General features: G+C 47.3%; 2 protein-coding genes and 1 pseudogene across 4 annotated transcripts; 1 reads left to right on the top strand and 2 right to left on the bottom strand.

The window, feature by feature from the left end:
• Positions 1-14,412: 14,412 nt before the first annotated feature.
• Positions 14,413-15,766, bottom strand: PPP1R3E (protein phosphatase 1 regulatory subunit 3E). The gene is made up of 2 exons (XM_060175322.1): positions 15,146-15,766; positions 14,413-14,967 (listed from the first exon to the last, which is right to left on the bottom strand). The coding sequence occupies exons 1-2, from the start codon at positions 15,560-15,562 to the stop codon at positions 14,545-14,547; spliced, it is 840 nt and encodes a 279-aa protein (XP_060031305.1). The 5' UTR covers positions 15,563-15,766; the 3' UTR covers positions 14,413-14,544.
• A 15,763-nt stretch (positions 15,767-31,529) lies between these two features.
• Positions 31,530-59,715, top strand: LOC103125758 (bcl-2-like protein 2). Of its 3 annotated transcripts, XM_060175321.1 has the most exons (7): positions 53,707-54,440; positions 54,754-54,868; positions 55,735-55,802; positions 56,086-56,192; positions 57,585-57,672; positions 57,772-57,923; positions 58,747-59,715. In XM_060175321.1, exons 1-7 carry the CDS (start codon positions 54,090-54,092, stop codon positions 58,784-58,786), a joined length of 921 nt encoding a protein of 306 aa, XP_060031304.1. In that variant the 5' UTR covers positions 53,707-54,089; the 3' UTR covers positions 58,787-59,715. The 3 variants fall into 3 exon arrangements, with proteins under 3 accessions (XP_007536659.2, XP_016049952.2, XP_060031304.1); XM_007536597.3 differs by lacking the exons at positions 53,707-54,440; positions 54,754-54,868; positions 55,735-55,802; ... (2 more) ...; positions 57,772-57,923; positions 58,747-59,715 and adding exons at positions 31,530-31,638; positions 31,960-32,047; positions 32,452-32,891; positions 33,476-36,572; XM_016194466.2 differs by lacking the exons at positions 53,707-54,440; positions 54,754-54,868; positions 55,735-55,802; ... (2 more) ...; positions 57,772-57,923; positions 58,747-59,715 and adding exons at positions 31,542-31,668; positions 31,960-32,047; positions 32,452-32,891; positions 33,476-36,572.
• Positions 47,389-47,541, bottom strand: LOC132533593 (U6 spliceosomal RNA; annotated as a pseudogene).
• Positions 59,716-70,434: the final 10,719 nt, after the last annotated feature.

The raw sequence follows: 70,434 nt of genomic DNA, 5'->3' as shown, positions 1-70,434 counted from the left end.
CAGATGGCGCAAAGCTCAAGGTCCGGCGTAAGGATCCTGGTTCAAGCCACCGGCTCCCAACCTGCAGGGAGTCACTTTGCAAGCGGAGAAGCAGGTCTGCAGGTGTCTTTCTCTCCTCTCTCTGTCTTCCCCTCCTCCCTCGATTTCTCTCTGTCCTATCCAACAACAACAACAGCTATGACAGCAACAATAACAACTATAACAAGGGCAACAAAATGGGGAAAATGACCTCCAGAAGCAGTGGCTTCGTAGTGCAGGCACCAGGCCCCAGTAATAACCCTGGAGGCAAAAAAAAGAAAGAAAGAAAGAAAATTGTGATTGGGGGCCAGGAGATAAGACACCTGGTAGAGCACATGCTAGCGTATTTGAAGACCAGCCCGCCTACGACATGGGAGCACCGTGCCACGAGTAGAGGGCAGCGCTGTGATGCCTCTCCCCACTCTCCTCCAGTTTCTATCTGGAAAACAAAGGTTTCAAAAGAGCTCACTGGGAACAGTGGGAGGTATGAAGCCTTGGTGGCAAAAAAATAAATAAAAATTATAGTCTCTTCTGATTCTAGAATAGTCTTTTTTCCCTTGAGTTTTTTAATTTTTCTTTTTTAAAAATATTTATTTTATTTATTTATTCCCTTTTGTTGCCCTTGTTGTTTTATTGTTGTAGTTATTATTGTTGTTGTCGTCATTGTTGGATAGGACAGAGAGAAATGGAGAGAGGAGGGGAAGACAGAGAGGAGGAGAGAAAGACAGACACCTGCAGACCTGCTTCACCGCCTGTGAAGCGACTCCCCTGCAGGTGGGGAGCCGGGGTTCGAACCGGGATCTTTATGCCGGTTCTTGTGCTTTGCTCCACCTACGCTTAACCCGCTGCGCTACAGCCCGACTCCCCAATTTTTCTTTTTTTTAAATATTTATTTATTTCCTTTTTGTTGCCCTTGTTGTTTTTATTGTTGTTGTAGTTATTATTGTTCTTGATGTCGTCATTGTTGGATAGGACAGAGAGAAATGGAGACAGGAGGGGAAGACAGAGAGGGGGAGAGAAAGACAGACACCTGCAAGCCTGCTGAAGCAACTCCCCTGCAGGTGGGGAGCCGGGGGCTCAAACCGGGATCCTCACACCAGTCCTTGCGCTTTGTGCCACATGCACTTAACCCACTGCGCTACCGCCCACTCCCTAATTTTTCTTTTTAATGAGGCAGGTGAGACAGGCACCAAAGCACTGCTCAGCTCTGGTTTATGGTGGTGCTGGGGATTGGACCCAGACCCTCATAGCCTCAGGCATGAAAGTCCTTTGTATAACCACTATGCTGTCTCTCCAGCCTCTAGAATATATTCTTTTGTGCTTAATGTATTTTCGTAAAGAGGACTCTAAAAATGACATGCCTCAGATGTGGGATTTACAAATCAATATGGTTTTCTGCCCCATTCAGGGGAATCTTGCTCCAGTGTCTGGTGCCCTGTCCTCTTGAGAAGAGCCAGAGCTGAGGGCTGACCAGCTGGAACTACGGGTATTAAGGAATTGATAGTCAACTGCAGTGAAGGAGTCGATGGGAACTGCAGCTCAAGTGACCAGCAAACAAAGGGAAGAGGAGTCTGAAAAGCCATCAAGGTCACAGGCAGATCCTGGGATGTAAACCACAGAGGGGACTCTGGAGAGCCCCCACTCACCTCTCCTTGGGTGTCTGCTCCTCATGTTGCCTCTGGTCCTCAGCATGTCTGCTTCCACTCACAACACAGTGAAGATCGGGGCTCCGCAGTGACATCACAGCTGGCCATTATGATGCCAGGAGCAGGCAACAAGCAGCAGACTGGGGCTTCCTCTTCATTACCACAGTGAGTGTGTGTGTGTGTGTGTGTGTGTGGGGTGGATTCTTTCATCACACGGGTGATGTGTCAATACTCTATTACAACTTGCTTTTTTGAGGATGCCGCCCTCTAATTTTTTATTAAAATTTTTTAAATTATCTTTATATATTTATTGGCTAGAGACAGAGAAATTGAGAGGAATGGGGAGGTAGAGGAGAAAGGCAGAGAGGCACCTGCAGACCCGCTTCACCACTTGTGAAGCTTTCCCCCTGCAGGTGGGGGCTGGGGCCTTGAACCGGGATTCTTTAGCCAGTCTTTGCACTCGAGCATTTGAATCCTTGAGCATTGTTATATGTTACTATGCCCAAGGACCTGGGTTCAAGTCCCCAACCCCCCCCCCTTGAGCATTATAACATGTGCACTCAACCGGGTGCACCACCACCCAGCCCCTAATTTTTTAAAATTTATTTTCCCTTTTTTGTTGCCCTTGTTTTTTGTTGTTGTTGTACTTACTATTGTTGTTGTTGTCATTGTTGGATAGAACAGAGAGAGATGGAGAGAGGAGGGGAAGACAGAGAGGGGGAGAGAAAGAGAGACACCTGCAGACCTGCTTCACCGCCTGTGAAGGGACTCCCCTATAGATGGGGAGCCAGAGACTCGAATCGGGATCTTGCAGGAGTGGTAACCCTGAAGTAAAATAATAATTATAATAATTAATTAAAGAGGTGCCAGGCCAGGCAGTGATGCACCTGGTAGAACACAGGTCACCATGCACAAGGATCCAGATTCAAGTCCCTGCTTCATGAGCAGTGAAGCAGGTCTGCAGGTCTCTTTCTCTCTCCCTATTTCTTCATCCCTTCAAATTTTCTGTCCTATCCAATAAAAAAGAGGGGGCAGAAGGGGAGGGAGAATGTCTGTCAAGAGTGGTGGGTGTGTAGTGCCAGCAAAAACCCTGGAAATGGCACAATAGACAGTGTTGGACTCAGACAGTCTAGTGTTCTCACTCTTAAGTAAATAACCGCCCTCAGTCCCCCTCTGCAGGGGGAAAATTCAAGAGTAGTGAAGCAGTGCTGCAGTTGTGTCTCTCCCTATCTTCACCTCCCCTATCAATTTCTCTCTGTCCTAGTAAAAAGAAGAGGGGGTTGGTGGTAGCACAGCAAGTTAAGCACACATGTTGCTAAGCGCAAGGACCGGCATAAGGATCCCAGTTCGAGCCCCTGGCTCCCCACCTGCAGGGGGGGTCACTTCACAGGCAGTGAAGCAGGTCTGCAGGTGTCTGTCTTTCTCTCCCCCTCTCTGTCTTCCCTTCCTCTCTCCATTTCTTTCTGTCCTATCCAACAACAGTAATAACAACAATAACAATGATAAACAACCAGGGCAACAAAAGGGGAAAAAAATAGCCTGCAGGAGCAGTGGATTCCTAGTGCAGGCACTGAGCCCCAGCAATAACCCTGGAGGCAAAAAGAAAGAAAGAAAGAAAGAAAGTAGAGATACCATGAGTGGTGGATTCATCATGCAGGCACCAAGAGGAAGAGTAACAGCATCACTCTGGCACAGTATCGTTTCTTCTCCGAAACAGAAGATTCCGGGTGCATCTGGGTGACAAGTCTAGCAGATGGAGACCTGTCTCAAGTGGCCTCCCCCAGGGCTCTGTTCTGGCTCCTACGCTATTTAATATTTACATCAATGACCTCCCAGAAACTTCTTCAAGGAAGTTCATCTACGCCGATGACATCTGCTGTGCAATTCAGGCATCCAAGTTCGACATCCTCGAGGAAACACTCACGAAAGACATGTCTCTGATATCTGATTACTGTAAAAAATGGCGACTAATCCCTAGCACTGCAAAAACGGTATCATCTGTTTTCCATCTACACCATGCCTCGGCCTCGCGTGAGCTTAATGTGCAGCTTGGCGATACGAGAATCTGGCATGAAGCCCAGCCAGTCTATCTCGGCGTTACTCTCGATCGCACCCTGTCATTTCACGAACATCTCATAAAAACTGCAGCAAAGGTGGGCGCGAGGAATCGAGGAATCACATCATTGCAAGACTGGCCAGCTCCTCATGGGGCGCGAGCGCTTCCACACTATGATCATCATCTCTGGCATTATGCTATTCCACTGCAGAATACTGTGCCCCAGTATGGTTCCGTAGCCCCCATGTCCACTTGGTCGATTCCAAATTAAATTCCTCCATGAGGATCATTTCTGGAACCATCCGTTCCACCCCGGTTCCATGGCTGCCAGTTCTTAGCAACATCGCCCCGCCAGATATTCGTCGGGATGCGGCATCATCTAAGTTCATTTCCCACGTCTACGCTCGACCGGACCTGCCAATATACGCGGATATCTTCGCCCACCCTGTCCAACGCTTGACGTCTCGTCATCCAGTCTGGTCCCCTACGCCTACACTGAACTTCTCTGTTCCAGACTCTTGGAAACAGAGTTGGCAGTCAGCTGAGGTCAAGAACAAACACCTCATCACAGACCCCTGCAAGCGTCAACCCGGCTTTGACCTAGCACGTTATGATTAGGCCCTCCTCCATCGCTATCGAACAGGCCATGGCCGGTGCGCCGCTATGTTCCATCGCTGGGGAGCCAGAGACGACCCGAACTGCCCCTGCGGCTCCAGACAGACTATGACCCACATAGTCAACCACTGCCACCTCTCCAGATTCAAAGGAGGTCTCGAAACTTTACATCAGGCTCCACCTGACGCTGTTGACTGGCTACGGAAGAAGGGCAAACGCTAGAAGAAGAAGAACTCTGGCACATGTGATGCCAGGGAAACAGAGTGCTGGGCTGGGGAGATAGCATAATAGTTATGTAAATGACTTTCATGCCTGAGGCCCTGAGACCCCAGGTTTAATGCCTGAAACCTGACATCACCATAAACAAGAGTTGAGCAGTGCTTTGGTGAAGGGGGGGTGCAGTACTGCATGGAGATGCACCTGGTTGAGAGTATACATTGCCATGTACAAAACCTCAGGTTGGTTCATGCTCCCAGTCCCCACCTGCGAGGGGTGGGGGAGGGACTTCAGGAGTGGTAAATTTGTGTTGCAGTGTTGCAGGTATCTTTCTCCATTCTGCCCCGACCTCTCAGTTTCTCTGTGTCTATGCAATTATAAAATTTAAGGAGTGGGAGTCAAGCGGTGGTACAGCGGGTTAAGTGCATGTGGCGCAAAGCGCAAGGACTGGTGTAAGGATCCCGGTTTGAGCCCCCGGCTCCCCACCTGCAGGGGAGTCGCTTTACAGGAGCTGAAGCAGGTCTGCAGGTGTCTTATCTTTCCCCCTCCTCTCTCCATTTATTTCTGTCCTATCCAACAAAGACAACAACAACAATAACTGCAACAATAAACTAACAAGGGAGGCAAAAGGGAATAAATAAATAATTTAAGTGGTCTGGGAGGTGGCGCAGTGGATAAAGCGTTGGACTCTGAAGCGTGAGGTCCTGAGTTCAGTCCCCAGCAGCACATGTACCAGAGTGATGTCTGGTTCTTTCTCTCTCTTCTCCTATCCCTCTCATTAATAAATAAAATCTTTAAAAAAATTTTAAGGGGTTGGGTTGTGGCATACCCGGTTAAGCACATAGAGTACAAAACACAAAGATCTGGGTTCAAGTGTTCAGGTCCCCATCTGCAGGGGGGATGCTTCATAAGTGGTGAAGTAGGGCTGCAGGTGTTCCCCCCCTTTTAAAATTATCTTTATTTGTTAGATAGAGACAGAAATTAAGAGGGGTGGGGGAGATAGATAGGGAGAGCGACAGAGAGACACTTGCAGCCCTGCTTCACCATTCATCAAGTTTTCCCCTGCAGGGAGAGATGGAGGGGGGCCTCAAACCCAGGACTTGTGCATGGTACTGTGTACTGAACCAGGTATGCCACCACCCAGCCCCTCTTTCTCCCTCTCCACCTCCCCCATCTCCTTCAGTTTCTCTGTCCTATCCAATAAAATGGATAAAATGGCTGCCAGGAATAGTGGATTCATAGTGCAGGCACGGAGCCCCAGCAATAACTCTGGAGGGGAAAAAAAATAAAAAGTAAAAACCAAAACCAAACTGAGTACTTCTCAACTGTGTTTCTAGTAGTGGAAGGGACTGAGCCTCGTGGGACTTCTAGAGTCTCAGGCATCAAGTCTGTTCCACGCTGGCATTATCTCACTGGTCCCAAGCTGTTCTAACTGCACCAGCAACTGGGACTGGGTCCTGACAACTTTCCTTATCGCCACTGAGAGGTGGGGGATTTTGTGAGTTTTTAATTTTTTTTAATTTCATTTATTTATTTTCCTTTTTTGTTGCCCTTGTTGTCTTTTTTTTTTTAATTGTTGCTGTTATTCTTATTGATGTCGTCCTTGTTGGATAGGACAGAGAGAAATGGAGAGAGGAGGGGAAGACAGAGAGGGGGAGAGAAAGACAGACACCTGCAGACCTGCTTCACCGCCTATGAAGCAACTCCCCTGCAGGTGGGGAGCCGGGGACTCGAACCGGGATCCTTAAGCCGGTCCTTGCGCTTTGCGCCACGTGCAGAGCTTTTTTTTTTTATTTGTCTCCAGGCTTATGCTGGGGCTTGGACTACTCCTAGAGGCCATCTTTTTCCATTGCTGCTGTTATTTTTGGACAGGACAGAGAGAAATTGAGAGAGGAGGGAAGATAGGGAGAAAGACAGACACCTGCACACCTGCTTCACCACCTGCAGTGACCCTTCTGCATGTGGGGAGCTGGGGGTTCGAACCGGGATCCTTATGCTTCACACTATGGATGTTTAGCCCAGTGCATGACCACCCAGCCCCCTTTGTGAACTATCTTACACCAGGGCTGCCAATGTCTTTTCTTTTACCAGAGCACTACTCAGCTCTGGTTTATGATGGGGCAGGCAGGTATTGAACTTTGGGGCCTCAGGCATGATAGTCTCTTTGCATAGCCATCATGCTATTCTAGCCCCAACCTCACATTTCTGTGTTTATCTTCTTTCCACCCAACTTTTGCAGAACTCCAGTACAGAGAGGAAGTCCTATTATCATTACTATCTTTATTGGATAGAGACAGAAATCAGGAGGCAAGGAGGAGATAGGAAGAGAGATCTGGGGAGTCGGGCTGTAGCGCAGTGGGTTAAGCGCAGGTGGCGCAAAGCACAAGGACAGACTAAGAATCCTGGTTCGAGCCCCAGCTCCCCATCTGCAGGGGAGTCGCTTCACAGGCGGTGAAGCAGGTCTGCAGGTGTCTATCTTTCTCTCCCCCTCTCTGTCTTCCCCTCCTCTCTCCATTTCTCTCTGTCCTAGCCAACAACGACATCATCAACAACAACTACAACAATAAAACAACAAGGAAGAGAGATCTGCAGCACTGTTTTACCATTCGCAAAGCTTTCCCCCTGCAGGTCTGTGCATTGTAACATGTGCACCCAACCAGGTGCACCACCACCCAGCCCTGGAAGTCCTTTATGATAATAAAGGAGGAGGAAGAAGGAATCTTACCTCTGGATCTCTTGCTACCACCAGCCATAAACAATACAACATTATTTTACAATTAAAATTTATTTAGCTAATGAGAGATGAGAGCACCACTTTAGTTCTGTGTGGTGCTGGGGATTAGACAAGAGGCCTTAGGCTTGCAAAACCCTCCCAGCTAAGTCACCTTTCCAGCCAGATGGTATACTTAGATATATCAACTTTATTTCAGTTACATACATGACATCTCTTATCCAAAAGGGGAAGGCAGTTGCATGAGGAAGTTGAAATGGAGTACAGTACTAGTGAGTTTGTCTTCAGTAAGCAGGATTGTATTGTGAAGGGGTGATGGGAAGTGTCTTTTTTTCCCTCAGGGGATGAGGTGGGGGTTCACTTCCTCTCCAAGTTAGCCATTGAGTGGGTGGATTATTTGATCATTTTAGCAAGGTTACTGTGCGCTCTATCACCAAAGGCACGCCAAGGCTGGGAACACAGAAAAAAAACCAAAAACTAAGTCCCTTTTGTTTCTCTTTGTGGGGTGGGGAAGGGAATGGAAAAAGAGTAGCAGAAAATGAAACATTTCTGGCCTTTTCTCTTATTATGAGGAATATAGGTCTGATACCATGCCCAAGTAAGGGACCTGCACAGTCAGGCAGCCTGGATGTGGACGTGTGAGCCCTATGTCCAGATGCATTCACACTTCTCACCTCTGGAACTGTGTCATCGGAATCAGTGATACCTAAAGACAAACCTTTTCTGATATCTATGATCAGTGGGCGTTCCAGCAAAATACATGAGTTAGAAGAAACAACTGTGGAACTTAGGTTGGCAAGATGAGTTAGAATTTGCTATTAAGTGGTCCGGGAGATGGCACACTGGGTAGAGCATTGGATTTTCAAGCGTGAGGTCCTGAGTTCAATCCCCGGCAGCACATGTGCCAGACTGGTGTCTGGTTCTTTCTCTCTCTCTCCTATCATTTCTCATGAATAAATAAATAAAATATTTTTAAAAATTAAAAAAAAAAGAATTTGCTATTAAGAGACACAGAGTGACATTTCATAGATTAAAGCAAAAGAATGGAAGGAAGCCTGAAGTCAGTTCACATAGGAAGACATTGGTGTCTAAATGAGAAAGGGGCAACAGTGTTCCTATTACATCACTTAAAAAAAATTATTTATTATTCCCTTTTGTTGCCCTTGTTGTAGTTATTATTGTTGTTGTTATTGATGTCATCGTTGTTAGATAGGACAGAGAGAAATGGAGAGAGGAGGGGAAAACAGAGAAGGGGAGAGAAAGATGTAGACACCTGCAGACCTGCTTCAGTGTCTGTGAAGCGACTCCCCTGCAGGTGGGGAGCCAGGGGCTCGAACTGGGGTCCTTATGCCGGTCCCTGTGCTTCGCGCCACATGGGCTTAATCCGTTGCGCTACCGCCTGACCTCCCCATTACGTCACTTTAAGTATTTGAGCCCCTGACCACAGTAATGTCTCCTCCCTCCCTCTTTAAAATTACCACAAGGGTGGGGCCAGATGTTGCACCTGGTTAAGCACACACATTATAGTGCGCAAGGACACAGGTTCAAGCTCCTGGTCCCCACCTGCAGGGGGAAAGCTTCATGAATGGTAAAGCAGGGCTGCAGGTGTCTGTCTCTTTACCTCTCTATCTCCCCCACTCTTCTTAATTTCTCTGTCTATAGCCAATAATAAATAAATAAATTTGAAATTATTACCAGGGTTATCACTGGAGCTCAGTGCCAGCATGGCGTCAACCCGGCTTTGACCTAGCACGTTATGATCGGGCCCTCCTCAATCGCTATGGTACAGGCCATGGCCGGTGCGCCGCTATGTTCCATCGCTGGGGAGCCAGAGACGACCCGAACTGCCCCTGCGGCTACAGACAGACTATGACCCACATAGTCAACGACTGCCACCTCTCCAGATTCAAAGGAGGTCTCGAAACTTTACATCAGGCTCCACCTGATGCTGTTGACTGGCTACGGAAGAAGGGCAAACGCTAGAAGAAGAAGTGCCAGCATGGTGAATCCACCGTTCCCAATGACTTTTTTCTTTCTGTTTATTTGACAAGACAGAGAGAAACTGAGAGAGGAGGGAGGAGATAGAGACCTTCACTGCTCTTAAGGTTAAGAGCAGTCCCCCAAAATGAGGAGCAGGGGTTTGAACCCAGGCCATTGCACATAGTAGTGTGTGTGCTCAACTGGGTGTGCAACTGCCAAGCCCCAGTAAGGAATTCTCTTACGGCCTGTCTTAGTCCACAGCTGACAGGCTTTACCTTCAAGTGCTCAGTCAATCCATCATCAGCCTTATAGGGAGACCCCAGCATGATGCCTAATGTATGTCCAAAAACTCCACTGAACTGCTGGTGTTTCCCATGTCAGATCAGTAGATCCGTCTACCCCTAGACACTAGCACTGCGACGTGTAAGAAAAGCTAGAGCACTTGAGCTGGTGTTCAAAAGCTGAGACTGCGGGACAGGAGAGCCACCATCATATGTTGAAAAGAGAAAGCGTTCAGGCAACAGTGGATGTGCTCTGCTTCTTTGCCCCCAATCATTTACATTACCCACTTAATAAAACCAAGGCTCCCAGACACAGACCACCCCACAGTTGTCCTAATCCAACCCCTTCTAATGGAAACTCCTTTTCACGGCTACATGGGCAGTGGAGGGCTAGCGGCAGGAGAGAAGCCCCATCTGTGGAGAGACTAGAGCTCACGGGGCCCCACGAGCTGTAGCGGGCTTATTGTGCAGAGCACAACTTCAGCACAGGAGACAGCAGCGCGCTCCTGGGAAGCCTCAGTGCTCTGCCTTCTCTACGTCAGTTCTAGAGACCAGGAGGCAGGAAAGGCAGGCAATCAGACACTGGTCTTTTCCTAATGAGACAGGGGACAAGGCTTTACATCTTGTGTTCAGGGGGCCAGGTGGTGGTACACCTGGTTGAGCACACATTAGCATGCGCAAGGACCCAGCTTTCAAGGCCCTGGTCCCCTCCTGCAGGAGGAAGGCAATACTACATTCGCTCTCCCTACCCCCCCATTTCTGTCTCCACACAATAAATAAAATATTAAAATGTGTTTTCAAAAGATAAGAGGTAATAGCATACTTGATTTTTTTTTAATGAAAAGTAAATAATGTGGTCAGGGGGCCGGGTGGTGGTGCACCTGCTTAAGCGCATATGTTACAATGCCCAAGGACCCAGGTTTGAGCCCCTAGTCCCCACCGGCAGGGGGAAAACTTTGCGAGTGGTGAAGCAGCGTTGCAGGGGTCTGTCTCTCCCGTCTCTGTCAGCCCCCCCTCTTGATTTCTGGTTGTCTCTATCCAGTAAATAAAGATAATACAGTTTTTAAAAAATAATAATCAATAATGTGGTCCGGGAGGTGGCACAGTAGGTAAAGCACTGGACTCTTAGCACGAGGTCCCAAGTTTGATCCCCAGCTGCACATGTGATGGAGTGATGTCTGGTTCTTTCTGTCTCTCTGCCTATCTTTCCTTTTTCTTTTTTAATTTTTTTGACCACAGTACTGCTTAGCTCTGGCTTATGTCGGTGTGGGGGATTGAGCCTGGGACTTGAGAGCCTCAGGCATGAAAAGTCTCTTTGCATAACCATTATGCTATCTACCCCCACAACTATCTTTCTCATTAATAAATAGGAGCCAGGCAGTGGCGCACCTGTTTAACCGCACACATTACAGTGCACAAGGACCCAGGTTCAAGCCCCTGGTCCCCACCTGCAGGGGAAACCTTCATGAGTGGTGAAGCAGGGCTGCAGGTGTCTGTCTTGCTCCCTCTATATGTTCTCCGCCTCTCTCAATTCCTGTCTCTAGCCAATAGTAAATAAAAATATTTTTAAAGGGCGGAGGGTAGATAGCATAATGGTTATGCAAACAGACTCTCATGCCTGAGGCTCCAAAGTCCCAGGTTCAATCCCCTGCACCACCATAAGCCAGAACTGAACAGTGTTCTGGTTAAAAGAAAAGAAAAAAAAATTTTTTTTAAAATAACTCTAGGGTGTGGTCTAGGAGGTGGTGCAGTGGATGAAGCATCGGACTCTCAAGCATGAGGTCCTGAGTTCAATCCCCGGCAGCACATGTACCAGAGTGATGTCTGGCTCTTTCTCTCTCTTCCCTCCTATCTTTCTCATTAATAAAACAAATAAAATGTTTTTAAAAAATTAAAAAATAACTCTAGGGACCTGCAAGAAGGAAAAAAAATTCCTTAAAATTAAAATAAGTAACACAGAGGTTCTTGATATTTCCTGCGTTCACAAGTCCAGCTCTGTGGCCCAATAGCCATGTATGTGACCGTGATCAAGTTCGCGAGCCCTTTGACCCTGTTTCTCACCTCTTAGACAGGGGCAATACCACTCAACGGGTTGTTTTAAGGATTCAGTGAAATAATGTATATGAGATACTAAATGGGGAGTCGGGTGGTAGCGCAGCGGGTTAAGCGCACATGGCGTAAAGCACAAGGACCAGCATAAGGATCCCGGTTTGAGACCCTGGCTCCCCACCTGCAGGGGAGTCCCTTCACAGGCGGTGAAGCAGGTCTGCAGGTGTCTATCTTTCTCTCCCCCTCCTCTCTCCATTTCTCTCTGTCCTATCTTAACAATGACGACATCAATAACAACAAATAATAACTACAACAACAATAAAAAGACAAGGGCAACAAAAGGGAAAATAAATAAAAAAAAGATACTAAATATTTTCAGATTAGTAAACATGAGCTATTACTATTATCAATACAACAGTAATAAATAAATAAATAGCAGTAATTTGTGAACATTAGGCAAGAGGTATTACACATTGAGTCTCGACCCACTCCCCTCCTCTGGGGGTCTTCACTGACCCAATGGTGAGCCACAGGATACATGAAATTCCTTGTTTTCTTCTAGAAAGAGGGGTAACATTTAAAGGGACATTCGTTTGAGCAGTGACTTAGGATTCTTCTAGTTATCTTTCTCCAAAAGACTGAGGCTCTGGGCAAGCAGGGTAAGAATCAGATAACAAACCCCATACTCAGTTCTGAGTGAAATGTATGCTCTCATTCTATCTCAGTAATAAGGAAGAGGGGACTCCAGACAGTTCTGAGGAATCGATGAGAAACAGAAAAGGGTGTGGAGGCCTGGCAACCTGGCCACCCCCTGGTCATTTGCCGTGTCAGGATCTGCTGCTTCTCCTTCCTAGAAGATTGCCGAGGAGCCTGAGAGGAAGGCAGCTCAAACATGGCCTTGGAGGAAAGACTGTAGATTCTCCACTCCTGGAAGGAGCAGGAATAGATCTACAGGCCTAGAAATGGAGATTGATGCTAAAAGGAGAAGGAAGACAATGAGAAGTGAAGAATTTAGGAGTAAGGGCAAGCAGAAAGGAAAAACTCCCTGCAGATAGGTAACTCATGTTAAAGTCAGTCGGGGAGAAAAGCAAAGTGTACATGGGCACAAGAGTCCAGCTTTGCCAGGTCACTTGCTCAGGGTGTGGAACAGAGTGCCATCTTCTGGTACCTGAATCCAAGAATGTCTAAGGATCTCCAAAGTTGTCTCAAGAGCATCCAGGCTGGAAGTCTGTGGGGCAAGAGGAAAAAGCCAAAGCCAAAGGGGAGCTATGGCTTCAAAGAAACTCTGCAATAACGTGAGCGCAGAGTGGTGACAGCAGACGCCCCGGTCTCTGGAACATTTGGGTAAAAAAAAATGCAGGGCCGTCACTCAGGGTGCTGTGTGCTGGAGGGTGTCTTGTCATCTTACACTTCACCTTTTTAAAAATTATTTATTTATTCCCTTTTGTTGCCCTTGTAGTTATTGATGTCGTCGTTGTTGGATAGGACAGAGAGAAATGGAGGGGAAGACAGAGGGGGAGAGAAAGACACCCGCAGACCTGCTTCACTCCCCTGCAGATAGGGGCTGAGGGGCTTGAACCCCGCTGGTCCTTGTTTTTAGCCACGTGCCCTATCGCCCAACTCCCCCACTTCAGCACTCTTAAGATCACACACAAAATGCCAAAACAGGAAGGGGTCCAATCACCATCTAGCCCAAACCCAATTTCCCAAGGGGGGAAATGGGGATTAAAGAAATGACTTGCTCAAAGTTGTACACCTACTAAGTCCTTTCTCAAGGCAGGAGTAGGAGCCAGACTCCTGACTCTACTGTTCCTTGACAGATACATTGCACAAAGTATTTAGAGGTCATTAAAAAGGCACCCCAGAAAAGTAACACTGGCATTTTTCTGGAAGCCCGAGTGTACCGATCCCTTGAGGACTGTATTATCTGGTGGCTGAAAGGCTTAGAGTAGAGTTTATTTTTATTTTTTTTGAGAGAGATGCAGAGAAAGAGAGAGAGAGACAAACACCAGAGCACTGCTCAGCTCTGGTTTATGGTGGTGCGGGGGATTGAACCTGGGATTTAGGAGCCTCAGGCATGAGAGTTTGCATAACCAATATGCTGTCTCCCCTGCCCCTGTAGTTGGTTTTAATCCCCAATACCTAGAGGCTGGAGCTCCCCAGGTGGGCCATTGGGACTGAAGCCAGGGTCCCCCAGGGATAACAAGGAGCACCCTACATAATGCCAGGGGCTGGGAAACAATGGCCAAGTTCCTGGACCGTAGGCAAGGCAATTGAAGTCTCCTTAAGGGAGTCGCTTCACAGGCGGTGAAGCAGGTCTGCAGGTGTCTATCTTTCTCTTCCCCTCCTCTCTCCATTTCTCTCTGCCCTGTCTAACGACGGCGACATCAATAATAATTACAACAATAAAATGGGCAACAAAAGGGAATAAATAAATATTTTTTTTAAAGTCTCGTTAAAATTAGAATGGTTGGTCGGGGCTGGGGGGAACACTTGAGGTGGCAAAGGCAGCCAAGCTATCTAAATAACTTGACACAAAATTCCTCCTGCACACTAAAGAGAGAACTTCTCTTAGCTGTCTCCATATCGCCCCTAAATCTTCTTTCCTTCTTAGCAGCGCGCTGGGCTCAGCTCGGGCTTATATGGCGGTGCCGGGGATTGAACCCTGGGACCCTGGTGCGTCCGAAAAATCCTGCTGCATAACCACTGCGCTACCTCCCGGGTCCCATCATGCTCGTTCCCCCGCGAGCTCAGGGCCTCCCGGCCCCTCCGACTCACATCCAGTGTTTTCACACACACACCCCCCCCCCCCCCCCGCTCCGCAACCTCCCCGGGTTTCACCTACTCCCGAATCCCATCCTCCTCCCCCCGCATCGGTCTCTCCCGTCGTCCCGCGCAGTCTCCAGGCTCCGCGGGTGCCTTCGCCGGGTGTCGCCGCCAGCCGCAGGCGCCCTAGATAAAGTGGATCCAGCCCTGCAGCTCCGGCGCTGCGCCGCCGCCCGGGTGCTCCGGCCCGCGGAGCGCATAGTCGCGGCCGCCGTTGTTGTCCCAGAATTCGCGGCCCGTGACGCGGTAGCGCAGCGCGAAGAGCAGGGCGCCCCCTAGGGGCGGCGCGGGCAGGCGGAAGGCGAAGCGGTCGGCGCGCGGCGGGGGCGGGGCCGGGCCGGCGTAGGCGGCGGGCGCCTCGCGGTGGCTCCTCCAGCCGTCGGCGCTCCAGCGCACGCTCACGCGCTTCTCGTAGGCCAGGTCCAGCACGCGCGCGCTCCCGGCCACGCCCAGCGGGCCCGCCTCGGCGCGCTCCAGGCAGATGCGCTGCGCCTGCAGGCGGGCGGCGAAGTCGGGCTCGCGGGCCGGCTCCAGGGCGGCGCGCGCCTCCTGCGGGGAGAGAGCGAGGGCAGCGAGCGGGGCCCGCGGGGAGGGGACGGAGGTCGCGCCCACCCCCGCGCGGGGACCGGCGCCCGGGAAGGGGCGGGGGGTGGACTGGCGACGCGCGCCCGCCCGCAGAGCCGCCGAGGCCGAGCCCCGGGCAGGGGGCTGATTCCCGGCCGCCTACCTGGAGGCCGCGCGCGCGGGGCTGGCAGGGCGCGAAGTGGCGGAGGACGTCCCTCTGCAGCTGGGCCTGCACGTGGCGGGGCACCCGGGGCGGCTCCCCGGGCCGGAAGCGGCGCACGGCCGCCAGCTCCAGCCCCAGCGCGTCGGCGAAGCGCACCCTCTTGCGGGTGTCGGGGCTCCGGCTGCGCGGCGCCCGGGCCCCGCCGCCCCCGGCGGGCGCAGATTGGGCCCGGCGGCCCCGGTTCGGAACCAGCGAGCGGGATCGGGCCCCGAGCCGCGTCCCGCCCTCTCCTGGCCCCTCCTCCGGCTCCTCCTCCAGGCTGGGCCGCTGGCTGCGGTAGTAGGCGCGCTCGGTCAGCGCGGCGATGAAGCTCAGGTTGCGGGGGATGTCGCTGCGGGGCGGCGGCTCGCGAGACATGGCCCCCGCCCGCCCCGGCGGGTCAGGCCGCGCGCTGCCCCTGCTTCAGCGGCCCCTGGCCATTGCGTCCTCTCCGCCTCGCGTGGCGCAGCTTCTCCGGGGCCACCTTCCGCTCCCGCCCTCGGTGCCCGGGCCGTTGACCATCGCCGCCTGCCTCCCGCGAGCTGTCTGCTCTGAGCCTGCGCTCAGCGCCGCTCACCTCGGCCGCGGCCGGGCCCCCGCCCACAGCCCCTGACAGGTGGCTTCCATCTGTCTTCCCGCGGGCGCGGCGAGCCAGGGAGCGGCACCACTCGCACGATGACTACTATTACTTTTTTCTTTTTTCAGTGGGCTCCATCCTTCCAACAATGAAAGAGTTAACAGGCTGGAGGGAGGTAACCTTGCTTTTCCTTGCAAGGGAAGAGTTAAAAAAAAAAACTTGTGTGGCTTTATCTTCGGGGACACGGGTTTTCAGTGCTATACCCAAGAAGCCAGGTTTAGCAGTGGGTGCAAAAGGGAGATTAGGAAAGCCGGTGGAGTTTGACCCTCAAAAGCATAGGTGGCCCACTGGAAAGCTGTGAGTTTGAAATTGTGTGTGTGTGTGTGGGGGGGGGGGCTGGCCAGGCGGTGGCCCACCTGGTTAAGCACACACATTACAGTGTGTAAGGAAGCAGGTTCAAGTCCCTGGTCCCCCCCACCCCCCGGCCTGCAGAGGGAAGCTTCACGAGTGATGAAGCAGGGCTGCAGGTGTTTCTCTGTCTCTTTCCCCTCTCAACTTCTCTGTCTCTGTCAAATAAATAAAGACACATGTTTTCTGGGGAAAAAGGGGAAATTACGGGGGGACATTCTTCCTCTTCCCCCTCTATCTCCTCCTGCATTTAAGAATGAGAGAGAGAGGAAGAGAACCAGAGTATCAATCTGGCATATGCAATGCCAGGAACTCAGGACCTCATGTTTGAGAGTCCAACACCTTACTGAGCCAAGAATGGCTAGGAGTCTTGTCCAGGATCACATAGATAGAATTGGGGGGTCAGAACTAGAATCTAGGGAGTCTGGCTGTAGAGTTCAGTTGGTTCTGTAAAGTAAAAACAATGATGAGTTATTTTTTTTAGATTTTTTTATTTATTCCCTTTTGTTGCCCTTGTTTTTTATTGTTGTACTTATTGTTGTTATTGATGTCGTTGTTGTTGGATAGGACAGAGTGAAATGGAGAGAGGAGAGGAAGACAGAGAGGGGGAGAGAAAGATAGACACCTGCAGACCTGCTTCACTACTTGTGAAGTGACTCCCCTGCAGGTGGGGAGCTCGAACTGGGGTCCTTAAGCCGGCCCTTGCTTCGCGCCATGTATGCTTAGCCCGCTGCACTCTCATCAGTTATTTTTTACCGAGAGATAAAAGAGAGGGGCCGGGTGGTGATGTACCTGGTTGAGCACACATGTTACAATGCACAAGGAGCCAGGTTCGAGCCCCCAGCCCCCACCTGCAGGGGGGGGAAGCTTTGCAAGTAGTGAAGCTATGTTGCAGGTATCTGTCTCTCCCTCTCACCCCCTTCCCTCGATTTCTGGCTGTCTCTATCCAATAAATAAAATTTTTTTAAAGAGAGAGAGACGAAGATAAAGACCAGAGCACTGTTCAACTCCAGTTTTTGGTGGTGCTGGTGATTGAATCTGAGACCTCAGGAGCCTCAAGCATGACAATCTTTTGCATAACCATTATGCTATCTCCCAAGCACAGTAATAGTCACATCTTCACAATATTGAAAAGGGAATCCTTTTAAGAGCAGAAATGGGGATGCATAGTGGGGCACTGTAGAGTGCACAAGGACCCAGGTTCAAGACCCGTTCCTACCTGCAGCAGGGGAAGGGAGCTTCATTAGTGGTGAACAGTGCTGGCGTCTCTTCTGTCTCTACCTCTATCTGTTTCTTATCATCTATTAAAAAAGAAAGAAAAGAGAGTCCGGCGGCAGCGCAGCAGGTTAAGTGCACGTGGTGCAAAGCGCTAGGACCGGTGTAAGCATCCTGGTTCAAGTCCCTGGCTCCCCACCTGCAGGGAAGTTGCTTCACAGGTGGTGAAGCAGGTCTGAAGTTGTCTTTCTCTCCCCCTCCTCTCTTCATTTCTCTGTCCTATCCAACCAACAACAATGACAGCAATAATAACTATAACAATAAAACAAGGACAACAAAAAGGAATAAATATTAAAAAAATTAAAAATAAAAAAGAAACAAAGAATAGAGTGGTCCAGGAAGTAGGACAGTGGATAAAGCACTGGACTCTAAGTCATGAACTCTCGAGTTCAGTCCTTGGCAGGACATGTACCAGAGTAGTATCTAGCTCTTTCTCTCCTATATTTCAAATAAATAAATATGTAATGGTGTATATATATAAATAAATATGTAATGGTATATATATATATATATATATACACACACACACACATATGTGGGCATAAACTTAAAACAGCTAGTTTAACTATAAAATCACAAGTAATTAAGTTGTAAATAAACAGTGAGACATTTATTATTTGCTTTTTTTTTCCTTCTTCACCAGAGCCCCTACTCAGCTGTGGCTTAGAGTGGTTTAATCTTTAAGAGAGGATGGAACATGGATCCCTGCAACCTCAGCCTTGAAAGTCTTTTGTTGTTGTTATTTTATTTTTTCCCCTTTTGTTGTCCTTGTTGTTTATCGTCGTCGTTAATGCTGTCGTTGTTATTGTTGTTGTCGTTGTTGGGTAGGACAGAGAGAAATGGAGAGAGGAGGGGAAGACAGGGGGAGAGAAAGACGGACACCTGCAGACCTGCTTCACCGCCTGTGAAGCGACTTCCCTGCAGGTGGGGAGCCGGGGGCTGGAATCGGGATCCTTATGCCGGTCCTTGCACTTCTCAACACCTGTGCTTAACCTGCTGCACTACTGCCCGGCTCCCAACCTTGAAAGTCTTTTTATGTATCTTTTATGCTATCTTTCCCATCCTGTTTGCATTTTTAGTTTTCTTCCTTTCTCTCTCCTTTTTCCCCTTTTAAACTTTTTTTTTAAATTAGGTTTATTTATCTGATAGAGACAGCCAGAAATCAAGAGGAAGGGGAAGCTAGGGAGAGAGGCAGAGAAACACCTTCAGCACTGCTTTATCACTTGCAAAGCTTTCCTTCTACAGGAGGGAGCTGGGGGCTTGAACCTGGGTCCTTTCACATTGTAACATCTGCAGTCAGTCAGATGTGCCACCACCAGACTCCCTTTCCTCTCCTCCCCCCTTTTCATTCTTTGTTTCTTCTTTTCTTTTTTCTTCACCAGAGTCCTGGGAATTGAACTTGGATCTCTACAACCTCAGCCTTGAAAGTCTTTTTACATAACGGTCATGCTCTCTCTCCCACTCTGTTTGCATTTTAGCACCAGCATCAATCATGCCAGTGCTATTGAGCCAGGGGACACACACACACACACACACACACACACACACACACACACAATCCCCTCCCCCCCACTATGAGAAGAGAATCAGAGCATCCCCCTGACATATTTTTTTGGACATTAAGCCAGCTCCCTGGCCCCCCTCCATTGCTAATACTATGGTGTATTTACATAATCATTGTTTTGCCTGAAAGATTCCCCACCTATCCCTTTGATCTATCTTCTTTCTACCTCAAGACCCACCCTGCCTGCAGAGTACATTAATCCTGCCAGTTAAAACCCTAGCAACCGTTGCTGCGGAAACTTTCTACCTTCCCGCTCTGCCTTTTTTCCACTGCCTTTCCCAGCCATCTCTGGTCCGACTTGCCACTTCCGGTTTTACCCTGTGAAGCCCACTTCTATTCTTGGTTTGGCTCTCTTTTCTTTTCTGTGTCCCGACAGGCGTGCAGACAGGGAGGCCCATGCTGGCCATTGCGGTTTGGCGCCACGTGGCATAACCTGCTGTGCTCACACTGGACTCCGTTTGCATAACTATTATGCTATCTCCCCTGGTTTCCCTCCTGCAAAGCTAGCCCAGCAATATTTGATGCTAAGGAACTTCATGCTTGAGAGTAGCGCTTTATTTACTGTACCACCTCCCAGGCTCCTTATTTGATTATTTAACCACTAGAGTTATCACTGGGCTTAGTACCAGCACCACGACTCCATTGCTCCTGGTAGCCTCCCCTCCCCCCCTTTTTAGGGGAGACACCTACAGTACTGCCCTACCACTTGTGAAGCTTCCCCCTCTACAGTTAGGGAACAGGGACTTGATCCCAGTCTTGCACGTGGTAACTTATGTTCTCTACCAGGTGTAGTACCACCTGGCCCCCAGAACTCAATTTTTTTTTTTTTGCCACCAGAATTATTACTGAGGTTCAGTGCTTGCACTAGGAATCCACCACTCCTGGCAGCCACACCTCCCTGCCATTTTATTTGATAAGACAGACAGACACTGAAAAGGGAAGGGGGCAGTGGCACACCCAGTTAAGCTTGCATAGTACGAAGCACAAGGACCCTGCAAGGATCCTGGTTGGAGTCCCCAGATCCCCACCTTCAAAGGGGGGAGGGTCACTTCACAAGCAGTGAAGCAGGTCTGCAGGTGTCTATCTTTCTCTTTTCCTCTGTCTTCCCCTCCCATCTCAATTTCTCTCTGTCCTATCCAAAAAAAATATAAAAAATGGCCACAGGAGCAGTGGATTTGTACTGCCAGTACAGAGCCCCTGGAGCCAAGAAAAAAAAAGAGATACCTGCAGCACTCCTTTGCTGCTTGTGAAGCTTCTCCCAACAGGTGGGGTCCAGGGGCTTGAATCTGGGTCTTTGAGCATGGTAATGTGCTCTCAACCAAGTGCACCAGCACCTGGCTATATACAGTATGTCTTTTACAAAGTAAATAAACTGGTCCCCTGGGAACAGTGTGGACTTATACCTCTGTTGACATGTAATTTTGTTAATCAATACTGAATTGAAAAAAAAAAACAAACTGGTCCAGGAGGTGGTGCAGTGGATAAAGCACTGGACTCTCAAGCATGAAGTCCTGAGTTCAGTCCCTGGCAGCACATGTACCAGAGTGATGTCTGTCTTTTTTTTTTTCCTCTCTATCCTCCTATCCCTCTCATTAATAAATAAATTAAAATATTAAAAAAAAAAAACCAAAGTAAATAAACAGTAGAGAGAAAGGAGAAAGGAAAGAAAGAGAGAAAGGAAAAGAAGGGGGTTGGGGAGATACCATAATGGCTATGCATAGAGACTCTCGTGTCGCAGGTTCAATCCCCCGCACCACCATACTGTGGCGCAAAGCACGAGGACTGGCCTAAGGATCCCAGTTCAAGCCCCCCCAGCTCCCCACTTGTCGGTGCCAGCCGACAAGCCAAACTGAAACCTAGAAAGGGCGTGAGGATGAAGAAAAGACAGACATATAAAAATGGGATCGGGAGGGCCAACAGTCCAATGACTGAGAGCCAAGATTTATTTTCTCACGGTCCTTTTATAACACACACAGCAAGAAGCTTAATTATGCTAGCTCTGCATAAGGTTTCTAAAAACATAACCCAGGTGCATAAGCAAAGTACAGTTTCTCAAAACATAAACAAGATACAGTTGGGGCAAAAGTTCATGTAGACAATTATAATTTTCCCAGGAAGTTTGCAAAATGTTTATCTTACTTTCAGTTCCCTTTGATCTATACCTTCAATTCTTTTTGATCCAATAAGGAGAAAATGTGAGGAGCTTTGAGGAAAGGCTGCTTTGCAGGCCTTCTGCTCACAAGCCAATGGGCCTTGCCTTACAAGGGGCCTGCAGTTCTCAACACCTACCTGCAGGGGAGTCACTTCACAGGTGGTGAAGCAGGTCTGCAGGCGTCTGTCTCTCTTCCTCTCCCTTCTCTCTGTCTCTATCCAATAACTAATTAATTAATTAATTAATTAAAAAAGAAAGGTAGGCATGGGTGGGTAGTATAATGGAAAGAGACTCTCATTCCTGAGGCTCTGAAGTCCCAGGTTCAATCCCCTGCACCACCAAAAACCAGAGCTGCTCAATGCTCTGGAAAAAAAAATAAAAGAGAATGGATATTGAAACTTGAAAGCATTTTAATTTTAAGCAAATGTTTTAGGAGAAATCAAGACTGGGGGCCAGGCAGTAGCACAGCGGGTTAAATGCACAGGTACCAAGCACAAAGACTAGCATAACGATCCTGGTTCAAGCCTCTGCTCCCCACCGGCAGGTGAGTCGCTCTACAAGTATTGAAGCAGGCCTGCAGTTGTCTCTCCCCATCTTTATCTTCCCCTCTTCTCTCAGTCCTATCCAACAACAATAACAACAACAACAAAATGGGGAAAATGGCCTCCAGGAGCAGTGGACTGTAGCATAGGCATAGAGCCCTATCGATAACCCTGGAGGCAAAAAAAAGAAAAAAAGAAATCAAGATTACATACCTAGGGGCTGGGTGGTGGCACACCTGGTTCAGGGCATGTTACAACACACAAGGCATGTTACAACACAGTCCCCACCTGCAGCGAGAAAGCTTTGCAAGTGGTGAAGCAGAGCTGTAGCTATCTCTCTGTCTCCCTCTCTATCTCCTCCTTCTCTCTGAATTTCTGGCTGTCTCTATTCAGTAAATAAATAAAGGTAATACCAGAAAGAAAGAGAGAGAACTACACAGGGTTATTCCATAAAGAAAGGGTTGAATTTGGGACTTCTGGAGGCGGGGCTATGAGCAGCAGCAGATCTGTTTCTCTCCTCTCCTTTCCTTTCCCGGATCAACTAGGAATACCAAAGGAGACCACCTGGGACTGAAACAAGACAGGACTAGAATGACCACAGGAACCCAGTAAATCTCCCGTGAGTACAAACACGCGTGGCTGGTGACAGAAAGGAGAGAGGGGCCTAAGGAGAGATTAAGTGACTGCTAACAGTTCAACAGTTTATCATTGGAGACACCACCTCCAGTCTGCTCCACAACAAGGGGACAGCTGAAGGGAGGAAAGGACTCCCCAGAGACTCACCAAGTGCAACTCTGAGTCTCCATTGCTACTACCCTCAGAATCTGGAGCAGCAACAGGGAGGGACACCAGGGGACAGAGATCTAACCGGGAAACTCAGGAGAAGACCTATACCTCGGTGGCATAGCTGGGGGACTGTGAAAGTCTCTTTGCATAACCACTGGATTATCTCTGCCACACCCTGCTTTATCTCTTGGTCAGGAGTGATTAAGCTAAGAAGCCTATAGACAGTTTAAAAGCCCTCAGGCTCCCATAGCCTACAGGGAAGAAAAAAAAAGAGGCTTTTACACCACTGAGCTCCAACTCAGGGATTGAAAAAACTGTTAACTTCCACCACGGTAAACCCTTTAATTAAATTACTTAGACACAAGTCAATCCAGGCAATAGTGATCAATAATTTGAAAAGTACTGATAAAGGGAACTCATAACATAATATATAAAATGGTTAAAACAACAAGAAAAAATATTGGAGACTCGAACCAGGACAAGAGTCCAGCTAAAAGTCCTCCAGAGGGTGAAGCACAAAACAACGAGTTCAACATCCAAACATTAGCTAAGGAAATAATAACAGGAGTGAGTAAAGAATCTGAAAAAATTGTAATCAGAAATGCAGGAACAACAAATGAGAATATGGAAGAAAATTCTAATTATCTCATGGTTATTAGAGAGCTGAAAGCTGAAATCGCTGAGCTAAGAAGGCAACTAGCTGAACAAGCTAAAACAGTATCAGAGCAGGGCAACAAAATAGATGAACTCCAGAAAGCAGTAGAGGGCAGAGAGAATAGAATCTATGAGGCTGAAGACAGAATTAGCAAGATTGAGGATGAATTAGAGACAACTAAAAAAGAAGTAAGAGATCTCAAAAAGAGATTAAGAGATGCTGAAAACAACAACAGAGTCCTATGGGATGACTTCAAAAGAAACAATATACGCATTATTGGCTTACCAGAGGAAGAAAGAGAAGGAGAGGAAGAAAGCATTCTCCAGGCCATAATAGCTGAAAATTTCTCTAGTCTAGACAACACCAAAGACATGAAGATTCAAGAAGCCTAGAGGGTCCCAAACAGAATTAACCCAGACCTAAAGACACCAAGACATGTGATACTTAGAATGGAAAGGAATAAGGATAAAGAAAGGATCCTGAAGGCTGCAAGAGAAAAACAAAGAGTCACCTACAAAGGAAAACCCATAAGATTAGCAGCAGACTTCTCCATACAAACACTACAGGCCAGAAGAGAATGGCAAGATATCTATCGAGTGCTCAATGAGAAAGGCTTTCAGCCAAGAATACTATATCCTGCTAGAGTGTCATTCAGACTAGATAGAGGCATCAAAACCTTCTCAGACAAGCAACAATTGAAGGAAGCAACCATCACCAAGCCTGCCCTGAAAGAAGTTCTGAAAGGTCTCCTATAAACAACCAGACCACCACAAATAGGACATATATCAAAACACTCTAAAACTCTACAAGAATGGCGTTAAAATATCTTCAATCGTTGATATCAATAAATGTCAATGGCCTGAATTCACCTATTAAAAGACACAGAGTAGGAAGATGGATCAGAAAACACAACCCAACAATATGTTGTCTACAGGAAACTCACCTAACTCAACATGACAAAAACAGACTTAAAGTGAAAGGATGGAAAACTATCATACAAGCCAATGGCCCACAAAAAAGGGCAGGAACAGCTATTCTCATATCTGACACGATAGAGTTTAAAATAGATAAGATTTAAAAAGATAGGAATGGACACTACTTAATGCTCAGAGGATCAGTCAATCAAGAGGACTTAACAATTATTAACATCTATGCACCCAATGAGAGGCCATCTAAATACATCAAACTTCTACTGAAAGAGCTACAGCAATATATTAACAGTAACACAATCATAGTAGGGGACTTCAACACCCCACTTTCTCAACTTGACAGATCATCCAGGAAGAAAATCAGTAAAGACATAAGGGAGCTAAATGAAGAGATAGATAAACTAGAACTATTGGACATTTTCAGAGTCATTCATCCCAAGAAACTGGAATACACATTTTATTCAAATCCACATGGATCATTCTCAAGGATAGACCATATGTTAGGCCACAAAGACAGCATCAGCCAATTCAAGAGCACTGAAATCATCCCAAGCATCTTCTCAGACCACAGTGGAATTAAACTAACACTTAACAATCAACAAAAGATTAGTAACAGTCCCAAAATGTGGAAGCCCAACAGTACACTTCTTAACAACTTCAGGGTCAAAGAGGAAATCAAGGAAGAAATCAAAATGTTTTGAGAGTTCAATGAAAATGAAGACACAAGCTATCAAAATATTTGGGACACAGCTAAGGCAGTACTGAGAGGGAAGTTCATAGCTATACAAGCACACATTAGGAAACAAGAAAAAGCACAAATAAACAGCCTGATTGCACATCTTAAAGACCTAGAAGAAGAACAACAAAGGAATCCTAAAGCAACCAGAAGGACAGAAATCACTAAAGTTAGGGCAGAAATAAATAACATTGAGAATAGGAAAACCATACAAAAGATCAATGAAAGTAAATGTTGGTTCTTCGAAAGAGTGAACAAAATCGACAAACCTTTAGCCAGACTCACAAAACAAAAAAGGGAGAAGACCCAAATAAATCGGATAGTAAATGAAAGAGGAGATATCACAACAGACACTGCAGAAATTCAACATATCATGCGAGGCTTCTATGAACAACTAACTATATGCCACCAAGCTAGAGAACCTGGAAGAAATGAATGATTTCCTAGATACCTACCAACTTCCAAAACTAAGTAAAGAGGAAGTGGATAACATGAACAGGCCCATCACAGCTAATGAAATTGAAACAGTTATCAAAAATCTTCCCAAAAATAAAAGTCCTGGACCAGATGGTTTTACAAATGAATTCTACAAAACCTTCAAAGAAGAACTAATACGTCTACTTTTAAAAGTCTTCCAGAAGATTGAAGACACTGGAATACTCCCTGCCAGCTTCTATGAAGCCAACATCACCCTGATACCAAAAGCAGACAGGGACACAACCAAAAAAGAAAACTACAGACCGATATCTCTGATGAACATAGATGCGAAAATATTGAACAAAATTCTAGCCAACCGGATACAGCAGTATATCAAAAAGATTGTTCATCATGACCAAGTGGGGTTTATCCCAGGCATGCAAGCTTGGTTTAATATACGTAAGTCAATCAATGTGATCCACCACATTAACAAAAGCAAGACCAAAAACCACATGGTCATATCAATAGATGCAGAGAAAGCCTTTGACAAAATACAACATCCCTTTATGATCAAAACACTACAAAAAATGGGAATAGATGGAAAATTCCTGAAGATAGTGGAGTCTATATATAGCAAACCTACAGCCAACATCACACTCAATGGTGAAAAACTGGAAGCATTTCCACTCAGATCAGGTACTAGACAGGGCTGCCCACTATCACCATTACTATTCAGCATAGTGTTGGAAGTTCTTGCCATAGCAATCAGGCAGGAGCAAGGAATTAAAGGCATACAGATTGGAAGAGAAGAAGTCAAACTCTCCCTATTTGCAGATGACATGATAGTATACATGGAAAAACCTAAGGAAATCAGCAAGAAGCTTTTGGAAATCATCAGGCAATACAGTAATGTGTCAGGCTATAAAATTAACATTCAAAAGTCAGTGGCATTCCTCTATGCAAACACTAAGTTAGAAGAAATTGAAATCCAGAAATCAGTTCCTTTTTCTATAGCAACAAAAACAATAAAATATCTAGGAGTAAACCTAACCAAAGAAGTGAAAGACTTGTATACTGAAAATTATGAGTCACTACTCAAAGAAATTGAAAAAGACACAAAGAAGTGGAAAGATATTCCATGTTCATGGGTTGGAAGAATTAACATCATCAAAATGAATATATTACCCAGAGCCATCTACAAATTTAATGCTATCCCCATCAAGATCCCAAGCACATTTTTTAGGAGAATAGAAAAAATGCTACAAATGTTTATCTGGAACCAGAAAAGACCTAGAATTGCCAAAACAATCTTGAGAAAAAAGAACAGAACCGGAGGCATCACACTCCCAGATTTCAAACTGTATTATAGGGCCATTGTCATCAAAACTGCTTGGTACTGGAACATGACCAGACACACTGACCAGTGGAATAGAATTGAGAGCCCAGAAATGAGGCCCCATACCTATGGACAGCTAATCTTTGACAAAGGGGCCCAGACTATTACATGGGGAAAGCAGAGTCTCTTCAACAAATGGTGTTGGAAACAATGGGTTGAAACATGCAGAAGAGAAGTACACTGGAGTTTGCAGTGAGTACCTCCCTAACACTTCCTCTCCACTATTCCAAGCTTGGGATCCATGATTGCTCAACAAATTGTTTGGCTTCATATGTTAACTCTCTTTTCAATCACCAGGTTCCAGATGTCACCAGGATGCTGGCTAGGCTTCCCTGGATTGAAGACCCCACCAATGTGTCCTGGAGCTCAGCTTCCCCAGAGACACACCTTACTAGGGAAAGAGAGAGGCAGACTGGGAGTATGGACCGACCAGTCAACGCCCACGTTCAGCGGGGAAGCAATTACAGAAGCCAGACCTTCTACCTTCTGCAACCCTCAACAACCCTGGGTCCATGCTCCCAGAGGGCTAGAGAATGGGAACACTATCATGGGAGGGGGTGGGTTATGGGGATTGGGTGGTGGGAATTGTGTGGAGTTGTACCCTTCCTACCTTATGTTTTTGTTCATTAATCCTTTCTTAAATAAAAAAATTAAAATTAAAAAAAATTTTAAAAAAATTAAAAAAAAGAAACATGCAGAAGAATGAAACTGAACCACTGTATTTCACCAAATACAAAAGTAAATTCCAAGTGGATCAAGGACTTGGATGTTAGATCACAAACTATCAGATACTTAGAAGAAAATATTGGCGGAACTCTTTTCCGCATAAATTTTAAAGACATCTTCAATGAAATGAATCCAATTACAAAGAAGACTAAGGCAAGTATAAACCTATGGAACTACATCAAATTAAAAAGCTTCTTCACAGCAAAAGAAACCACTACCCAAACCAAGAGACCCCTCACAAAATGGGAGAAGATCTTTATATGCCATACATCAGACAAGTTTAATAACCAACATATATAAAGAGCTTGCCAAACTCAACAACAAGACAACAAATAACCCCATCCAAAAATGGGGGGAGGACTTGGACAGAATATTCACCACAGAAGAGATCCAAAAGGCCTTGAAACACATGAAAAAATGCCCCAAGTCTCTGGTTGTCAGAGAAATGCAAATCAAGACAACAATGAGATACCACTTCACTCCTGTGAGAATGTCATACATCAGAAAAGGTAACAGCAGCAAATGCTGGAGAGGGCGTGGGGTCAAAGGAACCCTCCTACACTGCTGGTGGGAATGTCAATTGGTCCAACCTCTGTGGAGAGCAGTCTGGAGAACTCTCAGAAGGCTAGAAATGGACCTACCCTATGATCCCTCAATTCCTCTCCTTGGGATATGTCTTAAGGAACCCAACACATCCACCCAAAAAGATCTGTGTACACATATGTTCTTGGCAGCACAATTTGTAATAGCCAAAACCTGGAAGCAACCCAGGTGTCCAACAACAGATGAGTGGCTGAGCAAGTTGTGGTCTATATACACAATGGAATACTACTCAGCTGTAAAAAATGGTGACTTCACCATTTCCAGCTGATCTTGGATGGACCTTGAAAAAATCATGTTGAGTGAAATAAGTCAGAAACAGAAGGATGAATATGGGATGATCTCACTCTCAGGCAGAAGTTGAAAAACAAGATCAGAAAAGAAAACAGAAGTAGAACCTGAAATGGAATTGGCGTATCACACTAAAGTAAAAGACTCTGGGGTGGGTGAGTGGGGAGAATACAGGTCCAGGAAGGATTCAGAGGACCTAGTGGGGGTTGTATTATTATACGGGAAACTGGGGAATGTTATGCATGTACTAACTATTGTACTTACTGTTGAATGTAAAACAGTAATTCCCAAAAAAAAAAAAAAAGTGAAAAAAAAAAGAAAGGGGTGAATTTGTTGGTTGGGGCAAGAATGATCAACCCAAGAAAAAAGAGACAAGCCTGCTGGAGTAAATACTGTCTTCAAGGAGTGAAAGAGGCTCTGTGTTGAGTATAGAAAGGAGGAACTGAGGGGGCTGGGTGGTAGGTGGGTTAAGTACATATGACAGAAAGGACAAGGACCAGTGTAAGGATCCCCCAGCTCCCCACCTGCAGGGGAGTTGCTTCACAGGCGGTGAAGCAGGTCTGCACTTGTCTATCTTTCTCTCCTCCTGTCTTCTCCTCCTCTCTCCATTTCTCTCTGTCCTATCCAACAATGACGACAGACAGCTATAACAACAATAACAACCATAATAAGGGCAACAAAATGGGAAAAATAGCCTCCAGGGGCAGTGGATTTGTAGTGCCCAACCCCAGCAATAACCCTAGAAGCAAAAAAAAAAAGGGGGGGGGACTGAGTTTGACTTGTAAATGGTGGAGTAACAACATATCAGAGAGGTGACCTCAAGAAGCAGCAGTGTTAAAAACCCAACTTTCCCCTGCACAAAGATGACATGCAAATTCGTGAAGCGTTCCCTATTGTTATAAAAAAAAAAAAAACTTTCAGGTCAGAGTGAAATTAGACTAAATTCCAACTTTTGCATATGTGACTTTGGGGAAATTATTATCTGTCTAGGTCTTAACTCTCCTTACTAATGAAACAGTCTGAAGATTGGCAAAAAGCATTTAGCACAGGGCTGGGGAAAAAGCATAATGGTTATGCAAAATGACTTCATGCTTGAAGCTCTGAGGCCCCAGATTCGACCTGTAGCACCACAAGCCAGAGCTGAGCAATGCTCTGGGCCTTCTCTCTCTCTTTCCCTCTGCATCTCTCTCATTAAAACAATAACAATAACATAATAAAAGAAAAGCGTTTATCACCTACTGTGTCTCCAAAATACATATATATATATATATATATATTTTTTTTTTTTTTTCTTATACCAGAGCACTGGTATGTCTGCTTTAAGGTAGCGCTGGGGGAAATGAGGGTGGTTATTGCTCATACTGTTACAAAAAGACCTTGCTGGGCTGGGGAGACAGTATAATGGTTATGCAAAAAAACCCTTATGCCTGAGGCTCCAAGATCCTGGGTTCAATCCTCAGCACCACCATAATTCAGAGCTAAGCAGTTTCTTGGAGTTTCAAGCAGCAAAAACAATGACAACTAAACCTTGGTTCTCCAAGTGACCACTGGGTGTAGAAGCAAAGGAACAAATAGTGTTTGGGATTGCTTTCTTCTGGCTGGATATCTCCCCCAAATGCCAGCTATGTACAACAGTCCTTGGGCCCATTCAGAAGGGCTGAGAGGGTCCCCCAAATAGACCAGCTGTGGTCACACTGCTGCATCCCGTGAGCTGCCTATGCAAATACACTACGGCAGACAGAGTGAACACACATGCCAATGTGTACATGCCATCTGACAGCATAGCCTTCATCCTTGGCAAACTCTAGGAAGCCCAGTGGGGTTATGGGAGCAGTGGACTTGCAGTTTTGTCTTTATTCTCATTCACAAGAAGAATGCCTCCACATGTTGGGTAAAGGCAACTAGAGAAATCAATGAGATCAAAATAGAAGATGGTGGGAAAGTTAACTGCAGAGATGGCTTGTGACCTAAATCCCTAGCTCCCTGGTGCCTGGTTAAAGCCCCTGCCCACGAAATGACCAGTGGAAAAAAAGAGGGTAGAAAAATATTTGGTGGGAGTCGGGCGGTAGCGCAGCGGGTTAAGCTCACGTGGCAAGGACCAGCGTAAGGATCTGGGTTTGAGCCTCCCGCTCCCCACCTGCGGGGGGTGGGGGGTTCGCTTCACAGGCAGTGAAGCAGGTCTGCAGGTGTCTGTCTTTCTCTCCGCCTCTGTCTTCCCCTCCTCTCTCCATTTCTCTCTGTCCTATCCAACAACGACGACATCAGTGACAACAACAATAATAACTACAACAATGTAAAACAAGGGCAACAAAAGGGAAAATAAATAAATAAATAAACAAATATTAAGACAAATATATTTGGTGTCACTGTCCCATGAATATGAGGCGGGGGGGGGGGGGGGGGGGACAGGCGGGTACAGAAGCAATGGGGACTGCTACTCTCTTCTAGGCACTCGCTCCTGGATTAGAAATGCTCAACAAGTGTGTTCAGCACCAGAAACCCTCTGGAAATGCTGAATTTGCTCAGGGAGTCCCTGGGTGTGGGCCAGCTTCCCTGAGCAGCCCGGGCTCCCCGGCCTCCAGCCCGCGCTCCCTGGCCTCCATCCAGAGCTCCCCGGCCTCCAGCCCGCGCTCCCTGGCCTCCATCCAGAGCTCCCCGGCCTCCAGCCCGCGCTCCCCGGCCTCCATCCAGAGTTCCCCGGCCTCTAGCCCGCGCTCCCCGGCCTCCATCCAGAGTTCCCCGGCCTCCAGCCCGCGCTCCCGGCCTCCAGCCCGCGCTCCCCGGCCTCCAGCCCGCGCTCCCCGGCCTCCAGCCCGCGCTCCCCGGCCTCCAGCCCGCGCTCCCCGGCCTCCAGCCCGCGCTCCCCGGCCTCCAGCCCGCGCTCCCCGGCCTCCAGCCCGCGCTCCCCGGCCTCCAGCCCGCGCTCCCCGGCCTCCAGCCCGCGCTCCCCGGCCTCCAGCCCGCGCTCCCCGGCCTCCAGCCCGCGCTCCCGGCCTCCAGCCCGCGCTCCCCGGCCTCCAGCCCGCGCTCCCCGGCCTCCAGCCCGCGCTCCCCGGCCTCCAGCCCGCGCTCCCCGGCCTCCAGCCCGCGCTCCCCGGCCTCCAGCCCGCGCTCCCCGGCCTCCAGCCCGCGCTCCCCGGCCTCCAGCCCGCGCTCCCCGGCCTCCAGCAGTCCAGCTCGCTCGCGGAACAGCAGCTCTTGCCCAGCCTGCGCCCCAGCCCCGCCCCTCTCCCTGGACGCGTCTCTGGGCCCCATCATCACCCGGCGCCGGGCCCTCCCTCCCGCCTCCCTCCCACCTCCCCTTCCTCCTCCCTCCTTCCTCTCCTCCCTTCCTCCCTCCTTCCCTCCCTTCCAGCTCCTGCACCAGGAAACGGCCCAGATCCCGGCGGCGACCTGACCCGTGAGATCGCTAACCTGGCAGGCCGGCAGGGTTGGAGATAGACTGAGGGTGGGGGTGAGGGAGGAGCTGGGCCTTCGGGCTACACTGGGGGAGCCGGGAACAGAGGTGGTGTCGGCAGGAAGCCCTTGGCCCTGGGTTTCCCGGGAGGACAGTCACTAAACATGGATTCGGCCACACAGCTGGTAGTTTGTCGGGGACTGGGGCCTCAGCCTGGGAGCTGCAACCCCAGTCAGCCCTGCTCCGACCAGACCCTGATCCTTGGCCTCCTCACTTCTCCCTCCACCCCTACCCCCCAGCACTGATCTCTCCTCCCCTATCCAGGGCTCCACGCTGGCCAGGATGATGAAAGGCCCCAGCTGGGGGCTCCTTGCCACCAGCGCTGGGTCCTAAGAGCTGCCATCCAGGCTGGGTGAGTGTTCTCCACCTTCTCTGTCCTGGGCGGGCTTTTCTCACCTGGCCCTGCAGTCAGTCTTCTCTCTGTCCACATCTTCACATCTACCCCCAAGGGAACTCTGGAACCCCTTCCCCTAGCCCAGAAGGCCTGTACCGTAGAGAGGAGCTTTGTGGGGCTGTCATTGGGCCCTGGTTTATTTTATTCCATAACAAGTCTAAAGTGTTTTTAAAATAAAATATGCATGTTTTACATATTATAGATGTAGTGCCCAGCCCCTGGTCAAAAGTTTTTCCCCTTCTGGCTACTCCTTGACCCTCCCCCTGACTCCCCCCTTTCCCTGGGTGGTCAAACCTGGACATGCCCCTTTGTGGGGCTCTGACCCTCTATTCATGCCAATCTTCTATCCTTGACTCTTGCAGCTGCCCGGATGGCGACCCCAGCCTCGACCCCAGACACACGGGCTCTGGTGGCAGACTTTGTAGGCTATAAACTGAGACAGAAGGGTTATGTTTGTGGAGCTGGCCCTGGGGAGGGCCCGGCAGCTGACCCGCTGCACCAGGCTATGCGGGCAGCTGGCGATGAGTTCGAGACCCGTTTCCGACGTACCTTCTCAGATCTGGCTGCTCAGCTGCATGTGACCCCGGGCTCAGCCCAGCAACGTTTCACCCAGGTCTCTGATGAGCTCTTCCAAGGGGGTCCCAACTGGGGTCGTCTGGTGGCCTTCTTTGTCTTTGGAGCTGCACTGTGTGCTGAGAGCGTCAACAAGGAGATGGAGCCGCTTGTGGGCCAAGTACAGGAGTGGATGGTGGCCTACCTCGAGACGCGGCTGGCCGACTGGATCCACAGCAGCGGGGGCTGGGTAAGGAGCTATTCTGTGGCTGCTGTGTACACCCCTCCGGAAAGCCGGGCTCCCGGGGGAAGGTGGGGCTGGAGGCTGGGAGCTGCTGTCCCAGGGATGAGTTATAAGGGGCCAAGTGTTCCTGTTAGGGTGGAATCAGATGGCCTCACTGACTTTGCCCTCCAGGGCTGCTGTGCAGTCAGCACTGAATGGGCTAGAGTACACAGTGTCCAGGGGCTACCTACAGGGAAAGGGCGTCCAGCCACCAGCAACTTTTTATACCTGAGTATGTGGCGGTGGGGGTGGGGGTGGGGCAGGGGTCAGGATGGGTGGTGGTCAGCTCTGCCTTGGTGAAGTCTGCCGGAACTTGTAGCCAAGGAGAGGATGGGGCTCGGGTGAGGGGGAATAAAGAATAAGCCAGGTGCTCCATAGGGGGGACTCCAAGGGGTTGCCAGTCAGTCAAGCTTTGGCCAGAGAAGAGCTGGGCGTGGGGTCGTGCTTGCAGTGGATGGAACTGGAACTCTTCCTCTCCTCTTTTCTCTGCTCCTTCCTTTCCTGATATCCCTTTCTCCTTCTTTCTCTCCTACTTCCCTTCTCTCCCACAGGCGGAGTTCACAGCTCTATACGGGGACGGGGCCCTGGAGGAGGCTCGGCGTCTGCGGGAGGGGAACTGGGCCTCAGTGAGGACAGTGCTGACGGGGGCCGTGGCACTGGGGGCCCTGGTAACTGTTGGGGCCTTTTTCGCTAGCAAGTGAGGAAGGCCAGGGCCAGGTGGGGCTAGGTGTGGCTGTCAGGCATGAGAGCAGAAACAGGACAGAAGTGCCCTTGGAAGAAGTGGGGTGAACAGATGGACATGGAGCAGGAACAGGAAGTGGAAGGGTCGACTGTGAGGGAGCTGGGTGTGCTGGGTAGGTAGGAGGTTGGAGAAAGTGAACTGGAAAACACTAGGAGCTATATTTGGAAAGTCAGGGGGCAGGAGACAGACTCATTCCAGGGTTGGGGGAGGTGGGAGGGGTTTGCCTGGGGCTTGGTTTGCAGCTTTGAAGAGGAGAAGAAAGTGTAGTTACCTAAGGGGTTTGGGTCTATACTGAGTGAGCAGGCTTTGGGGCAGGCACAGAGGGCACATGCCTTTGGAGTCCAGGTCCAGGTGGTACTGAGAATTGGCTGTGACAGCGCGCTGCTCGGCCACAGGTGTGCATGTGGGCTCACGCGCCCGTGCATGAGGGCTGCTTGTCTGATCTGTTGGCAGTGCTATCCGCCCTGCAGTGGCCAAAACGAAGGGCAGTTCTCAACTCCCTCCTCTCCCAGCCCCTTGTCCTGATGCTCAGTGAGAAACTCCAGACCAGAGCTGCAGGGCTGTGGAAAGAAGAGCAGTTGTGTAGCTGCCTTGTCCCTTCCTCACCACCCCTTCCTTGTGCATCTTGCACTTGCTGCTGCCTCCTGAGTTCTGACAGAAAAGCAGGGCAGCGGGACCAGACTGGGGCCAGGGCCAGGCTTTGGTAGCTGTTGGGGCCGTGGTAGGTGGTGGGCGCAGGCTTGGCTAGCTGGACTTGCTTCCCACCCATTTCTCTCGCTGGGGCACACTAGTGCCTAAAATGTTCCCTGTCTCTGGGACTTTCTGTACCCAAACTGAAACCTAAATCAGGGCTGGCATTGCATTCTTTTTCCTTCTGAGTATGTGGACAGAAATGCCAGTCTAGAATACCGGCTGGGTCCCGCACTGTGTCTCAGAACCACTGTTGCTACCTTGGGAGGAACATTCCAGCTCTGAACCCCATGGGTGGGAGGGCAACTTGTGTCCATGACTGGCCTCTTCCGTGTGGCAGGCTTTGGCATTGCTTTATCAAGGGCCAGGTCTATGGGTTCTAGAGTATCTGCCACAACCTCTGAGTAGCTCTGTTTCTTTCTTTCTTTCTTTCTTTCTTTCTTTCTTTCTTTCTTTCTTTCTTTCTTTCTTTCTTTCTTTCTTTCTGGTCTATGGGTTCTAGAGTATCTGCCACAACCTCTGAGTAGCTCTGTTTCTTTCTTTCTTTCTTTCTTTTTTTTTTTTTTTTCCTGAAGGCACGCTGTTTGCATGGGTGTTACTTTACCCATCCCTCCGAGACTGAGGGTGTTCATGTTAGCACTCACAGTCCTTTGGAACAGATTCAGATTATAGCCTTTTCCTTGGTGAAAGAAATGACTTCACTCCAGTTGCGCGCTCTGAGCCAGACCTCACTGCTGCACTTTCCCAGGTGCTAAAATTGCTGCTCTCCAGCACTGACTTCAGACACAGTGCTCTAGAACCCTGCCCTTGACCCCGAGCACGCAGCAGCTTAGCTCAACCGTCACCGTGCTTGACTCTTCTGAAGAGATGTTCACTTGGTCCCAGTGGCAACATAGTTGTACTCACTAGAATATGGGACCAAATTTGGCCTCAGGTGTTGAGCCCAGACTTGCTTTTGAGAGAGGGCTGAACTTTTTAGCGGTGTTTATAAGGGAGGAGTGACTGCATGCACCACTTGGTCTGTCATGAGTAGGCTGATAGCAGACGCTCAGAGCTGGGCCATGGCAGGCAGTTGGGGTGGGGGTGGGGGGTCCTCTGTCTTGCTCAGGACAAACTAGGCCAGTGGTTTTTCAAACTGCTTGGCAGAGCCCTGAAATTTCCTAGGGTTTGCCTCAGGAGTCCTTGTGGAAGGAAATACGTGTGCCAGGAGAGGGCACTGAGCTGGTTGGGCTACTCGCTCTCAAACAGAACAGCTTCCCTTGTAGCTGTCTTACATATCGGGGTTCAGGGTAAGCTTTTATTTGCATTAAGGGTTTTGCTGCTGATAAAAGTTAGAAAACCACTGACTAGACCATCAGCTCCAAATTGGAGCCTGCACTCCCCAGACCTGGGGCGTTGGTGGCGGGGGGTTACTCTTTACCTTGCCCTCTGCTGTAGGACATCCATCCCAGTTAGTGCTCCTGGGGGCCTTCAGCAGATGGGCATGGGGGACTGTGATCAGGTTACTAAGATGCCCAGCTCTGAGGCCTGTGTCACACCTGCTGGGAGGAGAGGCTATTTTCTGGAAGGGGAAGGGCTCAATCTGGATTCCCAGAAGCAGAGCTTGCATGGGACCACAGTGGACAGTTTGGGTCTGTTCTGCCCTTCTTAATTAATTTGAGGGGCAATGGAAATCCCAGACACTCTTCTGTCAGGGAAAACTAGAGACTCTTTCAGAGCCATATAGTTCCTTGGGATTAGCTCTTGGCCGAGAATAGGCTGAGGATGACTCCCAATTTTTAGATCCATTTAATTTTTTAAAAAAAATAAAGGAAATAAATTTGATTCTCATTTGTCAGAGATTAAATCCATGGAGAGGGTGTTTCTTGCTCTCCATAGCCCAAAGGGACAAATAGGGACTTTGCCTAGGCCAAGGAAGGAACAGAGGTAGGACAACTAGGTCCTGCAATTATTAATCCCACTTTCCCCTTATTCTAGGGCATACACTATTACTACTTTACTTTTTTAAAATCATAAAATGGCGGGAGAAAAAAGATTTGGTTAGTTTAGAAGAAAAGATAAAGCTCTATAAATATAAACATATATATATATATATATATTCCTGTATTTTTATTTAATAATTTATAAATACTAAGTTCATTTGACTTTTATTTTTGTGTAATATGTAATGGTCGTATTAAAACAATAAATAAAGCCCAGAAGTTTAATAAGAAGGACTGAGCAGGGTTTGTGACTTCTACACGTTGTAACCTGGGCTCAGACATTTCGTGAACCCATCATCTCTTTGTGACCTTGTTAAGGGCAAGATCTCGAATGACAGGGATTTATGAAACAGATAATAAAACAAGAAGAACTATATCAAAGTTATTCCCCAGCCCTCTAGAGACTCCAGTCAAATGTCCAAAGCCAAGAACTCCTACTGTGCCAGCCCAAGCCTTAAGGATATGTGTCTGGGTCATTGGGGGTGGTCACAAGTAGGAAACAAAGCAACCTACACAAAAAATGTTTGTGTGATGGTGATCCAGCCCCCAGTTGTTCAGTTTCTGAAGGTCAGTCAATGATTCTGAGTGTTTCTCCCCAGTATCCTCCTTACTACCTTGTTTGGACTTAAAAAAATAATTCTGACAAGTAAAGGAGGCCCACCTTCTTTTCCTGGTCCACTGACTGGTATTTGGTTTCAGCCATTGTAATGCAAACGGCTAACGTGGATGAAATCTAATTCAGTTCATCCCTCTGCGCTTCTAAGTCTAGGGTGACATCAGAATCATTTCTGAGGACTGGGGGAGATAGCACAGTAGTTTACACAGCAGACTCTCATACTGGAGGCACTGGAGGTCCTAGGTTCAATCCCCACCACCACCATAAACTCAAGCTGCCCACTGTTCTGGTGTATAAAAAAGGGGGTCAGCGGGGGTGGGTGGGTGGTGGCACACTTGGTTAAGCAAACATAGTCTATGCACAAGGACCTGTGCACAAACTGGGGTTTGAGCCCCTGCTCCCCACCTACAGTGGGAAAGCTTCATGAACAGTGAAGCAGGTCTGCACGTGTCTGTCGTTCTCTGTCCCTCTCTGTCACCCTTCCCCCTCTCAATTTCTCTCTTTCCTATTAAAAAAAAAAAAAAAAAGGCTGCCAGGAGCAGTGTATTTGTAGTGCCAGCGCAGAGCCCCAGCAATAATCCTGGGAAAAAGAAAGGAAGAGAGAGAGAATCATGTTTGACTGGAATAGCGATCCTAATTTAATTTAAACTGTAAACAGGAATATCTAGTCTGTATAATCAGTGCAATAAGATGGCATTTGAGTTTTATATGTTAAATTCTAGTAAGATATGTGTTGCTTTAAGGAACCCAGTGTTGCCATCCTCTCTAAACAGGATCTACTGAAGGGCAAACCATGTTAAAATCAAAGTGCTTGGTGAACAAAGCATCACAGAAAGGGAATTAGATGCTGCTGATAGAATCATCAGGCTTAGACTCCCAGGCCCCAGGTTCAGTCCCCAGCACCACCATAAACCAGAGCTTAGCAGTACTCTGGTTAAAAAAAAAAAAAAAAGGTAAATAAAATTTCAATACAGGAAGTGGCACCATGGATAAAATGTTGGATTCTCAAGCATGAGGTCCTGAGTTCGATCCCCAGCGTTGCAAGTGCCAGAGTGATGCTTTGGTTCTGTCATCTCCACACACATAAAAATTTTAAAACAACTCTCATGTCTGAGGCTCCAAAGTCCCAGGTTCAATCCCCTACACCACCATAAGGTAGAGATGAGCAGTGCTCTGGTAGAAAAAAATAAATAAAATGACAGTATCAGGCTATGATGATATTGAATGCATTTATCTTCAAAGGAGTATAGTTAACTTTGTGATTTTGTTATATTTGCCTGCATTCAAAAAGCATTTGCTGGGCCTTACTATTGCATAATACACAAAAGATCGAGCAGTAGGAAAGATGTGGGCAGGGAATGGCGCAGCAGATAAAGCACTGAACTCTTTTTTTTTTTTTTTTAATTTAAATTTTTAATTTAAGAAAGGATTAGTGAACAAAAGCATAAGGTAGGAGGGGTACAACTCCACACAATTCCCACCACCCAATCCCCATAACCCACCCTCTCCCATGATAGCCTTCCCATTCTCTAGCCCTCTGGGAGCATGGACCCAGGGTCGTTGAGGGTTGCAGAAGGTAGAGGGTCTGGCTTCTGTAATTGCTTCCCCGCTGAACATGGGCGTTGACTGGTCGGTCCATACTCCCAGTCTGCCTCTCTCTTTCCCTAGTAAGGTGTGTCTCTGGGGAAGCTGAGCTCCAGGACACATTGGTGGGGTCTTCAATCCAGGGAAGCCTAGCCAGCATCCTGGTGGCATCTGGAACCTGGTGATTGAAAAGAGAGTTAACATACAAAGCCAAACAATTTGTTGAGCAAACATGGATCCCAAGATTGGAATAGTGGAGAGGAAGTGTTGGGGAGGTACTCACTGCAAACTCCAGTGTAATCCTGCTTTCAGGTATATATTCTGCAGTAGTTTATGGACACGTGTGCGCATACGCTCTCTCTCACAGAAACTGGTGTACGTCTAGGCTATGGGACTTTGTTAGAAAGTGAACCACCCGAGATGAAATTAGAGTGTACTATAAAAGGAAAGGTCTCACCCGAGCAATGAAGCTAAAGGGTTGTCATTCCACACGTGAAGTCTCTGGATACACTCTGAGGTGAAGCATGTTGAGATGGCAATCGTTGCTTTGGTTAGGTTGTGATCGGCGGATGCAATATTATTTGGTATGGATTGGGAGAAGCACACGGGAAAGTGAGCCCTATCCATGGGTGCCAGAAAAAAACCCAGTGGTGAGGGGTAGACATGTAGCTTTCTGGGCCAGTGGGGGGTGGGAATGGGCGGGAGGGATGGGTCACGGTCCTTTGGTGATGGGAATGGTGTTTATGTACACTCCTAGCAAAATGTAGACATATAAATCAGTAGTTAATTAATATGAGAGGGGGAAATCAATTGTATGTCTCAAAGGTTCTCAGGAGACAAACTGAATCTTTTTAATAGATAGGCTACGTATTTGATATGCGGACTCTCTCAAAAGCCTAGACCAAGTAGATTGGAGGCTTCCAATAGCACAGCTATGTACAAGATACTGGGTACTGTACAGCAAACCATAACAAAGGGACTTTTCAAAGTTAACCCAATTAACAAATAATGTGATGATAATATTAACTATTGATTGTCTTTTTGAACCCTAAGACAGCAGGAACCTCACATCTTCACTATAGAGCCCCTACTTCCCCCAGTCAAAGCACTGAACTCTTAAACATAGGTTTGATCCTGCTCTGGTTCTCGGTCTCATGTCAATAAGTAAATTTTAAAAACAAAACCAAAATTAATAAAAAAGAAACAAAAATATAATAAACAGATTTTTTAAGTGTGAGTGAAGAGTAAATTGAAATATAACAGCAAAAGGAAAGTTAATGCACAGAAAAGCATTCTATAAAGCATTCTTTTTTTTTTTTTCCCTCCAGGGTTATTGCTGGGCTCGGTGCCTGCACCATGAATCCACCGCTCCTGGAGGCCATTTTTTCCCCCTTTTGTTGCCCTTGTTGTTGTAGCCTCATTGTGGTTATTATTATTACCATTGTTGATGTTGTTCGTTGTTGGATAGGACAGAGAGAAATGGAGAGAGGAGGGGAAGACAGAGAAGGGGAGAGAAAGATAGACACCTGCAGACCTGCTTCACCGCCTGTGAGGCGACTCCCCTCCAGGTGGGGAGCCGGCGGCTGGAACCGGGATCCTTTGCGCTTTGCGCCATGTGCGCTTAACCCACTGTGCCACCGCTGACCCCCTCTGTAAAGCATTCTATATTTCCAGATATTAAAGCTAGACTATGAATTCAGTTCTGAGCATCTTGGCAATGAGAGCAAATCAGAAAAGGTAATGGGATTCACATTCCTCTGAAAATAAGTAAAAATCTATATCCATTCCTCAGAATGAGTAAAAAGTTTTTTTTTGTTTTTTTTTTTAATTTTCCCTTTTGTTGCCCCCTTTTTTTTTTTTATTGTTGTTGTAGTTATTGTTGTTATTGAGTAAAAAGTTTTATCTCTTTGGAAAAGACTAGACACCACCCCGTGTAGCACCTAACAGCAAAAAAGATGTTGAATTTAAAAATATATTATTATTTTTATCTGTTTATTGGATAGAGACAGCCAGAAATTGAGAGGGAGAGAGACACTTACAGCACTGCTTCACCACTTGTGAATCTTTCCCCCTGCAGGTGGGGACTGGGGGCTTGAACCTGAGCCCTTGCACATTGTAGTATGTGCGTTCAACCAGATGCACCACTACCCAGTCACTGAATTTTGCATCACTGTTACATTTATTTATTTACTTATTTATTCCCTTTTGTTGCCCTTGTTGTTTTATTGTTGTAGTTGTTGTTGATGTCGTTGTTGTTGGATAGGACAGAGAGAAATGGAGAGAGGAGGGGAAGACAAAGAAGGGGAGAGAAAGATAGACACCTGCAGTCCTGTTTCGCGCTTGTGAAGCGATTCCCCTGCAGGTGGGGAGCCGGGGGCTCGAACCAGGATCCTTACACTGGTCCTTGTGCTTAACCCGCTGTGCTACCGCCCGACTCCCTGCATCACTGTTACTTATAGAGACACCACATGGGAATTCCATAGGTTCTAAGTTTGATATAGCAGGCTTATCACAGCTCCACACAAGTAAGCTCTATAATGCTCTATTTTAGACTAAGTGGACAGGTGAATTGTTTGTCCTTCAGACATTTTTCTGTGATAACAGCTTTAATAAAAGTTAGGTGGTCCTGGAGGTGGCATAGTTGATAAAAGTTTTGCATTCAAGCTTGAGGTACTGAGTTCAATCCCCAGCATTGAATGTGCCAGAGTAATGATGCTCTGATGTTTCATCTCTCTTTCTTCCTCCTTTCTCATGAATAAATAAATAAAGCTTTGAAAAAATAAATGGTGGAGGGTAGGGGTATAGCATAATGGTTATGCAAAGAGACTTTCATGCCTGAGGCTCTCAAGTCCCAGGTTCAATCCCCCACACTGCCAAAATCCAGAGCTGAGCAGTGCAGTGCACCTGGCACAAAGCGCAAGGACCGATGAAAGGATCTGGGTTCGAGCCCCCGGCTCCCCACCTACAGGGGAGTCCCTTCACAGGCGATAAAGCAGGTCTGCAGGTGTCTTTCTCTCCATCTCTCTGTCTTCCCCTCCTCTCTCCATTTCTCTCTGTCCTATTCAACAACGACAACAATAATAGTAACAACACCAATAAACAACAACGGCAACGAAAGGGAAAAAGTGGCCTCCAGGAGCAGTGGATTGGTAGTTTCAAAGACGGGAGTGGGGCGGTAGCGCAGTGAGTTAAGCACATATGGCGCGAAGCGCAGGAACCGGTTAGGATTCCAGTTCGAGCCCCCGGCTCCCCATCTGTAGTGGAGTCACTTCACAGGTGGTGAAACAGGTCTTCAGGCGTCTGTCTCTCTTCCTCTGTGTCTCCCCCTTCTCTCTCAATTTCTCTGTCTCTATCCAATAACCAATTAAAAAAAAATTAAAAACAAGTGGTCTGGGAGGTGGCACAGTAAATAAAGCATCGGACTCTCAAGCATGAGGTCCTGACAATGCCTGACAGCACATGTACCAGAGTTATGTCTGGCTCTCTCTTTCCTCCTATGTTTCTCATTAATAAATAAATAAAATCTGAAAAGAAAAAAAAACATATTATACACAAAACGGGTGACTCCCCACTACATACTAATGTTTAAAAAATTTATTTTGAGGGCGGGTGGTGGTGCACCTGGTTGAGTGCATATATCACAGTGCACAAGGGCCTAGGCTCAAGCCCCCAACCCCTACCAGCAGGGGAGAGCTTCACTATGTGAGGCAGTGCTGCTGGTGTCTTTCTCCCTACCTCCCTTTCCCTTCTCAGTTTATCACTGTCCTATCAAATGAATATACTTTTTAAAAAAAATCATTTTAAGGGAAACTCATCTTGATGTTCTTGATGTATAAACAACAGACAAAATATTAAATAAGATTATTAGAGCGCAGTGGATTAAGCGCACATGGCGCAAAGCGCAAGGACCAACGTAAGGATCCCGGTTCGAGGCCCCGGCTCCCCACCTGCAGGGGAGTCGCTTCACAGGTGGTGACGCAGGTCTGCAGGTGTCTATCTTTCTCTCCCCCTCTCTGTCTTCCCCTCCTCTCTCCATTTCTCTCTAGAAAAAGAGTGGTATCTAGCAACGACGACATCAATAACAACGATAATAACTACAACAACAAGGGCAACAAAAATAAAATAAGTAAAATAAGACAAACAAAAAAAAAAAGCCAAGGGCAACAAAAGGGAAAATAAATAAATATAAAAACATTTAAATAAAGATTATTAGAGAAGATAATTGGCCTTATTGAGCACAAAGTGGTAGGCAATAGAAGCTTAAGTAGTACTGAGATCCTGTCCCTGCCTTTTACAGTTCACAAGTCTATTGAAGTGAATTAATTAATTTTTCCAGAGCGCTGTTGAGCTCTGGTTTGTAGTGGTGTCGTGGACTGAACCCGAGGCTCTGAAGTTCCAGGCTTAATTCTCCCACCTCCTTCATCAAAAACCAGAGATAAGCAGTGCCACGGTAAAAAAAAAAAAAAAAAAAAAAAAGTATTTTCCATAACTATTTTTAAAAGAAATTTTATATTTATTTATTCCCTTTTGTTGTCCTTGTTGTTTTATTGTTGTAGTTATTACTGATGTCGTCATTGTTGGATAGGACAGAGAGAAATGGAGAGAGGAGGGGGAGAGAAAGACAGACACCTGCAGACCTGCTTCACCACCTATGAAGCGACTACCCTTCAGGTGGGGAGACGGGTGCTCGAACCAGGATCCTTACGCCAGTCCTTGTGCTTTGAGCCACATGCGCTTAACCAGCTGTGCTACCGCCTGACTCCCTGCCATAACTATTATGCCGTCTCCCCCACCCTGTTTATTTTTACCAGATTTCTACTAAACTTTGGCTCATGGTGGTACAGGGGATTGAACCTAGGATTTTGGAGCCTCAAGCATGAGAATCTCTTTGCAAAATCATTATGCTATCTACCCCTGCCCCATGAAAATCTTTTTTTTAAAAATATTTTTATTTATGACTGGATAGAGACAGAGAGAAATTGAGAGGGGAGAGAGTGAGGGAGAGAGACAGAGAGACATCTGCAACCCTGCTTCACCACTCATGAAGCCTTTCCCCTGCAGGTGGGGACCAGGGGCTTGATCCTGGGTCCTTGCATATTGTAACATGTGCTCAACCAGGTGAGCTACCGCCAGACCCCTGAAAATCTTTATAGTCAGGCCTGCTGTTTACAGTCTAATAGGCTAGATTTAACTTTATCTTGATCTATAAATCAACCATTCAAATATCTTCTTGACTTAAAGATTTATGAATATTTACTTAATTTGTCCTCACTTGAGCTAAGATTTTATTTATTTATGAGAAAGATAGGAGGAGAGAGAAAGAACCAGACATCACTCTGGCACATGTGCCGCCGGGGATCGAACTCAGGACCTCATGCTTGAGAATCCAAAGCTTTACCACTGCACCACCTCCCGGACCACCCAATACTTATTTTTATGAGAGACCAGAGCACTGCTCAGGTGTGGAATATTTAATGCCAGCCACCTGATTTGAGACCTCATGCATGCGAGCCCTGTGCTGTGCCAGAGTATCTCCCCAGCCCTAAAATAGCCTTTTAGAAATGTTCCTTTTAAAAGTAAGCTGCTTTTTCCTTCAGTGCTACTGGAAAAAAAAAAAAAAAAAAGGAAATATAAATGTCTTATTTTCTTTTGGAGAATACTAGGGATCAAACCCAGATCTTTTTAATTTATTTTCCTTTTTGCCCTTGTTTTATTGTTGTAGTTATTATTATTGTTACTGATATCATTGTTATTGGATAGGACAGAGAGAAATGGAGAGAGGAGGGGAAGACAGAAAGGGGCAGAGAAAGATAGACACCTGCAGACCTGCTTCACTGCTAATGAAGCAACTCCCCTGCAGGTGGGGAGCCAGGGGCTCAAATGGGGATCCTTACGCCATGTGTGCTTAACCTGTCGCGCTACCGCCGACTCCCCAAACCGAGATCTTTAGGCATGTGAAGCATATGCTCTACTACTGAGTTATAGCTCTGGCCCCTTTTCTTATTTTAAGTAAAACTAACATGGTAGAAGATCGTAGAATAAAGTCAGTCATAACTGCTACCCAGAGAGGACCAGTTATCATTTCAGTATATCTTATCTGTGTTTGTATATATTTTTGCATATTTATTTTATTTTATTTTTGTTTTGTTTAATTTTTTATTTATAAAAAGGAAACATTGACTAAACCATATGATAAGAGGGGTACAACTTCACACAGTTCCCACCATCAGAACTATGTATCTCATCTCCTCCCCTGATAGCTTCCCTATTCTCTAACCCTCCGGGAGTGTGGACCCAAGGTCATTGTGGGATGCAGAAGGTGGAAGGTCTGGCTTCCGTAATTGCTTCCCCGCTGAACATGGGTGTTGACAGGTCAATCCATATTCCCAGCCTGTCTTTCACTTTCCCTAGTGGGGAAGGGCTCTGGGGGAGCGGAGCTCCAGGACACATTGGTGGGGTTGTCTGTCCAGGGAAGTCTGGTCAGCATCATGCTGGCATCTGGAACCTGGTGGTTGAAAAGAGAGTTAACATACAAAGCCAAACAAATTGTTGACCAATCATGGATCTAAAGGCTTGAATAGTGCAGATGAAGAGTTGGGGGGGCCCTCCATTTTGTAGATAGCTAGTAGGCATATTTTAGTTATTTTCCAAAGGGCCTTCGGCTATACTAGTGTTTTGTTATTTTAATTAATTATTTATTTATTTTTTGACTGAGCCTGAAATCTGATATGCAGGTGGATCCTAATTATTGTCTGGGAAGGTGATGTCATGGCTAGCAGAAAGACCAGAAATCTGGATCAGGGAAGAGAGTAGCTCCCTAATATGGGAAAGGTGTATAAATATTGTTGACTGTAAACCCCGTCAATTTGATGTGATCTGGGGCCCATATTCAGCTTAGGAGCCTGTGTGACCTCTGCATCCCTGTAGATCTGAGCTCATATTCTGTGGTCATGAGTAGGAACGTTCCAAGCTGCCCCCATATCAGGACCCATCTTCCTCAGGTGTAGCATAGAGTATATTGTCCATCCTCCCTTTTGAGGATGGAACATTCTCTACCATTGTTGATCCAAGTTGAGGGCAAGGTCCTATGGGGGCCCACAAAGGGGTCTATTGTGTTGTTCCTGATAGGAGTGACCGGTAACAATGGAGAGAGGGATTTATTCGAGGTCTAGGCCCGTCTTTTTGCATTTATTTTAAGAATTTATTCAGGGAGTCAGGCGGTAGCGCAGTGGGTTTGCATGTGGCGCAAAGTGCAAAGGACAGGCGTAAGGATCCCGGTTCCAGCCCTCGGTGGCTCCCCACCTGCAGGGGAGTCGCTTCACAAGCGGTGAAGCAGGTCTGCAGGTGTCTGTCTTTCTCTCCCCCTCTCTGTCTTTCCCTCTCTCCAATTCTCTCTGTCCTACCCATCAATGATGATATCAATAACAACAACAATAACTACAACAATAAAACAACAAGGGCAATAAAAGGGAGTAAGTAATAAATATTTTTAAAAAGTATTTATTCATGAAGAAGACAGGAGGAGAGAAATAAAGAACCCAGACTTCACTCTGGTACATGTGCTGCTGGGGATTGAACTCAGCACCTCATGCCTCAACTTGAGAGTCCAATGCTTTATCCACTGAACCATGTCAACCATTGCGTTTATTTATTACTGATATGGAAAGAGAGCCAGCACATCATTCTGCCATATGCCTTGTCAAGGACTGAACTCAGGATCTCATATTAATCCAATGCTTTTAACTACTGTGCCATTTCTCAGGCTACTGATGCTTTAATTATCATTATCAAACATGTACAATTTTGTTTTCTGAAATTCTTTTTCTTTAATATATATATATATATATATTTTTTTTTTTTGGATAGAGATCAAAATTGAGAGGGAAGAAGAGAGATAGGAAAGGAGACAGAGCTATACCTGCAGCATCACTGGTGATGCTGTTCCCCTTCAGGTAGGGGCCAGGGGCTTGAACCTGGGTCCTTGTATACTCTAATGTGTGCACTTAACCAGGGATGCCACTGCCTTAGCTAGGTGGCCTACCTGGCTGCCATTCCTGGTGCTATTTTTCCCCACCTCGATTTTTTTTTTCCCCTTTTGTTGGCCTTGTTGTTTTATTGATGTCGTCATTGTTAGATAGGACAGAGAGAAATTGTGAGAGGAGAGGAAGACAGAGAGGGGAGAGAAAGATAAGACACCAACAGACCTGTTTCACCACTTGTGAAGCAAGCTCCCTGCAGGTGGGGAGCCCGGGGCTCGAACCGGGATTCTTATAGGCTCCTTGGGCTTTGCGCCATGTGCGCTTAACCCGCTGCTTTACCGCCTGCCCCCCCCCACTCCATTTTTTTTCTTTTAGTTTATTATCTTTATTTATTGGATAGAGACAGCCAGAAAGTGAGAGGGAAGGGGGTGATACCACTAGCAAAGCTTTCTCCCTGCAGGTGGTGGCCAGAGGCTCGAACCCAGGTCCTTGAACATTGTAACATGTGTGCTCAGTCAGATGCACCATCACCCGGTCCCTCTTTTTTTTTTTTTTCTTTAAAGACCATGTATATTTATCCTGTTTGAAATTCTTTATAATTGTTAGGATAGGCATATGTAGAAGCACATAACAAGTGGAGATTTATTTTATTTTTAAATATTTTTTTTTCTTTTTGTGATTTTTACCAGAGCACTGCTCAACTCTGTTTTATTATAAAGGAGTAAATATTTATAAATAGTCCAGGTAGGTGTTAAGGAACCAAAAATAACATGGCACTAAACATCCAAGAGTTTAAAAATGTGAAAAATAAATTTCAACTCTCAACAAGAGTATGAAACACTAACCCCCCCCCCCCCCGAGTTTTAAAAGTGAAAATATGGGCTGCTTCACAAATTTGCATGTCATCCTTGTACAGGGGCCATGCTAATCATCTCTTTATTTATTTATTTATTTATTATTATTATTTTTGCTAATCGTCTCTGTATGGTTCCTATTTTAATATTGATGCTGCCGGAGTGAGCGCTCCCACCTCCATTTGATTGATTGATTATTTCTTCTCTTTATTTATTAGAGAGGACAGAGAGAAATTGAGAGGGAAGTAGGAGAAGGGAGAGAGAGAAAAAAAATGTTACATGCAGAGCTGCTTCAACACTCATGAAGCCTCTTCCCTGCAGGTGTGGGGGAGGGGCTTGAACCCGGATCCCTGCACAGGATGTGTGTGCACTCAACTGGGTATTATTTATTTACTTTTTTTAACTTTATTTTTTTATTTTTCTTTTCTTTTATTATTTTTTAATTTTTCATTGTTCCCCTTTTTGTTGCCCTTGTTGTTTATCGTCTTTGTTGTTATTATTGTTGTTGTTGTCGTTGTTGGCTAGGACAAAGAGAAATGGAGAGAGGAGGGAAAGACAGAGAGAGGGAGAGAAAGACAGACACCTGCAGACCTGCTTCACTCCCCTGCAGGTGGGGAGCCGGGGGCTTGAACCGGGATCCTTACGCCGGCCCTTGCGCTTTGCACCACCAGTGCTCAACCCGCTGCGCTACCTCCTGACCCCCTATTTATTTACTTTTATAGAAGGTGAGAGACAACGAGTGAGAGTGAAGCCAAGGTAGTTCCTGCAGTAGTGCTCCACCACTTGTAAAGCTTTCCCACTGCAGATGGGAGCCTAAGGGTTTGACTCTGGGTCTTGGAACATTGTATTGTGTGTTCTACTAGGTAAGCCACCACTGAACCCCTCTGCAATTCTAAAAGAAATTTTTTTTTGTACTCTTAAAATATATTTATTGGGAGTCGGGCTGTAGCGCAGCGGGTTAAGCGCAGGTGGCGCAAAGCACAAGGACCGGCGTAAGCATCCCGGTTCGAACCCCGGCTCCCCACCTGCAGGGAAGTCGCTTCACAGGCAGTGAAGCAGGTCTGCAGGTGTCTATCTTTCTCTCCTCCTCTCTGTCTTCCCCTCCTCTCTCCATTTCTCTCTGTCCTATCCAACAACGACAACAACAATAATAACTACAACAATAAAACAAGGGCAACAAAAGGAAATAAATAAATAAAATAAATATTTAAAAAATATATATATTTATTCTCTTTTGTTGCTCTTATTTCATTGTTGTTGTTATTGTTGATGTCGTTGTTGGATAGGACAGAGAGAAATGGAGAGGGGAGGGGAAGACAGAGAGGGGGAGAGAAAGATAGACACCTGCAGACCTGCTTCACAACCTGTGAAGCGACTCCCCTGCAGGTGGGGCGCCGGGGGCTCGAACCAGGATCCTTCACTGGTCTTTGCACTTTGCGCCGTTTGCACTTAACTCACTGTACTACCGCACGACTCCTCCGCCCTTGTTGTTTTATTGTTGTTGTATAGGACAGAGAGGAAAGGAAGACAGAGGGGGAGAAAAAGATTGTGAAGCGACTCCCCTACAGGTGGGGAGCGGGGGGCTGGAACTGGGATCCCAACACCGGTCCTTACGCTAGTGTTAGGATATAATCTTTTTCCAATTTCAAATGTAATATTTTTAAAAATATTTATTCCCTTTTGTTGCCCTTGTTTTTTATTGTTGTAGTTGTTACTGTTGTTGTTATTGATGTCATCGTTGTTGGATAGGACAGAGAGCAATGGAGAGAGGAGGGGAAGACAGAGGGGGAGAGAAAGAGACACCTACAGACCTGCTTCACTGCCTGTGAAGCGACTCCCCTGCAGGTGGGGAGCTGGGGGCTCAAACCGGGATTTTTAAAATATATATTTATTTATCCCCTTTTTTTGTTGCCCTTTTTTTATTGTTGTACTTATTGATGTCGTCGTTGTTGGATAGGACAGAGAGAAATGGAGAGAGGAGGTGTAGACAGGGCGAGAAAGACACCTGCAGACCTGCTTCATCGTTTGTGAAGCGACTCCCCTGTAGATGGGGAGCCCGGGGCTCCAACCGGGATCCTTAAGTCAGTCCTTGCGCTTCGCGCCACCTGTGCTTAATCTGCCGCGCTACCGCCCAACTAACTCCCTTTTTTTTTTAAGTTTGCTTTTTTCCCCCTTTTGTTGCCCTTTTTTTAAATTATTGTTGTTATAGTTATTATTGTTGTTACAGATGTCGTCGTTGATCGATAGGACAGAGAGAAATGGAGAGAGGAGGGGTAGACAGAGAGGGGGAGAGAAAGACACCTGTAGACCCGTTTCACTGCCTCTGAAGCGACTCCCCTACAGGCGGGGAGCTGGGGCTCCAACCGGGATCCTTACTCCGGTCCTTGTGCTTTGCTGTGCTTTGCACCATGTGCCCAACTTCCAAATGTAATTTTTTATGTTGTTCCACAGGACACTGCTCAGCTCGGGCTTATGGTGGAGTCGGGGATTGAACCTGAGACTTTGGGGCCTTAGGTTTGAGAATCCCTTTGCATAACCATTATCCTATTATCCCTGTCCCTAATATAATCTTTTTTTTTTTTTTTTTTTTATCAGAGCACTGTTCAGCTCTGGTTTATGGTGGTGCAGGGGATTGAACCTGGGATTTTGGAGCCTCAGGCATGAGAGTCTGTTTGCATAACCATTATGCTATCTACCCTCCGCCCAATGTAATCTTTTTAAATGTAATCTCTATGTGTTAAATCAGAACCTATAGTGATTTTGATCTGAGCTTTGAAAGCTGATCATGAATTTCTTGCTAACTTCACATTACTTCCACAAGTTGAGCAACTTACTTCATTCTTTTCTCTGTGGAAAAGTTATTGTTCTGGAAATATTACATCATAAGAGTTCCTGTGAGAAATAAAGGAGTAAGTGTAATAAAGAGAGTATTACCGTAATAAAGAGAGTATTACCGTAATAAAGAGAGTATTACCGTAATAAAAAGGGTAGGAGGCTGAGTGGTGGAACAGCTGGCTGGGCCCCTGTGTCACAATATGCAAGGGCCCGGGTTCGAGCCCCAGGTCTCCCTCCACCTGCAGGGGGAAAGCTTCACAAGTGGTAAAGCAGTGCTGTAGGTGTCTCTCTGTCTGTCTCTCTCTCCATCTCCCCCTTCCTTCCCACTTTTAGCTGTCTCTATCCAATAATAATAATGAGACTAGGATAGTGCTTATTGTAAAATCTGATACTTGATAAAATTGGGCATTATAAATAAGATTTTTCTTTTAATTTTTTATATTTATTTATTCCCTTTTGTTGCCCTTGTTTTATTGTTGTATTTATTATTGATGTCATTGTTGTTGGATAGGACAGAGAGAAATGGAGACAGGAGGGGAAGATAGAGAGGGGGAGAGACAGACACCTGCAGACCTGCTTCACAGCTTGTGAAGCGACTCCCCTGCAGGTGGGGAGCCAGGGGCTCTAACCGGGTTCCTTAATTCAGTCTTTGCGCTTTGCACCACATGCGCTTAACCCACTGCGCCACCGCCCGACTCCCAATAAGATTTTTCTTTAGCTCACTAGCTAGCTTAGTTTAAGTTAGATACCAAGAAGACATGGAAGTCATTTTTCTAATTACTTCTCATTGCTGGAGCTTTACAGCTGGGCTGACTTTTTCAGATAAAGACAGATGGAAAGAAACCATAGCACTGAAGCTTCTTCACTGGAGGCTGGGCTTGACATAGGTCATGTACATGACAAAGCAACACACTATTCAGGTGAGCTATTTTGAAAACAAAGATTTATTTTATTACACGTTAAGAGAGTTTCACGTGTGGTCTGGGAGTTGTTTAAGTGGATAAAGCATTGGACTCTCAAGCATGAGGTGCGAGTTCAATCCCCGGCAGCAAGTACCGGAGTGATTCTGGTTCTATCATCCTATCTTTCTCATGAATAAATAAATGAAAAGAGAGAGTTTCCCACTGGGCAGTGAGGAGGAGACACACAAACACAGAAGCCTGGAGACCGGCCTGCGGCACACTTGGCCAAGTGCAGACATGCTAGTGCAAGGGCACAGCTTCGAGTCCCCAGTCCCCACCTGCAGGTACAAAGTGTCATGAGTGAAGAAGCATGGCTGCAGGTGTCTCTCTTTCCCTATCTTTCTTTTTTTTTTCCCTCCAGGATTATTGCTGGGGCTCAGTGCCTGCACTATGAATCCACTGCTCCTGGAGGCTGTTTATTCCCTTTTGTTGACCTTGTTGTTTATTGTTATTATTACTGTCATTATTGTTGGATAGGACAGAGAAATTGAGAGAGGGAGGGAAGACAGATGGGGAGAGAAAGATAAGACACCTGTAGACCTGCTTCACTGCTTGTGAAGGGACCCCCCCCCCCCTTGCAGGTGGGGATCCAGGGGTCTCGAACCAGGATCCTTATGCTGGTCCTTGGGCTTCCTGCCATGTGTGCTTAACCCGCTGTGGTACTGCTCAGCACACTCTCTCTTCCCCTTTTTATCTCCCCCACCTCTAAATTTCTGTCTCTATCCAGTAATAAAAATATTTACACACACACACACACACACACACACACACACACACACACACGCGTGTGTGTGTGTGTGCTAGGTCACCATTCCATACATGTGGCACCGAGGGTCAAACCAGAAACCTCAGGCATGAGAGACTGATGAGCTATTCCCCCAGCTTCCAAGTGAGCTGTTCCTGCCAGCCCCAAATACATAAATCTTGATTAGGCTGAGACCAATAATTTTTTTTTTTTTTTTGCCAACTCAACTTTTTAGACTTTGCATTTGGTGTTTTTTGATTGATTGTTTTTATCAGTGCACTGCGCAGCTCTGGCTTGTGGTGATACAGGGGAGTGAACATGAGACCTGAGCCTCAGGTCAGAGTCTGCAGAACAATTATGCTATCTCCCCCCACTGTGTTATTCAGTTTTGGTGGTCTCAGACCTTTGAAGCTGAAATGATGAAGTAATTCTCAGTAAAATCTTAAGCAACTGACCCTCTGTGCTCCAAGTCCTGGGTCCTGAGGTAAGGATTTGTAAGGAAAAGAAAGCTTAAGGGGAAACCTTTGGCTGTTTTGCTCAAATTCCCCGTGCCTCAGACATTCACATCCTGTTTTATTTTTGGTTTTTGGAGTGTGTGTGTGTGTGTGTGTGGGGGGGGGTGGTGTTGATTAAATATTTGGTTGGATTCATGTGAAGATTCTTCTCAATCTTGAGTTGGCTATAAACACTCCTCATAAATTTAGTGCTGCTTTTAAAAAAAATACATAGCATTACTACTAAAATATGACAACCCTGCCTTCCAGGGCTAGGCTTCACTGGTATCTCAGGAGTGTAACAGTGTGGTGGGTACCTGTGCAGAAAAATTCCTAGGGGGTCTTTAGGACTTGGGGCGTAGCTAAGCCCTGAAGATACAGGTGGTATGAAGATCCTCAACAACTGCATCTTGTCAACAAAGAGTTATTGGACACCCTATGGCCTAAGCATATGGAGATGTTAATATAAATAGGTTCCAGAATCCAGCCTCTCCCCTCGGAGAGTTCACAACCCAGCTTGGAAATGCAGCACAAAATAACGTGCAGTGGAAGTATGCCGCTTGTCATTGGAAGGGAGAGGCGAGTGGAAGGCTCCACAGGCGTCTGCAGTGGTCTGGACGGAGAAGGCGGCACATGTGTCAGAGGCACAGACCTGGTGCAGGTACAGCCACTGGGGTGTGGAAACTGCGCTCACGGGACAGCTGGGTCCGTACCAAGTAGCTTTGGCACGACCTGGTCAGCTGAAGTGTGTGTGTGTGTGTGTGTGTGTGTGGTCTGTGCAGATTGGAGGAGTGACCCTAAGTAGCAAACAAAGCCAGTTAAGAGAAGCAGACTGAAACCTCGGCATGTACAGAGCGCTTCCAAGGTGCGCGTACTTGGAAGACAGAACGAGCGGGCAGCAGAGCTCTGCAGTGAGTTTTCTCCCTGTGGTCTGGCTGGGGTGGCCTGGTGGACGGTGGTGACGGATCTGGATGGGGGAAGAAGTAAGCTCCATTCTGGAAAGCTACAGTCGGAACCCACTGTCTCGAGCGACAGCTCCTACACAGGCCTTTTCCTGATCAGGAGACAGGTTCCCAGAAGGCGCCGCCAACGTTTACTTCTCTGCCTCGGCACAGCACACGAGTCGGCAAGCAGCCTTGCCAAGATGGCGGCCCCCGGGGGTCATGTGACCTTGGGGTCTCCCTAGACGGAAGCCCGGCAGTCCTTTCGGGGTGGGGGTGGGGGTGGGAGGCAAAGTTCACGTGTCACCCAGCGGGTGTCGGTCCATCGAATCTCGTTAAGCCAATCGGCGTCTGAGATTGGATTATAGCTGCGGGGCGATCCGAGGGGTGGTCCTTTCCCATTCGCTTAATACGCAACCAATCATCGAGCGTGATATACAGCGCCGACCCGTTCGAGGGCGGGGGAGAAGCAGAGGTGTCGTCACAACGTGGCGGTATTGTTACTTAAGGAATGAACGGGAGGAGGGACGGATGTTGATTGACAGACTATTCCCCCTACCGGGATTTGAGGATTTGGCTCAGTGCCCCCGCCCAAAAGGCGGGGTCTCATTTGACTGCCAAGCAGCACCCACCAATGGGGGTGTCGCTGCTGGTGACGGGCAGGCTGCCTAACTAATGAATCCTCTGCGTGGCTGGCGCAGTTCTCCAATCGCCGGGCGGCGGGCCCCAGTCTGAGCGGCGATGGCGGCGGCGGCGGCGGCGACTGCAGCAGCGGGGGCTGCGGGCGGTCGGGGCTCCGGGCCGGGGCGGCGGCGCCATCTTGTGCCCGGGGCCGGTGGGGAGGCCGGGGAGGGGGCCCCGGGGGGCGCAGGGGACTACGGGAACGGCCTGGAGTCTGAGGAACTGGAGCCTGGGGAGTTGCTGCTGGAGCCCGAGCCGGAACCCGAGCCTGAAGAGGAGCCGCCCCGGCCCCGCGCCCCCCCGGGAGCCCCGGGCCCCGGGCCTGGCTCGGGAGCACCCGGCAGCCAGGAGGAGGAGGAGGAGCCGGGACTGGTCGAGAGTGACCCGGGGGACGGCGCCATTGAGGACCCGGTGAGGGAAAGAGGGCGAGCGGGCGGGCGGGCGGGCGGGTCACGGCGGGCGGGAGGGGGAGGGGTGGGCGGGGATAACGTGGTGGGGGCGGGGAGGCCCCGAGGCCGCGCGGAGGGCCCGGCCGGCTGCTGCGGGCGTCCGGGGAGCCTGCTGTTTGTCTGAGAGCCGGCTGCCTTCCTGTCTGCCATGAGCCTCGTGCGGGGCGAGGGAAATGGCTGAGCGGGGCCGGGGCCGCGCGCCCATCGACCGCAGGCGACAGCCCCGCGCTCGGCGCCTCCTAAGAGCTTCTCGGGACCCTGCCCCCCGGTCGTAGGAGCTGGAAGCGATCAAAGCTCGGGTCAGGGAGATGGAGGAGGAAGCCGAGAAGCTGAAGGAGCTCCAGAACGAGGTCGAGAAGCAGATGAACATGAGCCCACCTCCAGGCAATGGTGAGTAACAGGCGCCTCGCGCGGGGGGGGGGGGGGGGTCGCGGCCGGCCGGGCTGGGTTGTGGGGGCCGCGCGCACATGTGTGTGTGTGTGTGTTCGCGCGCGCGCGTGTGTGTGTGTGTGTGTATTCGCGTGTGTGTGCGCGCGCGCGTGTGTGTGTTCACGCGTGTGTGTGTATGCGCGTGTGTGTGTGTGTTCGCGTGTGTGCGCGCGCGCGTGTGCGTGACCTTTGTGGGACCGTGAGTTGTGCTTTGGTGGCGGCAGTCGTGCGCCTGCCTTTGTCCCCGTGCTGGATGTGTCGCTCTTTGTTCTGAGTCTGTCTCGACCTTCTGTGGAGATTGCCACCTGGCAGCTGACCTTCACGTCTCCTAGTTGCTTCTTCAGTGGGAGACGCTGTGGTGAGGACCTGAGAGAAACGGCTCGACGGCAGGGGCCTTCCCCCTCTAATCTAGAAATTCCCGGTGTCGCTTAACTTTTCGAATTACGATGTCAGGCAAAGCTGTTTGAAAGGGACTGGCTTGTCAGGATAGGAGGTGGGGAGTCCTGTGTGGTTTTTCTTTAATTTTAACGACACGTTCATCTCTCTTGGTCGAATGATCCGTGGGCAAACCGAAGAGTTATTGGCAATAGGAACGGCAGACTAAATATAAATAGTCTCTTAATCGGCGGTGGTGGTGCAAAATATTTCCGATGAAGTATAAAATGTGTTTCGGTGGGGGTGGGGAAGCGTAGATAGCATAATGGTTATGCAGACACTAGAGATCCCTGGTCTAATCCCCCACGCCAGCGTGAACCAGAGCTGAGCCATGCTCTGGGAAAGAAAGGAAGGGAGAAAATGTGCTTTCTCCTGGCTATTTGTCTTCACAGCTGGCCCAGTGATCATGTCCATTGAGGAGAAGATGGAGGCTGACGCCCGTTCCATCTATGTTGGCAACGTAAGTACTGAGTGAACGTTGAGGGAAGCTGTTACTTGAGGGTGTTGTAGAGGGTGGTGGAGGGAGCAGTGGGCAGAGGTGTACAAGGTGTAATGGTGGTCGTTTCTGGGTTTCTTCTCAACCTCATTCTGGAGGCTCTGGGATTGGGAAGGACAGAGATTGCTAGCGGCCCAGACCTCTCCTGTATCTTTCTGCGTTGGGCCAGGCTGCAGGCTAAGCAAGCTTGTCTGTTTGAGGAGATCCTAGTACTTAGGAAACCTGCCTCCTGTCCCCACCCCCACAGGTCGACTATGGTGCAACAGCAGAAGAGCTGGAGGCACACTTTCATGGCTGTGGCTCAGTCAACCGCGTAACCATACTTTGTGACAAGTTCAGTGGCCATCCCAAAGGGTAAGTTAAGATCATTTTCATGACGGTTATAAGGTAGTTCAGTCATGGGACTGCTGAGCAGCACACTAGTTAGGCAAAAAGATGAATGCCTGGAGCTCTGGGGTGTGATTCACTTCCCAGAACCCCTGTAAGACAGGGCTGAGCAGTGCTCCGGTGTCTCTCACCAGAATACATACCAAATTGTGTTTTTGTATTCCGGTAGTAAGATTTTCTTTTTAAAAATTGTTAATGAGAAAGAGGAGGGGTGAGAACCAGAGCATTGTCACTCAGGCACATGCCTGTGAGAGTCTAAACCTTGATCCACTGGGCCACGAGCAGTAAAATTTTAAGATGGAGACGGACAGGAAGAGAGACACCGCAGCACCTACTGTGCATAGTGCTTCTAGCAGATCCTCACGTGTGGTGAAGTGTACACTCTTATGTGTGAGCTGTCTCCAGGCCCCGCTACTATAGACTGGTCAGTTGACTATCAAAACAAATGGTGTGTGTGTGTGTGTGTGTATGTTGGTTTCTTATACCAGAGCACTGCTTATGCTGGGAACTGAACTGGGGACCTTTGGCAAGAAAGCTTTTTTTTTTTTTTTTTAAGATTTTATTTATTAGAAAGATAGGAGGAGAGAAAGAACCAGACATAACTTTGGTACATGTGCTGCAGGGGATTGAACTCAGGACCTCATGCTTGAGAGTCCATTGCTTTATCTACTGCACCACTTCCTGGATCACCAGAAAGCATTTTTTGTCATAATCATTATTCAGTCTCCCTAGCCTTTTTTCTTTCTTTTTAAAAATATTTTATTTAGTTTATTTTAATGAGAAAATGTAGATACAGAGGGAAAGATACAGAGAGAGACAGCAAAACAACACTTATCAGTTATGGCTTATGGTGGGGCTGGGGATTGAACCTGGGACCTCAGAGCCTCAGGCTTGAAAAGGCTTTTACATAACCATTATACTGTCTCCCCAGCCCTCTTTTTTTTTTTTTTAAATGTATGTATTTATGAGAGGGATAGGAGGAGAGACAAACAGAGCATTATTCTGGTACATGTGCTGCTGGGGATCAAACTAAGGACTTTATATGCTTGAAAGCCCAACACTTTCCACTGTGCCACTTCCCAGACCACATCTTTGCCTTTTTTTTTCTTCAACCAGAGCTCAGCTCTGGCTTATAGTGATGTGGGGGATTGAACCTGGGACTTTGGAGCCTCAGACATGAGATTCTGTTTGCATAACCATTTATAACTTGGCAGGCGTAGCTAGATATGCAGGCACATTTTCCATTTAGAAATGTTGACCAAAATATGAACACATTTTACCCAAACAAAACATGCCCACAGGTTGGATTTAATCAGCTGTCATTTGCAAATGAGATAATAAGACGACTACTCTTTCCAGGTTCGCATATATAGAGTTCTCAGACAAAGAGTCCGTGAGGACTTCCCTAGCCTTAGATGAGTCCCTGTTTAGAGGAAGACAAATCAAGGTAAGCTTCATGCTCTTTGCTTTTTTTTTGGTTCTGTAGAAGCAAGGTTTGTACAGGATAACTATATAAAGGCTTTCTGATGTACATCCCTCATCTCAGGTGATCCCAAAACGAACCAACAGACCAGGCATCAGCACCACAGACAGAGGATTCCCAAGAGCCCGGTACCGGGCCCGGACCACCAACTACAACAGTTCCCGCGCTCGATTCTACAGTGGTTTTAGCAACAGGCCCCGGGGTCGCATCTACAGGTCAGGATAGATGGGCTGCTCCTCCCCTCCGCCTCCCATGACCCCTGTATGCGTCTCCTCAACTGAGGAGCTTCCCTCTCTTACCCTGCCCGCGGTCTTAGGGACTTGGTCTCCTGCCTGTGCAGGGTGAGGAAGGTAGTTGTAGGCCAGGCCAGGAGGCCAGTCTCATCTTTTTCTGGAGCAGGAATCGGTGATTAGGGTTGCTCTCTCCACCCTGCTCTGAGTGATGCTCCCCCACCCCCCAGAGTTTGTGACCGTGAAGACATTTATACAGAAGGCCAGGAAGCAACAGGGCCCTCTGGGTGGTGAAAACTGCTTGAACATGTCAGCTGTTCCTCAGAACTAGGGAGGGGTTGAAGTTTGAGCCTCCCTTGGAAGGATACCCTTGGAGGGAGGGAGGGTGGTTAGTTGGTCCTGCGGGAGGATATTGAGATAAGACTGTACTGAGCAAGGTTGGCATTCTTTTCTCCTGCCGCTTGAGAGAGATTAGTCAGATATAGATAGCCCTCGGCTATTCATACAATTTATTTATCTGCTCCTTGGAGTTAAGGAGTCTCTGGTAGAGCCTGGGGTTGATGATGTGGAGAAGAGAAAACTGGATAAATAATGGCTTTTTCTTGCCACTGGCAAGCTTTCTTTTAGTGTCCCATTCCCCACCCCCATTTGCCAAACGTGTCACTATTTTTAAGTCGCGGGGGTCATTTTAGAACACCTGGCGGCTCCCCCTTCCCTTTATGTAGCTGGGGCAAGGGCCCATGGGGAGGGGCATGTATTGAACTGCTTGGTGATCCTGTTAACACCTAACTCTCCTTCTTTCTTCTAGGGGCCGGGCTAGAGCGACATCATGGTATTGCCCTTACTAAAAAAAAGTGTGTATTAGGAGGAGAGAGAGGAAAAAAAGAGAAAAGAAGGAAAAAAAAGAATTAAAAAAAAAAAGAAAAACAGAAGATGACCTTGATGGAAAAAAAATATTTTTAAAAAAAGATACACTGTGGAAGGGGGGAGAATCCCATAACTAACTGCTGAGGAGGGACCTGCTTTGGGGAGGAAGGGAAGGCCCCGGGGAGTGGGGCAGGGGCTGCCCTTTCACCCTGGGGATTCGCCGTGGACACGCCTCACCTGCGCAAGCTGCTCCGGTGTTTTCCCTGTCCCGCTTCACCCCCTTGGGGGCTCCTCAAGGGTAGGTGGGTGTGGGCAGTAGGAGGGTTTTTTTTTACCCAGGGCTCTGGAAGGATCCCCAACTGTTCTGCTTGTTACCTGCCCTCCATGTTCTCCCTCACTTTCTCCGTCGTCCCTTCCCGCTTGCTCCTGTCCCGCCAGCTCCCCCCCACCCCCTCCCTACCCCCTCCCCTCCCAGCCCACTCCCTTCTCTGGCTTCCTGCCCCTCCAGATTGCCTGGTGATCTGTTTTGTTTCCTTTTGTGTTTTCTTTTTCTGTTTTGAGTGTCTTTCTTTGCAGGTTTCTGTAGCCGGAAGATCTCCCGTTCCGCTCCCAGCGGCTCCAGTGTAAATTCCCCTCTCCCCTGGGGAAATGCACTACCTTGTTTTGGGGGTTTGGGGGATTTTTTTGTTTGTTTTGTTTTTCATGTTTTTTTTTTTCTTTGCCTTTTATTTTTCCCTTTTATTTGGAGGGAATGGGAGGAAATGGGGAACAGGGAGGTGGGAGGTGGATTTTGTTTTATTTTATTATTTTTTTTAGCTCATTTCTGGGGGTGGGAGGCTTTTTTTTTTTAATATGTGTCATGAATAAAGTTGTTTTTGAAAATAAAATTTGTTTGGCCTCTTGGGTGTAAGGATTGTCTGTATTCCTGTTTTCTTGTCTGTCCCAGATGGCTGTCAGTCCTCCTCCGAGGCAATGCTTGTGTTTAATAGAGGGGCAAGTTTCCATTTATGATCTAAGGAGTAGGAGTTAGAATTGCAACTAGCAGGAACATTATGTGTTGAGTTGAGGATACTTTCTCTGGATATCATAGTCCTGGTTAGCATTAGAGAAATTAGCCTGGGAAAGAAAGTTTTACAAAAGGTCAAGTTGGGACTTCTGGGTTTGAGCCCAGCACTGTGGTATCCGGTAGTGGGGTACCTGATTTGATCATTAGTACCTCATGTACTGGAGTGGTGCTCTTGGTTTCTTGTATGAAACTCCTTTATCCTCACCAATACAATAGTGGTTTATTGGGGTGCTGGGTGGTGGTTCACCTGCTTAAGCATACACTATAATATGCAAGGACCCAGGTTCAGGACCCTGGTCCCCACCTGTGCGGGGAAACAGTAGAGACGCAGTGTCTCAATATCTGGCTGTTTCCAATAAAGATTAAAAAGAATAGTGCTTGTTTTGTTTTTTTAATCAGAGCACTGTTCAGCTCTGGTTTATGGTAGTGCAGGGGATTGATCCTGGGACCTTGGAGCCTCAGGCATGAGTCTGTTTGCATAACCATTATGCTGTCTAGCCCTCACAACTTTTTTTTTTTTTTGGACAGAGGCAAACAATGAGAGGTGGGGGGGGAGATAAGAAAGACAAGCAGCACTACTTAACCATTCCTGCTTGCCCCTTGCAGGGGGGAATCAGGGCTTGAACCCTCACTGTGCTCAGCCTGTGCTTGACGATTTGATTTTAATGAAAAGCACCAGAGCACTGCTCAGCTCTGGTTTATGGTGGGCCTGGGGGTTGAACCTGGGACTTTAGAGCCTCAAGCATGAAAGTCTTGCATAACCATTATGCTTGTCTCCCTAGCCCTCATTGCTTTTTCTAACCATGCAGTGGTGATTTGGCCAAGGTTAACTGTTTATCTGACCAGGGTCATTTAACAAGATACCCCTCCCCCTCCACTGTTTTAGTATCTTGAAAATCAGTGCTCTACTTACTTGGTCATATTAACATAAAACCTTCATTTTATGTTCAAGTTGGTCTTCAAATCCATGAGCATTATATTCCCTCACCTTACGCTTCAGTAGCAAGGTGTTACACAGACTCATGGCCCTAGTTTGTAGTGTGCTAGTTTTGAGTCCATGTTGTTCCACCATAAACCAGAGTTGAGCAGTGTTTGGGTTTTATTACGCAAGACTTTTTTTTTTTTTGGCCTCCAGGGCTATCTCTGGGAGTCTGGGTTTACACTACAAATCCACTGTTCCTGCAGGCCATTTTTCCATTTTGTTACCATTGCTGTTGGCTAGGACAGAGAAACGGAGGGGAAGATGGAGGTGGGGAGCAGGAGGCTCAAACCGGGATGCTTACACCAGTTTGCCCTTTGCACCATGTGTGCTTAACCCGCTGTGCTGCCTACCGCCTGGCCCTCCTCAACACAATTTCTAAACATTAGCTCTATGTGCGCTTTGTTATTCACATGTTCTGGAACATTCTGTTTTTGCTTTTTTGTTGTTTTTTTTTTGCCTCCATTGTTAACTACTGAGGAGGTCTCGAAACTTTACATCAGGCTCAACCTGACGCTGTTGACTGGCTACGGAAGAAGGGCAAACGCTAGAAGTGCCTGCACTACAAATCCACTGCTCCTGTGGCCATTTTTTAGATTTTTTTTTTTTTTCCTTTTGATAGGACAGAGAAATTGAGGGGGAAATGCAGACCTACTCCTTGTGCCAGTCCTTGTGCTTCTCACTGTGTGTGCTTAGCCAAGGTGCACTGGCTGACCCCCACATGTTCTGTTCCTTACTGCAGAATTGTCTTTATTGGGGTATTAATTTATAGTCGACAGTAAAATACAGTTTGTACATGTGTAACATTTCCCATTTTTCCTGGGAAAACAACACTACAACCCCCACTAGGTCCTCTGCCATCATGTTCCAGGGCCTGAACCCCTCCCCCCCCACCCCAGAGTCTTTTACTCTGGTGCAATACACCAACTCCAGTCCAAGTTCTGCTTAGTGTTTTCCCTTCTGATGTTTTTCAACTTTTTTCTTTTTTTTTTCTAATATCTTATTTTATTTTTGAGAGAGATGCAGACAGAGAGACATAGAAACACCAGAGCACTGCTCAGCTCTGGTTTATGGTGGTATATGGGATTGAACCTAGGACTTTGGAGCCTCAGGCATGATAGTCTGTTTGCATAACCATTATGCTGTCTCCCCCACCCTCAACTTTTTTCTTTTGCCTCCAGGGTTATTGCTGGGGCTTGGTGCCTGTACCACAAATCCACTGCTCCTGGAGGCCATTTTTCCCATTTTGTTGCCCTTGTTATTGTAGCCGTTGATGTTGTTGGATAGGGCAGAGAGAAATCGAGAAAGGAGGGGAGACGAGAGAAAGACACCTGCACACGTGCTTCACCGTTTGTGAAGTGACCCCCCTGCAGGTGGGGAGCCAGGGGCTTGAACTGGATCCTTATGCTGGTCCTTGTGCTTTGCGCCATGTGCACTTAACCAGCTGTACTACTGCCTGGCTCCCGTTTTTCAACTTCTATGAGTGAGATCATCCTGTATTCATCTTTTTGTTTCTAATTTACCTCATTTAACAGGATTTTAACCTCCATCCAAGATGGGGTAAAAAAGGTGAATTCAGCATTTTTAACAGCTGAGTAGTATTCCATTGTATATATGGACCACAACTTTCTCAGCCACTCATCTGTTGGACACCTGGGTTACTTCTAGGTTTTGGCTATTACAGATTGTGCTGCTGTGAACATGGGTATATACAGATCTTTCAGATGGGTGTGTTTGACTCCTTAGGATATCTCCCCAGGAGAGGAATTGTAAGGGTCATAGGGTAGGTCCACTTGTAGCCTTTTTTATTTTTAAGAAAGGATTAACAAAACCATAGGGTAGGAGGGGTACAACTCCACACAATTCCCACCACCCAATCTCCATATCCCACCCCCTCCCCTGATAGCTTTCCCATTCTCTATCCCTCTGGGAGCATGGACCCAGGGTCATTGTGGGTTGCAGAAGGTGGAAGGTCTGGCTTCTGTAATTGCTTCCCCGCTGAACATGGACGTTGACTGGTTGGTCCGTACTCCCAGTCTGCCTCTCTCTTTCCCTAGTAGGGTGGGTCTCTGGGGAAGCTGAGCTCCAGGACACATTGGTGGGGTCTTCAATCCAGGGAAGCCTGGCCGGCATCCTGATGACATCTGGAACCTGGTGACTGAAAAGAGAGTTGACATATGAAGCCAAACAAGTAGTTGAGCAATCATGGACCCAAAGCTTGGAATAGTGGAGAGGAAGTGTTAGGGAGGTACTCACTGCAAACTCTAGTGTACTTCTGCTTTCAGGTATATATTTTGCAGTAGTTTACGGATACGTGTGAACATATGCTCTCTCTCACAGAAACTGGTGTATATCTAGGTTTGGGGACACTTGTAGCCTTCTGAGAGTTCTCCAGTCTGCTCTCCACAGGGATTGGACCAATCGACATTCCTACCAGCAGTGCAGGAGGGTTCCTTTGTCCCCACAACCTCCTGTGTTTTTTTTTTTTTTTTAATTTTTTTAAATCTTTATTGATTGGATAGAGACAGAATTCGAGAGGGAAGGGAGGGATAGAGAGGGTGAGACACAGACACCTGCAGCACTGCTTCCCCACTTGTGAAGCTTTCCCCCAGCAGGTGGGGACTGGGGGCTCAAACCCAGGTCCTTGTGCATTGTAACGTGTGCTCAGCCAGGTGCGCCACCCCCCACCCCCCCTTTTTAAATCTTACTTGTGGGGTGGGAAGGTTGTGCACTTGGTTAAGGGCACATAGTATTAAGCACAAGGATTCCGGTTCAAGCCTCCACTCTCCACTTACAGGGGTGAAACAGGTCTGCAGGCGTCCTTTCCCTCTCCACCCCCCCTCAATTTCTCTCTGTTCTGTCCAATAAAATGGGGGGAAATGGCTGCCAGGAGCACTGTATTTGTAGTGCAGGTACCAAGCCCCTGTGATAACCCTGGAGGCAATAATAATAATAAATCTTATTTGCTAACAGGAGATTCAGAGAGAGAGACCAGAGCACTGCTCTGCTAAACCCTAACTTGTGTGGAGGGATTGAACCTGGGACTTTGGAGCCTCAGGCATGAAGGTCTTTGGCCATAATGCTATCTCTCCTACCTGACTTCAATGATCTTAGGTTAAAGAAATGGCTCTGTATCTGTGAGGGTTTTGATTTATTTACCAGAGCACCACTCAGCTCTGGCTTAAGGTGGTGTGGGGAGGATTGAACCTGGGACTTTGGAGCCTCAGGCATGAGAGTATCTTTGCATAACCATTATGCTATCTACCCCTCCCCATCCATGAGGCTTTATTTCACCTTGCAAATGGCTTTGTATTCTCAATTCTCTGGTCAGTTGTACTATTTCCTGTTTTATGTGTTGAGATTTGCGGGGTGGGGGGTCTATAATGGCAAAGTGCCTGGAAATCTTAACTGTGACAACCCTGGTGCCCGGCCCCATGCCAAGAATGCTGTCATTGATACTGCAGGTGTGTCATCTACCCACCAGGGGGCGCAACCTGGCTATTTTTTAAAAGCCCTATACATTGTCTTTGGAGGGTAACGTTTTTTAATTTTGTGTTTACTCAATTCTACTTAACAACTGACCTGTTAGAGAAGCTCCCTATCTTTTTTTTTTTTTAATTTTTTATTGGGGAATTAATGTTTTACATTCGACAGTAAATACAATAGTTGGTACATGCATAACATTCCCCAGTTTTCCACATCACAATACCAAGGTTGGTAATTAATCACTGGCATTTTCCATATATGTGAAATTCACTTATTTTATTTTCTATAATTATTTGATTTAACTTTATTTTATTTATTATTGGGTCCAGACAGTGGTGCACCAGGTTGAGCACGCATGTTAGCACGTTCAAGGAGCTGGGCTGAAGCTTCCGGTTCCCACGTGCAGGGGGGAAGGAGAAGCTCCCTATCTTTATTTTGGTGGACTTCGGGCACATCTCTGGGGTTAAATTTCCAGAGAGGTACTTATGCTGCTACAGGACAAGCGACTTAATTTCTGGGACACAGCCTGCTGTCTGATGAACTTCCCATTCCTGTTGTGTTTTACTGTATTGCTTGTATTGTTCTGCCTTGCTATGCCAATCTTGTCTATCAGAATTCTAAGGTACAAGTCAAAAAATTTTGCTTTTCTACTCAGAATGATTCAAGAGCCAAGTGTTATCTCTAGTACTTGATGGTTTTATAATTAAAATAATGGTACCCTTGTTTCTCCTTAGACTGCCAGTTCCTTAGGGGCATCAATTGTGCCTTCTGATGAGCTCAGTGCCCACCACTCAACAGGTGCCCAGCAGCTGTTACTTTACACTTGCAGCATTGCTTCACCACTTGTGAAACTTCTCCCCCAGTGCTGGTGGGGACCATGGGCTTGAACTATCTTTGACCTAATGATCACTGTCCTGAAAAGAATCATATTTCTCTTTTTTTAAAGAATATTTATTCCCTTTTGTTGCCCTGGTTGTTTTATTGTTGTAGTTTTTATTGTTATTGATGTCTTTGTTGTTGGATAGGACAGAGAGAAATGGAGAGAGGAGGGGAAGACAGAGAGGGAGAGAGAAAGATAGACACCTGCAGACCTGTTTCATTGCCTGTGAAGAGACTCCCCTACAGGTGGGGAGCTGGGGGCTCGAACTGGGATCCTTACTCCAGTCCTTGCGCTTTGTGCCACCTGTGTTTAACCCACCTGTGCTTAACCCACCAGATTCCCTAAGAATCATATTTCTTGGGGCTGGCTTGGTGGTGCACCTGGTTGAGCACACATGTTACAATGTGTAAGGACCTGGGTTTAATCCCCCCACTTCAGGGGGAAAGCTTTGTGAGTAGTGAAGCAGGGCTGCAGGTGTCTCTCTGTCTCTCCTCTCCATCTTCCTCTTCCCTCTCAATTTTTGGCTGTCTCTATCCAATAATGAAGATGATTTTTTTAAAAATCATTTCTTTTTTTTTTTTGGTCTAATTCTTGGGGCTTGGTGCCAACACTACAGATCCACCTGCAATGGCTCCTGGCAGCCATTTTCCCCCATTTATTTATTTATTTTCCATAATTTTACTCCATAGGACAGAGAAATTGAGAGGGGAAGGCAGATAAGACAAAGATAACCGGTTGTGTGGTAGTGCAGCGGGTTAAGCACACGTGGTGTGAAGCGCAAGGGCCAGCACCCGCATAAGGATCCCGGTTCCAGGCTCTGACTCCCCACCTGCAGGGGAGTCGCTTCACAAGCGGTGAACTAGGTCTGCAGGTGTCTATCTCTCCCCCTCTCTGTCTTCCCCTGTTCTCTCCATTTCTCTCTGTCCTATCCAACAACAATAACAACAACAATAACTACAACAATAAAACAAGGGCAACAAAAGGAAATGAATAAATATTTTTTAAAAATTTCAAATAAAGGGGCCAGGCAGTGGCGCACTTGATTAAGCGCATACATTTCAGTGCGCAAGGATCCAGGTTCAAGCCCCTAGTCCCCAGCTGGAGGGGGAAAGCTTCACGAGTGGTGAAGCAGGGCTGTAGGTGTCTCTCTGTCTCTCTCTGTCTATCTTCTCCTGTCAATTTCTCTGTTTTTATACAATAATAAATAAAACATTAAAAATATTTAAAATTTCAAATAAAAAACAAGAGAGAAAGATAACCACCTGCTCCACTGCTTGTGAAGTGTCCCTGCAGCAGGTGGGGAGTGGGGGCTCGAACCTGGGTCCTTCCAAATAGTACTATGTACACATAACCTGGAATGCCACCATCCGGCCCATATCTTCTCTTTATTCTCTCTCACTCTTTTTTTTTTAAATTTATTTCATATTGGGGAATTAATGTTTTACATTCAACAGTAAATACAATAGTTTGTACATGCATAACATTCCCCAGTTTCCCATTTAATAATACAACCCCCACTATGTCATTTATCATCCTTCATGGACCTGTATTCTCCCCACACACCCACCCCAGAGTCTTTTACTTTGGTGCGATATGCCCATTCCATTTCAGGTTCTACTTGTGTTTTCTTTTCTGATCTTGTTTTTCAACTTCTGCCTGAGAGTGAGATCATCCCATATTCATCCTTCTGTTTCTGACTTATTTCACTCAACATGATTTTTTCAAGGTCCATCCAAGATCGGCTGAAAACGGTGAAGTCACCATATTTTACAGCTGAGTGGTATTCCATTGTGTATATATACCACAACTTGCTCAGCCACTCATCTGTTGTTGGACACCTGGGTCTTTTTTTTTTTTTTTAATCAAAGCACTTATCAGCTCTGGTTTATGGTGATGTGGCGGATTGAACCTGAGACCTCAGAGCCTCAGGCATGAGAGTCTCTTTGCATAACCATTATGCTATCTTCTCTCTCCATCTCTCTCCCTCTCCCCACCTCCTAGTACTGCTGAGCTTTGGTTTAGTTTGAATCTAGGATATCAGAGACTCAAGTCTCTGCATGACCATTATGTTGTCTTCCCACCCTATTGTCTTTTCATTTTCTCTGTTTAATCCTCACCTGGTTTTAAAGGAAGTGGTATGAGGGGAAAAGTTGCTTTAATGGGCCTGGCAGTGAGGTACCTAGTAGTGTGCAGGTTCACACCTCTTGTCCCCTGCAAGTGTCTTTCTACTTTCCCTTAATTTCCATCTCTACAAAAAAAAAAAAAAGTGTGGTCTGAGAGGTGGCACAGTGGCTAAGGCACTAGGCTCTCAAGCATGAGGTCCTGAGTAGTCTTTCTTGCTTAATTGTCCAGAAATAGACAATCATGATCAAATACTGGAATTAATTTTTTTTTTGCCTCCAGGGTTATTACTGGGGCTCAGTGCCTGCACTATGAATCCACTGCTCCTGGAGTGGAGGCTATTTTCCACCTTTGTTGCACTTGTTTATTGTTGTTATTGCTGTTGCTGGGTAGAACAGAGAGAAATCAAGAGAGGAGGGGAAGACAGAAAGGGAGAGAGAGAGAAACAGACACCTGCAGACCTGCTTCACCACTTGTGAATTGACCCTCCTGCAGGTGGGGAGCTGGGGGCTTGAACCAGGATCCTTGTGCTTCACTTTATGTGCGCTTATCCCCCTGTACAACCGCCATGCCCCCCTATAAGTTATTAGAACAGATTTTATTTATTATTATTATTTTTAAAAAATATTTATTTTATTTATTTATTCCCTTTTGTTGCCCTTGTTGTTTTATTGTTGTAGTTATTACTGTTGTTGTCATTGTTGGATAGGACAGAGAGAAATGGAGAGAGGAGGGGAAGACAGAGAGGAGGAGAGAAAGATAGACACCTGTAGACCTGCTTCACCGCCTGTGAAGCGACCCCTCTGCAGGTGGGGAGCCGGGGGTTCCAACTATGATCATTAAATGGGTCATTGAGCAAAATAAGTCTTAAAGGAAAAAAAAAATCTGTTCTAAGGGCAGGAGTAGATGGCATAGTGGTTATACAAAGAGACACTTATGCCTGAGTCTCCAAAGTCCTAGGTTCAATGGCCTGCATCACCGTAAGCCAGAGCTGAGCAGTGCTCTGGTAAAAATAATAATAATAAGGGGAGTCGGGTGTAGCGCAGCGGGTTAAGCGCAGGTGGGGCAAAGCACAAGGACCGGCATAAGGATCCCGGTTCGAACCCCGGCTCCCCACCTGCAGGGGAGTCACTTCACAGGCGGTGAAGCAGGTCTGCAGGTGTCTATCTTTCTCTCCCCTTCTCTGTATTCCTCTTCTGTCTCCATTTATTTATTTTTTAAAAGATTTTATTTATATATGAGAAAGATAGGAGGAGAGAGAAAGAACCAGACATCATTCTGGCACATGTGCTGCCAGGGATCGAACTCAGGACCTCATGCTTGAGAGTCCAAAGCTTTACCACTGCGCCACCTCCCAGACTACTATTTACTTATTTTTTATTATTATCTATGTTTATTGGATAGAGACAGCCAGAAATTGAGAGGGTATAGGGAGACAGAGAGGGAGCGAGACACAGAAACACCTGCAGCCCTGCTTCACCACTTGTGAAGATTGCCCCCTGCAGGTGGGGACCAGTGGCTCAAACCGGGTCCTTGTGCATTGTAACAGGTGCCCTCAACCAGGTGCACCACCACCCAGCCCTTATTTATTTATTTAATTTATTTATTTACTGATTAGAGACAGCCTCGCTCTGAGGATGGATGGTCTGAGACTAACCCACTCCACTGGCGCTTGGCAGCCTCAGGGCCTGGTGGTGCTCGGCTCCCCTTGCAACCAGTTCGGGCATCAGGAGAACACCAAGAATGAAGAGATCTTGAATTCCCTCAAGTCTGTCTGACCTGGCAGCGGGTTAAGCCCAACTTAATGCTGTTTAAAAAGTGCAACATGTGGGGGTCAGGCGGTAGTGCAGCAGGTTAAGAGCATGTGACGCAAAGCGCAAGGACCTGTATAAGCATCTGGGTTCAAGCCCCGGGCTCCCCACCTGCAGGGGAGTCGCTTCACAGGCAGTGAAGCAGGTCTGCAGGTGAATGTCTTTCTCTCCCCCTCTCTGTCTTCCCCTCCTCTCTCCATTTCTCTCTGTCCTATCCAACAACGAACGACATCATCAACAACAATAATAACCACGACAAGGTTACAACAAGGGCAACAAAAGGGGGGAAAATGGCCTCCAAAAGCAGTGGATTCATGGTGCAGGCACTGAGCCCCAGCAATAACCCTGGAGTCAAAAAAAAAAAAGAAAGAAAGAAAGAAAGAAAGAAAGGTGTGACGTGCATGGTGCACCACGTTCTTTGCTTTCCTGCGGGAGGCCTGTCCGCCCCCGGCGACCAGCCACTTCACTCAGGACCGACCCCAAGTTCATTACCTGGTCGTTCGTGTGCTGCATCCGCTTCCCCACCACGGGCACTGAAGCTGACCTTGAAGCCCTGCTGGCCTGGGGGTCCAGCTGCGTGTAGGGCACCCGCCTCCCGCCGCCGCTGGGCCGCACAGCGCTGCCCTCCAGGGATTTCATCCAGGGCTGTGTTTCCTCTAAACCTGCATGGGGATTGCCTGGTAGCCAAGAAATCCCCCAGTGGATGCTGTTACTGCCCACCCCAGGCCGGGGCTCAAAAAAGTGCCAGGTGTCAAGAGAAAGAAAAAAATAAATAAATAAATAAATAAAGGGGAAAAAGAACACTGTAATGTTCACTCATTTTTTTTTTTTTTGCCTGCACTACGATTCCACTCATGTTGAGCACACATGTTACAATGTGAAAGGACCCAGGTTCGAGCCCCTGGTCCCCATCTGCATGGGGAAAGCAGAGCTGCAGGTGTCTGTCTCTCTCCCTGTGATGGCTATCTTTTTTCAATTATTGTTGTTGCTGTTGCTGTTGTTGGATAGGACAGAGAATAACTGAGAGAGGAGGGATAGATAGAGAGGGGAGAGAGGGCAGGGGAGATAATATAATGGTTATGCAAAAAATACTCTCATGCCCGTGGTCTGGGAGGTGGCACAGCAGATAAAGCACTGGATTCTCAAGCGTGAGGTCCCGAGTTCAATCCCTGGCAGCACATGTACCAGAGTAATGTCTGGTTCTTTCTCTCCTCCTATCTTTCACATGAATAAATAAATTCTATTAAAAAAACAAAAACTCTCATGCCTGAGGCTCCAAAGTCCCA

The sequence above is a fragment of the Erinaceus europaeus genome, chromosome 16, assembly GCF_950295315.1.
Source record: "Erinaceus europaeus chromosome 16, mEriEur2.1, whole genome shotgun sequence".
NCBI classification, from domain to species: Eukaryota; Metazoa; Chordata; class Mammalia; order Eulipotyphla; family Erinaceidae; genus Erinaceus; species Erinaceus europaeus.
Note: the sequence above shows the minus strand (reverse complement) of the source record. Positions and strands in the feature narration are given on the sequence as shown.

Coding starts and splice junctions, on each gene's coding strand:
- PPP1R3E (XM_060175322.1), bottom strand. CDS start 15,562: ATGTCTCGCGAGCCGCCGCCCCGCAGCGACATCCCCCGCAACCTGAGC. Junction 14,968..15,145: donor CCCGCGCGCGCGGCCTCCAG/GTAGGCGGCCGG, acceptor CTCTCCCCGCAG/GAGGCGCGCGCCGCCCTGGA.
- LOC103125758 (XM_060175321.1), top strand. CDS start 54,090: ATGGCGGCGGCGGCGGCGGCGACTGCAGCAGCGGGGGCTGCGGGCGGT. Junction 54,869..55,734: donor GAGCCCACCTCCAGGCAATG/GTGAGTAACAGG, acceptor TTGTCTTCACAG/CTGGCCCAGTGATCATGTCC. Junction 55,803..56,085: donor GTTCCATCTATGTTGGCAAC/GTAAGTACTGAG, acceptor CCACCCCCACAG/GTCGACTATGGTGCAACAGC.